Raw genomic sequence first — 71,789 nt, 5'->3', positions numbered from 1 at the left:
TTCCAGTACTTCAGTGCCAGTACTACTGCAGTATTTAATGCTAGTTAAACATGCAGTGGTCTGCAGACAGTATGGTCTCCATCGATGTTTACTTCCTGCACTTCAGTACTAGTACTACTGCAGTATTTAATGCTAGTTAGACATGCAGTGGTCTGCAGACAGTATGGTCTCCATCGATGTTTACTTCCAGTACTTCAGTGCCAGTACTACTGCAGTATTTAATGCTAGTTAAACATGCAGTGGTCTGCAGACAGTATGGTCTCCATCGATGTTTACTTCCTGTACTTCAGTACTAGTACTACTGCAGTATTTACTGATAGTTAGACATGCAGCGGTCTGCAGACAGTATGCTCTCCATCGATGTTTACTTCCTGTACTTCAGTACTAGTACTACTGCAGTATTTACTGCAAGGTAAATATGCAGCGGTCTGCAGACAGTATGGTCTCCATCGATGTTTACTTCCTGTACTTCAGTACTAGTACTACTGCAGTATTTACTGTGAGGTAAATATGCAGCGGTCTGCAGACAGTATGGTCTCCATCGATGTTTACTTCCTGTACTTCAGTACTAGTACTACTGCAGTATTTACTGCTAGTTAAACATGCAGCGGTCTGCAGACAGTATGGTCTCCATCGATGTTTACTTCCTGTACTTCAGTACTAGTACTACTGCAGTATTTACTGCGAGGTAAATATGCAGCGGTCTGCAGACAGTATGGTCTCCATCGATGTTTACTTCCTGTACTTCAGTACTAGTACTACTGCAGTATTTACTGCTAGTTAGACATGCAGCGGTCCACAGACAGTATGGTCTCCATCGATGTTTACTTCCTGTACTTCAGTACTAGTACTACTGCAGTATTTACTGCTAGTTAAACATGCAGCTGTCTGCAGACAGTATGGTCTCCATCGATGTTTACTTCCTGTACTTCAGTACTAGTACTACTGCGGTATTTACTGCGAGTTAAAGATGCAGCGGTCTGCAGACAGTATGGTCTCCATCGATGTTTACTTCCTTTACTTCAGTACTAGTACTACTGCAGTATTTACTGCTAGTTAAACATGCAGCGGTCCGCAGACAGTATGGTCTCCATCAATGTTTACTTCCTGTACTTCAGTACTAATACTACTGCAGTATTTACTGCTAGTTAAACATGCAGCTGTCTGCAGACAGTATGGTCTCCATCGATGTTTACTTCCTGTACTTCAGTACTAGTACTACTGCGGTATTTACTGCGAGTTAAAGATGCAGCGGTCTGCAGACAGTATGGTCTCCATCGATGTTTACTTCCTGTACTTCAGTACTAGTACTACTGCAGTATTTACTGCTAGTTAAACATGCAGCGGTCTGCAGACAGTATGGTCTCCATCGATGTTTACTTCCTGTATTTCAGTACTAGTACTACTGCAGTATTTACTGCTAGTTAGACATGCAGCGGTCCGCAGACAGTATGGTCTCCATCGATGTTTACTTCCTGTACTTCAGTACTAGTACTACTGCAGTATTTAATGCTAGTTAAACATGCAGAGGTCTGCAGACAGTATGGTCTCCATCGATGTTTACTTCCAGTACTTCAGTGCCAGTACTACTGCAGTATTTAATGCTAGTTAAACATGCAGTGGTCTGCAGACAGTATGGTCTCCATCGATGTTTACTTCCTGCACTTCAGTACTAGTACTACTGCAGTATTTAATGCTAGTTAGACATGCAGTGGTCTGCAGACAGTATGGTCTCCATCGATGTTTACTTCCAGTACTTCAGTGCCAGTACTACTGCAGTATTTAATGCTAGTTAAACATGCAGTGGTCTGCAGACAGTATGGTCTCCATCGATGTTTACTTCCTGTACTTCAGTACTAGTACTACTGCAGTATTTACTGATAGTTAGACATGCAGCGGTCTGCAGACAGTATGGTCTCCATCGATGTTTACTTCCTGTACTTCAGTACTAGTACTACTGCAGTATTTACTGCAAGGTAAATATGCAGCGGTCTGCAGACAGTATGGTCTCCATCGATGTTTACTTCCTGTACTTCAGTACTAGTACTACTGCAGTATTTACTGCGAGGTAAATATGCAGCGGTCTGCAGACAGTATGGTCTCCATCGATGTTTACTTCCTGTACTTCAGTACTAGTACTACTGCAGTATTTACTGCTAGTTAAACATGCAGCGGTCTGCAGACAGTATGGTCTCCATCGATGTTTACTTCCTGTACTTCAGTACTAGTACTACTGCAGTATTTACTGCGAGGTAAATATGCAGCGGTCTGCAGACAGTATGGTCTCCATCGATGTTTACTTCCTGTACTTCAGTACTAGTACTACTGCAGTATTTACTGCTAGTTAGACATGCAGCGGTCCACAGACAGTATGGTCTCCATCGATGTTTACTTCCTGTACTTCAGTACTAGTACTACTGCAGTATTTACTGCTAGTTAAACATGCAGCTGTCTGCAGACAGTATGGTCTCCATCGATGTTTACTTCCTGTACTTCAGTACTAGTACTACTGCGGTATTTACTGCGAGTTAAAGATGCAGCGGTCTGCAGACAGTATGGTCTCCATCGATGTTTACTTCCTTTACTTCAGTACTAGTACTACTGCAGTATTTACTGCTAGTTAAACATGCAGCGGTCCGCAGACAGTATGGTCTCCATCAATGTTTACTTCCTGTACTTCAGTACTAATACTACTGCAGTATTTACTGCTAGTTAAACATGCAGCTGTCTGCAGACAGTATGGTCTCCATCGATGTTTACTTCCTGTACTTCAGTACTAGTACTACTGCGGTATTTACTGCGAGTTAAAGATGCAGCGGTCTGCAGACAGTATGGTCTCCATCGATGTTTACTTCCTGTACTTCAGTACTAGTACTACTGCAGTATTTACTGCTAGTTAAACATGCAGCGGTCTGCAGACAGTATGGTCTCCATCGATGTTTACTTCCTTTATTTCAGTACTAGTACTACTGCAGTATTTACTGCTAGTTAGACATGCAGCGGTCCGCAGACAGTATGGTCTCCATCGATGTTTACTTCCTGTACTTCAGTACTAGTACTACTGCAGTATTTAATGCTAGTTAAACATGCAGTGGTCTGCAGACAGTAAGGTCTCCATCGATGTTTACTTCCAGTACTTCAGTGCCAGTACTACTGCAGTATTTAATGCTAGTTAAACATGCAGTGGTCTGCAGACAGTATGGTCTCCATCGATGTTTACTTCCTGCACTTCAGTACTAGTACTACTGCAGTATTTAATGCTAGTTAGACATGCAGTGGTCTGCAGACAGTATGGTCTCCATCGATGTTTACTTCCAGTACTTCAGTGCCAGTACTACTGCAGTATTTAATGCTAGTTAAACATGCAGTGGTCTGCAGACAGTATGGTCTCCATCGATGTTTACTTCCTGTACTTCAGTACTAGTACTACTGCAGTATTTACTGATAGTTAGACATGCAGCGGTCTGCAGACAGTATGGTCTCCATCGATGTTTACTTCCTGTACTTCAGTACTAGTACTACTGCAGTATTTACTGCAAGGTAAATATGCAGCGGTCTGCAGACAGTATGGTCTCCATCGATGTTTACTTCCTGTACTTCAGTACTAGTACTACTGCAGTATTTACTGCGAGGTAAATATGCAGCGGTCTGCAGACAGTATGGTCTCCATCGATGTTTACTTCCTGTACTTCAGTACTAGTACTACTGCAGTATTTACTGCTAGTTAAACATGCAGCGGTCTGCAGACAGTATGGTCTCCATCGATGTTTACTTCCTGTACTTCAGTACTAGTACTACTGCAGTATTTACTGCGAGGTAAATATGCAGTGGTCTGCAGACAGTATGGTCTCCATCGATGTTTACTTCCTGTACTTCAGTACTAGTACTACTGCAGTATTTACTGCTAGTTAGACATGCAGCGGTCCACAGACAGTATGGTCTCCATCGATGTTTACTTCCTGTACTTCAGTACTAGTACTACTGCAGTATTTACTGCTAGTTAAACATGCAGCTGTCTGCAGACAGTATGGTCTCCATCGATGTTTACTTCCTGTACTTCAGTACTAGTACTACTGCGGTATTTACTGCGAGTTAAAGATGCAGCGGTCTGCAGACAGTATGGTCTCCATCGATGTTTACTTCCTTTACTTCAGTACTAGTACTACTGCAGTATTTACTGCTAGTTAAACATGCAGCGGTCCGCAGACAGTATGGTCTCCATCAATGTTTACTTCCTGTACTTCAGTACTAATACTACTGCAGTATTTACTGCTAGTTAAACATGCAGCTGTCTGCAGACAGTATGGTCTCCATCGATGTTTACTTCCTGTACTTCAGTACTAGTACTACTGCGGTATTTACTGCTAGTTAAAGATGCAGCGGTCTGCAGACAGTATGGTCTCCATCGATGTTTACTTCCTGTACTTCAGTACTAGTACTACTGCAGTATTTACTGCTAGTTAAACATGCAGCGGTCTGCAGACAGTATGGTCTCCATCGATGTTTACTTCCTTTATTTCAGTACTAGTACTACTGCAGTATTTACTGCTAGTTAGACATGCAGCGGTCCGCAGACAGTATGGTCTCCATCGATGTTTACTTCCTGTACTTCAGTACTAGTACTACTGCAGTATTTAATGCTAGTTAAACATGCAGTGGTCTGCAGACAGTAAGGTCTCCATCGATGTTTACTTCCAGTACTTCAGTGCCAGTACTACTGCAGTATTTAATGCTAGTTAAACATGCAGTGGTCTGCAGACAGTATGGTCTCCATCGATGTTTACTTCCTGCACTTCAGTACTAGTACTACTGCAGTATTTAATGCTAGTTAGACATGCAGTGGTCTGCAGACAGTATGGTCTCCATCGATGTTTACTTCCAGTACTTCAGTGCCAGTACTACTGCAGTATTTAATGCTAGTTAAACATGCAGTGGTCTGCAGACAGTATGGTCTCCATCGATGTTTACTTCCTGTACTTCAGTACTAGTACTACTGCAGTATTTACTGATAGTTAGACATGCAGCGGTCTGCAGACAGTATGGTCTCCATCGATGTTTACTTCCTGTACTTCAGTACTAGTACTACTGCAGTATTTACTGCAAGGTAAATATGCAGCGGTCTGCAGACAGTATGGTCTCCATCGACGTTTACTTCCTGTACTTCAGTACTAGTACTACTGCAGTATTTACTGCGAGGTAAATATGCAGCGGTCTGCAGACAGTATGGTCTCCATCGATGTTTACTTCCTGTACTTCAGTACTAGTACTACTGCAGTATTTACTGCTAGTTAAACATGCAGCGGTCTGCAGACAGTATGGTCTCCATCGATGTTTACTTCCTGTACTTCAGTACTAGTACTACTGCAGTATTTACTGCGAGGTAAATATGCAGCGGTCTGCAGACAGTATGGTCTCCATCGATGTTTACTTCCTGTACTTCAGTACTAATACTACTGCAGTATTTACTGCTAGTTAAACATGCAGCTGTCTGCAGACAGTATGGTCTCCATCGATGTTTACTTCCTGTACTTCAGTACTAGTACTACTGCGGTATTTACTGCGAGTTAAAGATGCAGCGGTCTGCAGACAGTATGGTCTCCATCGATGTTTACTTCCTGTACTTCAGTACTAGTACTACTGCAGTATTTACTGCTAGTTAAACATGCAGCGGTCTGCAGACAGTATGGTCTCCATCGATGTTTACTTCCTTTATTTCAGTACTAGTACTACTGCAGTATTTACTGCTAGTTAGACATGCAGCGGTCCGCAGACAGTATGGTCTCCATCGATGTTTACTTCCTGTACTTCAGTACTAGTACTACTGCAGTATTTAATGCTAGTTAAACATGCAGTGGTCTGCAGACAGTAAGGTCTCCATCGATGTTTACTTCCAGTACTTCAGTGCCAGTACTACTGCAGTATTTAATGCTAGTTAAACATGCAGTGGTCTGCAGACAGTATGGTCTCCATCGATGTTTACTTCCTGCACTTCAGTACTAGTACTACTGCAGTATTTAATGCTAGTTAGACATGCAGTGGTCTGCAGACAGTATGGTCTCCATCGATGTTTACTTCCAGTACTTCAGTGCCAGTACTACTGCAGTATTTAATGCTAGTTAAACATGCAGTGGTCTGCAGACAGTATGGTCTCCATCGATGTTTACTTCCTGCACTTCAGTACTAGTACTACTGCAGTATTTAATGCTAGTTAAACATGCAGCGGACTGCAGACAGTATGCAGGTCACTGTTTGAAGCATGACTCAAAGCAGACATAAATGTGCTAGCAGTCATCTTTTACAGTATTTATATATTTTTTGTTTGGAAAATTCTAAATTCTCTAAACATTCTGAAAGGTTGAAAAAACAAAGAAACTTAAATATACATTTTAAGTGTATAACATTGTACAACAGTCAGTCAGTCATTTTCTACCGCTTATTCCATAGTGGGTCACGGGGTAGCTGGTGCCTATCTCCAGCAGTCTACGGGCGAGAGGCAGGGTACACCCTAGACAAGTCGCCAGTCCATCACAGGGCAACACACAAACAACCATGCACACACTCATTCATACACCTAAGGGCAATTTAGAGTGACCAATTAACCTAACAGGCATGTCTTTGGACTGTGGAAGGAAGCCGGAGTACCCGGTGAGAACCCACGCATGCACGGGGAGAACATGCAAACTCCATGAAGAAACACATTGTACAACATTTCAATCAAAATAAATAAAAATATATTAACATCATCGTCTCCAAACAGTGAAAACAGCAGATGTATGAACAACTCCTGAAAACCTAAACAGTTCTCTTAACTCTGCCTTCTGACAGCCATCCCTGAGCATGCTCAGTGTGACCCTCCTAGAGCAGCGCCGAACCTTCTACCCAACAGATCATTGACCAAATTTTCAAAGTCTTCCTCCTTCCTCTTCTTCTCTTTCTTGAAACCCTGTTTCTATAACTTTCTAGGCAGCGTTATAACCTTATCATATGGGCGTTTATATACTTGATGTAAATTAATCTTGACCCGGCCCCAAAAACTCCTCCCCTATATGGCGCCACTCAGAATCGGGTCCGCCTCGTTGTTGAACCGGGTTTTGTTTGTGACTGTATTCATCTCTGTGGACCAAGAAGCTCATATCCTTCAGTAGTCTCACCACTCTGTGTTCACTGAGTCAAAGAACAGAACCAAGATCCGTTTCTGTCCTGAAACTCTCATCAGAACCAGATGAATCATCACATTAACACTGCTGCCGGTTACAGAACTCATAACTGTGTCTGCAGCTCACCGCCACTCCTGCTGTCCCTCAGCAGAAGACATCCTCCTCATCTTCCTCCTCCTCTTCATCTTCAGACTCCTCTGAGTCCAGCCAGAGATCCATGGTAAGAACTGAACCAGAACCAGACATAAAACTGACTACTAATTCAGATCAATATCAATGATGTCCTGCCTTCCAGTCACTTCTCTAATAAAGATTTGGTTCATGCAACTGTATTACCCATAATGCTCAGCAGCAGCAGTTAGCAGACCAAACAGGAAGTGTTTACAAAGCAGAGGTTCAACCCAAGTTCACCATAACACAAGACTCAGGTCAGGTGGTTCATGACATCATCACATCACAGGTAGGTAGGTAGGTAGGTAGAGAGAGAGAGAGAGAGAGAGAGAGTTCCTGTAGTCTCCTGTCACAGTTCTGATCCGACTCTGACCCGTTGTATTCCAAGTAATGTGTCCAGGTTCAACTAAAAACTCACGGCTGAATGATATTAACAGCAGAAGAAAAATCTACAAAAACAATCTCTCTATTCATGGGCTTTTTTTTCTCAAGCTGAGAGTATTTGGAGCAGGAGTTTTAACATTGCATCTTCCAAACCCAGAGAGGCCTGATAAGCAAACTAGAAAGGGTCCATGAGGTTCTGAACCTGGGATATGAGATGTTCCTTCACCAGGCTTTCAAAACACATCATACCCAGTAATGTCAGCGCTGTAGGTCATTTGGCCCAGCGGGCCTGGGAATGTTTGGTACTGGGACAGTTGTGGATGATTATAAACCATTAATATAAACCATCTCTACAAACACAGTTAAAACTACAAGCAGTTGAGTCAGAAAATGAACAAACGCCATAAAACGGCATCACCGCTATACTGGGTCTCAGCTGTTCACCACACGGCTCTATACAGAACCAGCAGAGATCTCACTCAGTCCAAAAATCCTAAAGAATCCAAGAACAGACAGCTAGAACCTGATCGTTAATATTAGGGTAGTTAAATATCTCCTATAAGGTGCAGTCCAAACACCCCTGCAGAGCCATGACACTGTCACTGGTCCAGACCTTGACAGATCCGATTTGAGGCTTCCTCCCTTTCTTGTAGCCTCTGATGGAGAGGACTCTGTGGTCAGATGCCCCTAGTGGTAGAACCATGGATGAAGAGTAGGCAGTTCCGTCACGTTTGCCAAAGTGAGCTCAGTGGTTCCTATCGTTTGGGTCTGTGACTGCCTCAGGTTCAGAAATTCAATTAAAATGATCCTAGAAGATATATAAAGGCTTTAACAAGAAAACATCTACGGACTGGTTCCTTTCCCATCACTATGTGGTTTAAGTGCAAAGGCTAGTATTCTGAACCAAGAGTTTGGGTCATGAGTCTTTATTTTCTGGGTCAGAAGCTTTGAAAGCCTGAGATCTCCCCAAACATGCTGAGTAAAAGCAGACAGAACTGCGATCCAACACAGGGGACCCAGATGGGTCCATGTTCTCCCTGCTCTGTAGTTCTGCTGGTCTTGTTGGAGGGTCTGGTGACACCTCTAGGAGGAGCATGCTAGAAGGTAAGTTGCCTACATTGGGTTGGTACCTGCTCCCAACAACGATCGAGGTGCAGGGATGTGTGGAATAGCCGGACGACACCAAGTTGACCCAGAAGGAACCACATCCTGCTCCTCATGGGAACATTGATGATGTTTTAACCTCATTAAGTTCACCCATGATTGGACTTATTTGAAGACGTTCATGGACACCAACATGTCCCTCTGACTGCAGCTGGACTCTTCTTCTGCTCTACAACTGGATCCAGAGACACCCTGCTTCAGAACATCTCAGTGGTTTCTGTTGGCCCACGGATCTGTGCGGAACCACGTCCTTCCCCTGTTCTCCTGCTGAGATGAGCCTCTTTATGTCCACTAGAGGGAGCCAGAGTACCACAGTGTGCGGAGCTTTATTCTTCTTCTTAATTAGAATAACAGAACTTTCTCAGACTGAGGTCACGTGTCCAGGTTCATTATTTCAGATTTATTTTATTTAGTCTGTGTAGACGTTAAAGTATCAGCACCCAGGTGCTAAGAAGGCGTGAATGGACAGATCATAGCGGACCTCCCCTGTGTTGTTAAGGATATGATGGTAGCTCAGATCTCCAGTTGTGGAGGTGTTGATCAGAAACATCTTAGCCGGAACAAAGTCTGGACTGAAGTTCTTAAAATCTGTGGGAGCAGAAAACAGGTCATCCTAGAGTAGAATCCAACCCTGGAGGTAGCAGAGGGCATCAGCAGAACTCATCTCCTTCAAAAAGACCTTTACAGTTCCTGTGACCAACTGGAAGAACTGGACTTTGGACCTGAACAGCAGCACCAGGAGGTAAGTACTCAGAGCAAGAAACACTTCCTGTTGTCTGCAGATACCAACCACAAAGTTCTGAGCTGAAACCAAAGCTGGTATCAGTAAACCACTGAGTCAGCTTGAGTTCAGAACAGAACCACGTCACGGATCTTTAAATGGGTCACTGATTGATATCTAATGGTTCTGTGAGCTTTAATGAAGCTTCGAGCACAGGACGTTCCTGACGTCAAACAGTAAACACAGCTTAGTCACCAAGGCAACGGCTCATGTTGCTTCCTGTTTGTCTCCACAGTAACACCTGGTAAGGTATGCTAGGCCCCGCCCTCTGCTGCTGCATGCTGAATATCCTGTTCTAGTTGAAGTCGTCCTCAGGTTCCTCTTCATGTTCCTGAATGTTGAGCAGAGTTCCTCTGATTGTTGGCCTCATCATGTTCTGGTGTAGAATTTATTTCTGTTGTTTCCTCATCATCATTCATCATCTCTGTGATTCTGGACTTGGATCTCAGACAGCAGTGGTTCTGTTGGAATAATTGAATATAGATTTATCTTATATTTTCTCCTATTCTTTAACTTGACTATTTGATATTATAACCTTTCATGATGTATGTGTGAGTAAAGGATGTGTGAGTTTGTCTGCAGGCAAAGATCATAAATGGAGCTGAACTAGCAGAGAAGGAAGCAGTCCAGTTGAGGAGGTCATAAAGATGAAGGCTGATTACACTCAACAAAAGTCACAGCTGACCCTACCAGTTGTAGGAGACTGTGGAAATGTGTTGTTAATGTATAAAGCTGTTTATGACCTGTTTACGATGCAGCTGTTGTTTTCCTCCATCCTTTAGAGAACAATGTTTTTGTAAACTAGGGACCCCCGAAAGACAATAAAAAGAGGAAGCGGTCAGATAGGCTTCAGAGCGGTGCGAGATCTGTAACTGAGCAAATCTTGACCGTTTCTCCTCACAAAGCGAGTAAAAGAAACTAATACTTTGTCTCTCTTTTCTTTTTGTGTTGTTATAAATATTTTTAGGTTGGTTAAACCTGACATTAATTTGGTCCTTCGAGCCGGATTCCAACTACGCCTGATGATTCCAGCGGGTCGGTAGACTCCAGGAAAAGACCGTGCGCACGGCTGTCTTCAACAGGAAGACACACAGACCCTTTCCGGGACTGGATCTCGGCCCGCCCGCTGGAGTCTGACGGCTGACAGAACTCTGAGAGAGAGGAGAGGACAAAGTGGTGAGTTGAATCTGGATTTAAAACAAAAGTGTGACGAATGACTGGGGGTCATTGCGTGAAGTGAAACCCTGTGAACCTAGGCACTGACAGGTAACAGCAGTGCGCCGGAGTTCTGCTTAAAGTATTAGTAAAAATACTGAAAATTCCGAGGTTATAGGGGACGACAGAGTCCTCTTAAGTATTAAGAAAGTAATACTAAAATTCTGTGTTTCCAGAACGGCGGAGTCTGCGTTTAAGTATTTTAAACAACAAAAAAATACTAAGTAAAATCCGCGTTTAAATGTGTGTATGTGAGAAATAAATGGAGGATTTAAACCACTAGGTTTTACCTCGTACCAAAACAGTAGGATTGTTAGTGACTAACTTTTGTGGAAGCAAAGGCAAGAATTCTCCACTCGAAAGAGTTGAAGTGAGAATTACCACAAAAGGAGATTTTTCTGTCACCCTACTGAGCAGAATAATCCAGCACTTAGAATACCCTAGGTATTTATATGCTGGACCAAATTTAAATAAAAGAAATGGGAAAAGGGTGATTTAAATACACTAAAATGAATAATAATGTAAAGATTGGAAATTTATAGAAGCACAGGATCAAATTAAAATATTAAAATGAAAATATTTAGATAAATAGATAACCACATATCATTATGATGGTCGTTTAAACTCTAAAAAATTTGTTAATCTATAGGATGCAATAATTAAAAGTACATTAAAGTAAACGTGATTTAAGAAAAATGGACAAAGCAGTAATGTAGATGAGGATGTAGATTATTGCTTAAAAATAACTAAAAAGAGAGAAATGTGATGCAGGAGATAAGAATGGACGTTTTTGTGGAAAGCAGAAAAGGTCAGAGGGCTAAGAAGTAATTTTTGATGGATTTACAAAGTAGAACAGCAGGACAGAAGAAGGGGAGTAAAGAGCAGGTGGAAAGTTTTTGTTTTGTACCAAAGATCTGATGAGGTTTGACAGGATTGGATGGACTAAAATGAGTCCCTTTGGTGAATAAATCCATCCCCACCATGGCTGTACCTCATGTATGTTTTATTTGTGTTTATTTTTTATTATTATTGTTTTGAGATGCTGAAGGCTGTTGATACAGCGTGTCACGGAGGTTCATGGCATGACATGGGTTTTTTTCTGTGTAACCTTAGAAAATATTTTACTCTTTTTAATAGCCAGAGTGAAACAAAAAGAGGAATGACCTTTTGAAGAATATAGGATTAGACTGACAAAAGTGTTTAAAATACATAGTGGTCTACAATAAGCAAGGAGTTTATTAACAGCAGTTAAAAATTGCACTACATGCTGGTTCCAGGGATGCAATTAATACCTGAGTAAGGAGACATTTCATAGGGTTCCCCACAGCAAATCTAGAAGATTATGTTAATCATGCCCTTCATGCAGAAAAAGTCATGAAGGAGATAAAAAAAAAAAAAAGGGAAATAAATAATTAAATAGGCAAAAAAAATTTTCAGCAAGAAGAAGAAGAAGAAGAAGAGCAGATTTATTAAAACAACAGAGGAAGAGAAAAAAATTTAGAGGCAGAGGACAAAAAAACCGCAGGGGTCAGAGAGGAGTGAGCAGAGGAAACTACAGACAATACACATCAGGGTGTTGATGTTAAAAAAGGAGTAGGACCACCTTATTACCACTATTAACTGGATGTTCTGAATAAGCCACCCCTAGATGTAGGGACAGATTTATTAACAGAAGGAAGAAATGTCATTATTCAACTACAAGATCAGATGACACCAGATGATCTACATATTACCATGTGGTATAAAAATACTCCTGGACAAGATAAAATTTATGAAGAAGTATTAAATAAAGTAACCCCTATAAAAGTCATGGTAACTTATGTTTATACAGATAGGAAGAGTACCTCAGTTGCTGAAGTAGTGTTAGAGGAAGACACTAGGAAGCTCTGCAACATGTGGTCACCTCCACACATATCTTTATTCAAGGATAAAGAACTCAAGTAGCATGATATGAGAAGAATAGTGCAGAGTGTAAAAGATGTCACAGACTGGTTTGTAACAATAATGAATACAGAAACTAGTGAATCCACAGGATTAATTAGAAAATTATTATTATGGACAGTGACAGTACAGGAAGGGATACATTTACATACAAAACAACAATGAGAACTATTCCTTACTGAACAGGAGGAACAGTTCTTGAATGAAGTCCCTGATAAATTATGGTCAACAGATCCTACTGATGTCGGTTTAATAAAAGGAACATTACCTGTCTAAATTAGAGCAAAAACAGAATACAGGCCCAGTATAAAACAATACCCTTTGAAACATGATGCTCGTGAAGGAATAAAACCAGTAATAAAGGATTTAATAACTGCAGGGGTGATAATAAAATGTGAGGATTCACCAGGTAACACCCCCATTTTTCCAGTTAAAAAACAAGCTCCATCAACAGGAAAGATAGGCAGTTCTGGTTTGCATTTACCTTTGAGGGACAAAGATATACGTATACCAGACTACCTCAAGGTTACTGTGAAAGTCCAACTATATACTTTCAGGTAATGAGTGCAAGTATGGCCAAGTTTGACCCTCCAGGAGGTAGTCAGGTTTTACTATATGTTGATGATGTGCTATTAGCCTCTCCTGATGAGGAAACCTGTAAAAATGACACAATAGCATTATTAAAACATTTAGCAGAAGAAGGACAAAGTTAGTAAAAAGAAACTTCAGTTGTGTAAAAATGAGGTTAAATACTTAGGTCATAATCTTAACGCAGGGGGACGCACAATTGTAGAAGAAAGAAAGACTGTAATATTACAAGTTCTAAAACCAGTAACAAAAAAGCAAATGATGTCCTTCCTTGGACTAACTAATTATTGTAGAAACTGGGTGCCAAATTATGCAGAAATAGTAGCTCCATTAAACAAATTAATGTATGAGGAAGAGCTGAAAATGACGTCTGAACTGAAATGGAGTCTAGAAGCTGAAGAAGCATTTACCAACATAAAACAAGTTCTAGTTTCCAGTACTGCTTTAGCATTACCAGATTATAGTAAACCGTTTGTTCAGATGGTAGATTGTAAGAGACATTTTATGACTTCAGTTCTGGTTCAACAACATGGAGATAAAATGAAAATAAAAGCCTATTTCTTTTCAAAACTAGATAGTGTTGCGTGTGTGAAACTATATTGTGTGAGAGCTGTAATTGCTGCAATAGTGTTGTTTCACCTTTTAACATTAAGAGTTTCCCATGCAGTTTCAGCATTAATACTGCAGAATTAGAAAGAAAAAAGAAAGAAGAAATAAATTAGAAGTGATTTACAGGATCATAAAATAGTTTATGTGAATGATTTCTCTAAAAAGATGAGAGGGAGAAGACACAAACAGGATATGCATTGGTGACAATGGATATAGTGTTAGAAAAGATGCAACAACAAAGCTCACTACAGGAGATAGAAATGTGGAAAAAACATGGAGCTGCATTAAAAGATGAAAACTATATTTGACCAGATAATAAACCTGTCCTACCAAAGAACCTATAAATGGAAGCAATATTTGAGCCATCGTGTTTCATAATGTCTCAACAGGGAGGAATAGTAGGACAGATATATTAATATTATAAAACATATTGATTAAATTCTAAATTCTTATTAAAACATTTTGTAAAACATGTTTAGCATGTGTAAAACATCATCCACAAGGAAATTTAAGACAACGAAGGGGATAATTTTCAAAACTAAGATACCCTTTTCAAACAATTCATATGGATTTTATTGAGTTAAACCACAGTGAAGGGAAAAAGTTCTGTTTAGTCGTTATAGATGCATTTTCTAAACGGATAGAACTATTTCCAACTAAACATTACAAGCACCTCAGGGTTAACACCCTATGAAATGTTATGTGGAAGACCATACAGATTACCACAGTTCAAAAATCAGTGGGAGTTAGATGAAGAAACTAACCTAGTTGATTATATGAGGAGTATGTTAGAAAACAACAGAAATAAATTTAAACTAATGAGGAATGTTCTATTTCCCAGCAGGAAAACTAACTAGTGAAACAAGGAGACTGGGTGTTAATAAGGAGTGTAAAGAAGAAGCATTGTTATTCACCTTAGTGAGAGGATCCATATTAGTTATTATTAACCACTGCAAGGGCAGTAAAATAGCTGAGATATCAACCTGGATTCACCTTATACATTGTAAAAAGATCATTTCGGTTGAAAGCTCCGTCAGGGGAAGTGATTTATAGACTGATAATAGGGTGGACCCAGACATTTAGAGGCTGGAGAGACCCGAAAGTCAGTGAAGACAATTAAGACACTGGAACCACTTAGAGGAGTCAAAATTTCAGCCAAAATGACTTTTAGATGGATGAACAATGCTTTCTGTTGCTGGGTGTTTATTTTTTTTCCTTATATAGATTTTTATTTTTCTGGTATTTCTGGGAACCAGTCAAGATGAATTAGAATAAAACAACATCTGTTATGAGTTATATGAAATAAGTAGCGCTAAATCAAGGAAGGTAAGATAACCTAACTATGTCCACTAAACAAACTTCTTATACTTATGGTATTCAAGTGTGCGTGAAATCTAAAACCATAGCTGTGGTGCTGATCCCACTCATTAGCTTGACCAAACGAGGAAGAAAAGGACAGGATTATAGAAGTTATAAATGGTACTTAACTAATGATAGAAGAGACACCTCATGGTCCATGATGGTAGCTGATGAAAGAAACAATTGGACACCAGAGTGGTGCACCACTGCTTATGCTAGTTATTAAAAGAAGTTGTTTAAGCTCCATAAAGCTGATAATGTAATCCAGGTAACAAAGCGAAGAGAATGAAAATTATGTTAGGAAACTTAACTACAGATGACTAGTTCCAGGTTATTACTGGAGTATCAGGAACAAATAATAACTGGTTATTGATGGTAGAACAAGCAGCTAACATGACTAAAAGAGATCGTGTTGTGTGTTTGGGTTCAAGGTTTTTATTATAAATAATTCCAGCTGTGATACCACAACTATGTGTGATGGAAGTAATGAATCAAACTATTTTAATGAAATGTGTCAGCACTGGGATTCTGTTTTTCCTGTAATTATAGCAGAGAAGGATAAATCAGTTTTCCATAAACAGGTCACCACTGGAAACTACACATGTATAAATATGACAGAGAGAGGTAATAAACTGGGAAATCTCATTGCAGTATGGTGTACTGCAATTGTAAAATTAAATAAGTGTTTTAAACTAGTCTCTAGAGGAGATATTTGGTGGTGGTTGTTTGATTGATTACCTTCAAAAGTAACGGGACTCTGTGCTTAATTACTTTATGGTTATATCCTATGTTAGTAGATGAAGTAACAGATGGACTATTTAGTGTTAAATCCACATGATTGGTGTGATAGAAAGTGCAGAGAAGCAGCTTGGCAGACTGAGGGAGACTCTACATACATAGATGCTATAGATGAAGATAAATTAGCTGATCAAGTAGCTGCAGGATTTTAATCAAGCATCTGTTGGTGGTGTACGATGAACAGAAACGTAGACAGGATCAATTATATTCATTACAATGTACAAAAACTAGGAAATTGGACACAAAGTGGGTTTGAACTGTCCATGACTAATTGGCTTCAACTTCCCTGATGGCATTCCAGAATAGAATTGCTTTGCACATGTTGTTAGCTGAAAAAGGAGAAGTTTGTGCTATTTTTGGAGACAAATGTTGCACATTTATACCTAACAACACTGCTGCTGATGGCAGCCTCACTAAAGCCATAGAAGGTTTGAGATCTTTAAAAGGCAAAATGAAGGAGCATTATGGAGTAGACGCCTCGATGTGGGACTCCTGGCTGGATGTGTTTGGGAAGTATAACATTTTAGTATCATCAGTAATAATTTCCTTTGCAGTGTTTGCTGCAATTTTTGACATTGTGTGGATGTTGTTGTATTCCCTGCCTTCGTTCTCTGCTTAACCGTCTCATGACCACAGCTATTTCTCCTGGAAGACAGAGTTACACAACTCTATCTGTTACTTAAACATCAGGATGATGAAGATGATGAGGATGGGACTGACCACTTTTCTGACCTGTATCCAGATCCATTTCTATATGAATCTGTGATTTAAATGTCAGTAAGTACCTCTTGTCTTTGTACTCATGAAGATAAACTTACAGTTACAAAATTTGACAGACGTGGCTGTTAAGTGATATAAGAATATGAGCAGATATAAGATATACAGGGGGGAAATGTTGGAATAATTTAATATAGATTTATCTTATATTTTCTCCTATTCTTTAACTTGACTATTTGATATTATAACCTTTCATAATGTATGTGTGAATAAAGGATGTGTGAGTTTGTCTGCAGGCAAAGATCATAAATGGAGCTGAACTAGCAGAGAAGGAAGCAGTCCAGTTGAGGAGGTCATAAAGATGAAGGCTGATTACACTCAACAAAAGTCACAGCTGACCCTACAAGTTGGAGGAGACTGTGGAAATGTGTTGTTAATGTATAAAGCTGTTTATGACCTGTTTACGATGCAGCTGTTGTTTTCCCCAACCTTTAGAGAACAATGTTTTTGTAAACTAGGGACCCCCGAAAGACAATAAAAAGAGGAAGCGGTCAGATAGGCTTCAGAGCGGTGCGAGATCTGTAACTGAGCAAATCTTGACCGTCTCTCCTCACAAAGCGAGTAAAAGAAACTAATACTTTGTCTCTCTTTTCTTTTTGTGTTGTTATAAATATTGTTAGGTTGGTTAAACCTGACAGGTTCTGACCTTATATCTCGGACATCAGTAGTTCTGGACTTGGATTTCCTTCTCTAAGGAATAAAGTTCTCCACACCACCCTGGATCTATGTGAAAAACTAATTACCCCCTAAACCTAACACCAGGTTGTTCCTCCATGTGCAGCAGCAGCTTTGCAGAATTGATTTAATTCAGACAGAGTGGAGGGATTTCTAGCAGGAACACCTGTTTGGGGTCAGTCATATTCAAGTCCAGACTTTGACTAGGCCACTCTAAAGTCTTTATTTATATATACTCGTACTCGTCGTCTTCCGCTTATCCGGGACCGGGTCGCGGGGGCAGCAGACTCAACAGAGACGCCCAGACGTCCCTCTCTCCAGACACCTCCTCCAGTTCCTCCAGGGGGAGCCCAAGGCGTTCCCAGGCCAGCCGAGAGACATAGTCCCTCCAGCGTGTCCTGGACCAGCTCTATACCCTCTACAGGGTATAGAGCTGGTCCAGTGTTCCACGGCCGGGACAAAAACCACACTGCTCCTCCTGAAGCCGAGGTTCGACTATCGGTCGGACTCTCCTCTCCAATACCCTGGCGTAGGCCTTACCAGGGAGGCTGAGGAGTGTGACCCACTGTAGTTGGAACACACCCTCTATTGTCGATGCTGCTGCCCGTAGCTGTGGCCGTAAGGTCTGCGGTGCCTGTCGCGGCGGCAATCCCAGAACCCGGTGGTGGACACCAGCAGTAAGGGATGCTGTTAAGCATGGTCCACTCGGACTCTATGTCTCCAACATCCCCCGGGATCTGGTCGAAGCTCTCCCGGAGGTGGGAGTTGAATACATCCCTGGCCGAGGGCTCTGCCAGGCGTTCCCAGCAGACCCTCACTATGTGCTTGGGCCTGCTGAGTCTGTCCGGCTTTCTCCTCCTCCAGCGGATCCAACTCACCACCAGGTGATGATCAGTGGACAGCTCAGCCCCTCTCTTCACCCGAGTGTCCAAAACATGCGGCCGAAGGTCTGATGATACGACAATAAAGTCGATCATTGACCTCCTGCGTAGGGTGTCCTGGTGCCAAGTCCACTGATGGACACCCTTATGTTTGAACATGGTGTTCATTATGGACAACCCGTGACTAGCACAGAAGTCCAAAAACAAAACACCACTCGGATTCAGATCGGGGAGGCCATTCCTCCCGATCACGCCTCTCCAGGTGTCACTGTCGTTCCCCACGTGGGCGTTGAAGTCCCCCAGCAGAATAATGGAGTCCCCGGGAGGGGCACTATCCAGCACCCTCGACAGGGACGCCAAGAAGGCCAGGTACTCTGCACTACCACTCGGCCCGTAGGCTGAAATGATAGTCAGAGACCTCTCCCCAACCCGAAGGCGCAGGGATACGACCCTCTCATCCACTGGGGTAAACCCCAACACGAGACGGCTGTGCTGGGGGGCAACAAGCAAACCCACACCAGCCCGCCGCCTCTCCCCGTGGGCCACTCCAGAGTAGAAGAGAGTCCAGCCCCTCTCAAGGAGATGGGTTCCAGAGCCCACGCTGTGCGTGGAGGCGAGCCCGACTATTTCTAGTCGATATCTCTCGACCTCCCGCACAAGCTCAGGCTCCTTCCCCCCCAGCGAGGTGACATTCCACGTCCCTAGAGCCAGCCTAAGCATCCGGGGATCGGGCCGCTGAGGTCTCCACCTTCGTCCGCCACCCAATCCTCTTTGCACCGGTCCCTCACGGTTCCCCCTGCAGGTGGTGGGCCCACTGGGGGATGGCCTCGCGTCTCTCGTTCGGGCTTGCGCGAGGAGCAACCCGGCCACCAGGCGCTCTCCGACGAGTCCCGACCCCAGGCCTGGCTCCAGGGTGGGACCCCGGCTCCGCCGTACCGGGCGACGTCACGTACCTCGATATTTTGTTCTTCATGAGGGATTCTTATATGTATATATATATATATATATATATTTTTTGGCCTTTCAGAGGTGGACCTTCTGGTGAGCTTTAGAACATTGTTCTACAGAACTCAGGTGTTTTTAAGTTTAAAGTCTCAAGCAGAACATATGTTTCCATCAATTACAGCAAGTCGTCCATGTTCTGAAGCAGTAAAGTAGTCCCAGACCATTCCTTTACCACCACCATGTTCAACTGTAGGTAGGATGTTCTAGTTCTGAAATACTTCAGATGTAACGGGACCAACACCTTCCAGAAAGGTCCATTTTTGTCTCATCAGTCCACAGAATATTTCCCTGGAAGTTTGGGGATCATCAGATGTTTTCTGGTAAATGTAAGGCGGGTCAGCAGTGGTTCTGGTCCTGAAACTCTCCATGGAGTCCTTTTTCCCCAGTCTCTCTCTCTTATTGATGAATCGTGACCTCTGACCTAAACTGAGGCAGTGAGGCCTGCAGAGCTTTAGATGTTGTTCTGGGTTCTTCTGTGACGTCCTGGATGACTTGTTGAAGAGCTCTTGGAGTAATTCTGGTAAGTTCTGCCTCTCCTGGGAAGGTTCTCCACATGCTTCTCCTCCACACATATAAAGCCCTTAATGATCTAGCTCCATCATACATCAGAGATCTGATTGGTCCATATGTTCCTAACAGAGCACTTCGTTCTCAGACTGCAGGTTTACTGGTGGTTCCTAGAGTCTCTAGAAGTAGAATGGGAGGCAGATCCTTTAGTTATCAGGCTCCTCTCCTGTGGAACCAGCTCCCAGTTTTAGTCCGTGAGGCAGACACCCTGTCTACTTTTAAGGCTAGGCTTAAAACTTTCCTTTTTGATGAAGCTTATAGTTAGAGTGGCTTAGTTTATCCTGAGCTATATCTGTAGTTATGCTGCTATAGGCTTAGGCTGCTGGAGGACATAATGACCTCTTTCACCCTCTTCGCTACATTCTCATACTACTCTCCAATTTTGCATTATTTGCTGTTATTTCAGCTTCTAACTTTATGTTCTCTCTTTTCTCTACCTAGAAGCTACACCTGGCCTGACTCTGTGTCTACCTGTGACACCTTTCTGGAGAGGGGCATCGTCCGAGCTTCTGCTGGCAACAACTTAATGCTCACCTTCTACAGATGATCCACATGGCCCTGTCTTTCAGTGTTTAACCCTTTCTTTCTCCTAGACATGGCAACTGACTGAGCTTCTACTGTGACTAACTCTATGTTCTCTCTTTCAGACTCTAACCTTGAAAACTGGTTCAGAGTTTATCTGTTCTTTCTTTCTAGATGAAACGACTAAAGGAGCTACATCCATTAACATTTACTTTTCCTTCCCATAGAAAGTACTCCTGGATCAGTGCTTCTTTGTTCTCTTTGTGTCTCTGCTCTGTTCTCTCAAACCTCCAGTCGGTCGTGGCAGATGGCCGCTCACACTGAGCCTGGTTCTGGTTCTGCTGGAGGTTTCTTCCTGTTAAAAGGGAGTTTTTCCTCTCCACTGTCGCTACATGCATGCTCAGTATGAGGGATTGCTGCAAAGTCAACACCAGTGACTGTCCACTGTCTCTACAAGCTCATCCAGGAGGAGTGAATGCTGCAAGTCACTGACTGGATGCAATCTGCTGGGTTTCCTTAGATAGAAAAACTTTTTATCCAATTTGAATAAATAACTGAATCTGACTGAACTGTTCAATGATTACGATTAATAGGAATGTATGAACCTGACTTTGTGAAATGGCGCTATATAAATAAAACTGAATTGAATTGAATCTGTGGATGGTGGTTCTGACTGTGGTTCTCTGGAGTTCCAAAGCTTTAGAAATGGATCTGTAACCCTTTCTAGACTGACAGATGTGTTGCGGTTTAATATTTTTCAGCCTACTTCATGTTGTAAGACTGGTTCTGTTTAAGTGATTTCTGGATTGTAAAGATTCAGCAGTAATCAGGTGTGGATGTGGCGAGTGAAACTGGACCAATAAATGAGGTTAATTTAGATGTTTCAAGATTAACTTTGTTTGACACAGGAAGGACACTGAAACAAACTTTTAAATATTTTATTAATCAGAAGCTTTCAGGTTTCATCTGTTTGTCACATTTATCCAAAATAAAACAATATTTCTACATGTTTTAAAGATTTGTGTTTCAGTCGGAAATATGAAGACATTCGGTGTTATAATGAGAAGCTGAAGCATGACCTCGGTTCTGAACCAAAACACAAACATTCTGCCATCTGGACCCAGAAGTGACCATATTAGGGCAAGAGGTCAAGGTTAACTGGCAGGTCACAACTTGGACAGGTCGCCGGTCCTTCATGGGACAGAGGAAGATGTTTGGAGTGTTTCAGTAGAATCAAGCCTGAAACTGATGGTTCCACCTAAAGGTCATAAATGGTATTACATCACAGCTGACCTCTGGGTTTAACAGTGACTGATTGAGTCCATCTTTTTCTGTTTATTCTGTGGTTTAAACTGATAACAATGAATAGAAACAACAAAATAAAACCAGAAACATGAAATAAATACTAAATGGTTCCCTGTTCCATGTTTCCCTCACTCTCTCAGGACCAGAACCCAGTTTCACAGCAAAACCAGTAAAACCAACACACAGACACAGCAGGTACACCGCTGACTGACATCACCATGGTTACAATTCACCCAAACATACACACTAACAGGAAACAGATAAAGGACTATTATGCACACAGGTGCATCATGGGAAATGTAGGATCCACCGTGGGGTTATTTTGTTTTATTCTCACTCCCATCTTGTCAACACTGAACTGATCCGGTTTCCTGTTTTATTTCCATCCCTCTTATTTTAACCAAATTAGTTTTTAATACTGAAATATGTAGAACATTTTAAAAACAAACTTCAACTACAAGTCATTTTATTTCTAACATTAAAGGAACATATCTGAACCGAACAAAGTACTTTTAGAAACTTGTAAATTTTATTTAATTATCTTTTCATCTAGCTATGATTTTTTTCAATGTTCTCCTAAAAAATACTTTAGTGTTGAACTAAGACAAGTTTTCAGAGTTCTTTTACTAGATGATCAAACCAAGTATTTATGAACCAGGACGGAGAACATTTACTGTCTGCTTTGACCTTTACTCCCCGGTCCAAACTAAACACTGTTACTGATTAACAGAAACTGTCTCAACCTAACAGGCTGGGTTTAATATATAATCTCAGGTTAATCCCTCTACCTCCTAATCCAAACCAAGCAGTGTTAAAACTCCTCCTGCTGCAGGAGATGAAGAACCTTCTGCCACCTAGAGAAGCTTCAGAAAACCCTGGGTTCCTCCTGGTTTACTGAGGAACCCGAAGGAACCTCAGGAGGAGATTCAGGTGAAAAACTAAAGTCCTACAAACTTCATGATGGTGAATCTCACTCTGAACCAGGAATTCAGTCGGTTTCTGCAGCAGCAGAGGACTTCTTCTAGTTAATATGATCTGAGCTGTAAAGACATGAAGGTTTGATCAAACTGACTCAGTGAGATGAGCTGGGAGAGAGAATCTATCATCTATCATCTGGACCTGAAGACACATCTCTGCTGAGAGGAACATTCTCCTTCCTTTGTCCTCTTCACACTGGAACATCAACCAGTAGGTGAGACCGGGAAGGGGGAGGGTCCTTCTTCTCAGGTGAGCTGGTTTGAAGTGGGAGGAGCTTCATAAATGTCCCCTTGTTTCTGCAGGACATCCATGTAGAGAAGAAGATCAGCAGGAGGAGGACCACAAACAGAGACAACGATCTGGAAGCAGACAAACAATTAAAGCGTCACCACATGACACCCCTCCATTAACCAGCCAATCAGAAACTAGAATGATGCAGAGGTTCAGCCAATCAGAGGAGTTCTTCAGTGTGAACAAAAACCCAGACAGCTGCTGTAATCTAGAACCAAGACTAGAACTATGACCAGAACCAGGGTCAGCATAAGCCTCTGTAAAGGTCCAGATCAGGTCAGGAACCACTGATACAGGATGTCTGAGACTGAGGCCTGATGAATCATTTTAATTCATGAAGCAGCTGCTAAGTCTGAGCTTCTGACCAGAACTGATCCGTTTCAGATCCATTAATGTGACCCAAACTCACACAGCAAGGAGCCCGATCCACATGGAGGAAGGAGAAGCTACGGATGGAGAACAAGGACCATCAGAGGGAACAAGATGGTGAGAAGAAGTTGAAACTTCCTGTAAACGCTACCTGTCATCTGCACTGGTGTTGGCATCGGTGTGGTTCTGCTCGAACAGACGGAGTTGGTGTAAGCAGAACATGGAACCGCAGTTTTCTGAAAAAAAGCTGGAGGACACAACAAGACATCATGAAGCTCAAAACAACCTGAAGACCAAGAAAACATCTGCAAAGATCCAATATTCAGTATAGAAGCCGGTCAGAACTGAACCCAGACGCTAATTAGCTGAGTCCAAGTGTCACCGTAAAAATGGTTCTGGAAACACAGCAAACACAGAGCCGGACCAGAACCAGGACAAAGCCCAATGGTTCCATTCTCAGCAGCAGGGGCTTTTACCCGAACAGTCGGTGCACTGAGCACATTTGGTCCCAAATCCGGTTCCTTCTCTGAAGGAGCAGTTTCTGGTCACATAATACCCTGTGGGTCACAGCACAGAACCCTTCATCTTCATCATCATCATCTTCATCACCATCTTCATCATCATCTTCATCATCATCTTCATCACCATCTTCATCACCATCTTCATCATCATCTTCATCATCATCACATCATCATCTTCATCACCATCATCACCATCATCATCATCATCTTCATCACCATCATCATCATCATCTTCATCACCATCTTCATCATCATCACCATCTTCATCATCATCATCATCATCATCATCACATCATCATCTTCATCACCATCATCAACGTCTCAGATTCTGTCCTACCTGTTGGACACGACGGACATTTGGGTCTCAGTAACTGAGGAGAAGTCGGGTCAAACATCATCAGCAGAGCAGAGACAACACTGACCTGGAAACAGAAACACAACCATTCAGAACCAACCAGTTAGAACCAGCCTGTCAGAATCAAACGGTTAGAACCCACTTTCTTAGAACCAACCTATCAGGCCCCGCCCATTTTCACAGATCTATCAGCAACCAGCGAGCCTCAGCTCGCACCTACAACCTCATATAAACTCATAAACGGATCGGCAACAACACCTGCAAAGATTAAAATTAGAAGAACTACATCAGAACTATAGAACACAAGGTCCAGACCTCCAGTTGTGTAACTCTCACCTGTCCCTTCTGTTCTGGATTAAGATCTGGACCTGGATCCTCCTGACCTGCTGGTACATGATGTTGCACGGCTCATCAGCTGGTTTAGATTGTCCAGGACAATCATCTTGGAGCTCTGCATGGACCTGGCCTCCGTGGTACAGAGGGAAACAGAACCACCGGTACCAGTTCCAGTTCTCACTACCCTGCGGTCCGTTCAACCGGAGCTTCTCAGAGGGAGCTGACTGACAGGTCGGGTATTTAACAGTCATCCCTGAACCGGGCCATGCCAGCCATATGGGTCGGCCTCATCCAGATGTTGCTCAGATATAGAAAGATCCCCTAAACTGTGGCTCTCGTTTGCAGCGAGGAGCTGATTTCTGAATGTAATCAGAGCTACGGACTGGACCCATACTGGTATAAGGGCCCCATCTGGGATTCAATATGCTTTAATGAACAGAAAACATCTTCACTCCACAAATGTTCAACCTGTTAGTGATGCGCCGTTTGGATCTGATCCAGACATTGTAGAACCAAACGGGTTCGGGCCGGCAAACGTTTTATTTCCAGTCCGGTTTGAGTCTCTGATTCCTTCAAGAAGTTGTTGGTTTGCTATAACTGACTACAAACGTCCCTCATGGTGTGTAGACACCGTCTCTATCAGCGTTTTTCTACTGAGAGGAACCAGTTCGGACTGTCACCGTTACCATGGTTATTTGGACAGATGAAGGGTGCTTTCTGGTTATTTATAGCACTTTCCATATGTATTTAAGGGCAGGGACTGGGCGGTTCCAGAACCACTGGAAGCTGCGCCAAATTCACTGCAAATTAGGATGTATGAAGTCTACGTGTGCGGTGACGTGTCTACGCAGGGTTTCTACATCTGAACGTTTTTGAGCGCCGCAAGTTTCAGAATTTTTCCCGCATCTTTAGCATTAAAGCTCTTTTGTCCATGAAGCCCCAGGTGTCTACGCCGAGTCCCGATGAATAAATTGTCCTGATTCCAGATGGGACCCGAGCTCCAGCTACCTGTCTCATCACTCACCTGCAGATTGTGCATCCTGTAGCTCCACCACTCTGAGGAGAGATAAATCCAGAGAGGATCTGATGAACAGCAGTGACAACAGTCAGCTGTCTCTTGGTTTTATACAGGTAACAGAACCTGGGCCACGCCCCCTGACTCAGTGGGTGGGACCAAGGATTTCCTGGAGAAGCCATCTAAGGAGTGTGAGGTGTGTTCATGTCCTGTTTCAGATCTTTGATTTATTTAATGTTCTTGAAGACGTCGTTTTCAGGAAGCTTTTATCTTCTGGATGTGAGTCTGCAGGTGTTTCTTCTTCTTCTGGATTAAAGCTTTCAGCATTTCCTTGTTATGGTCTTCAGGTGTTGCTTTATTCAGATTATTTTCCCGTGTTTCTTCTTGTTGAAAGGAATTGCCTTAATGATGAATTTTTCTTTAGTTTGGTAGTTTTCTCCTGAGTTCTGCTCTCAGTTCTCTAGAATTTATTTCTGTTTCCTGTGGGTTTGGTACTTCCTGTGTTTTCTGTGTTCTCAGCCACCATGCGGTCCTGATCAATCATCCAACCTCTAACTCCTCATCAGTGCTGCTCCACTCACCTGTTTCCCAACTATTTAAGCTCCTGTTGGTCATTGTGTCTTTGCAGGGTTCTGGTTCTGTTTCCATGCCTGCTTTTGGCCCATGTTGCATGTCCTGATCCACTCATGCCATGCAGCAAGTTTTTGTTTCTATTAAATCCTTGAAATCACTGCTGCTCCTGCCTTCTTATCTGCAAACGGGTCCGTTACCAAGAACATTACACTGGACCTGTCTTATCTGTCCTCCTCTGGACCACTGAGATCAAAGGTCAGAGAAGTCCTACCGTTTGTTTTCATGCAGGTGTTGGTTGAACAGTATTCTGATCCATAACTAGAAGTGATCCAAATTTATTTAAGGGGAGCAAACAGAAATGTCTAATGAGTCAGAATCAGCTTTCTTGTCAAGTTTGTGACACAAACAAGGAATTTAACTGTGGAACATTTTGCTCTCAGTGAAGATCGTCTTTGTCAATATAAACGGAAATAACAAATCTTTTTAAATGTACACACACTACCGGTCAAACGTTTTAGAAACATTTCTCATTTAATGGTTTTCTTTATGTTTATGACCAGGGCTTGACATGAACACCCGCCAACCCGCCAAATGCGGGTGAATTGTAGCAGTGGCGGGAAACACAGCCACTCTGCTAGCCACTTCGGCGGGTTGAATTATATATACAGTTTTTAATTGTAGTTTTCTCAAATAGGATACGAAATAATAAGCAAGTCGAAATGCGACACTACGACACTACAACTCCCATGAGCCCCGCCTGCGTACAATGTTTGCTCTCTGGTCCGTTCATGACCGACGTCGCTTTAGACAGACGGTCCCTGTGGAGAACACAGTTGTGAAGCGGTGGGTAATGTGGAGCTAATGGTTCTACTTTGTTCACTGCCAGTGTTGCCAAGTCCGCCTATTATAAGCGACTTTGGGCTTGGTTTTCTCTAAAGTCGCTTGCAAATCTCGTGGGTTGTGGTTTTGTGGGCTTGTTTTTGAACATGAAGTTTGGGCTTGGAGTGAAACCCCTTGATTATCTCCCAGCTCCCACAATAAAGCGAAACACAAGTGGTAGATAGTTTGTCCTTTCCCAGTCGATGTTTCCTGGTTATAGCTCCCACCAGAGTTGACGGCACACCCAGAACACACTGACGCTAGAGTCCAGATTGACAGGGAACCGAGTGATGAGACAGCGTCAGAATGAGATGCAGTAAATGGGGAAAATATGGGAAACATTTTAATACAGAGTGGGAGAAAGAGAGCGCATTGAAAGACAGGATCTGACCTGAGATGAGATTCCAGTGAAATATCTGCTCACCAAGCCTTTCCTTTTAAACAGACTTCAGAGAACGTTTTATTGTCATTTTGCTGTTAGGTATGCAAAATTAACTTTTTTTTTGATCAGTTGTTATTCAAAATTTGAAGTTATTCAAAATGTTTATGGTAAAAGTGTTAATAATAATTTTGCTGTTGTTTTTGTATAATAACATAATAAATGTATACATTTATGCTGTTTACAAGCAGCTTCTGTTTTACACAGTGGTGTAAAGCCAGTTGGGTTTTTTTCACCAGACGTGGCACCATTGATCACATTTTCATATAAAAGGAGCTTTACACAGAACCTTGTCTGAGCTGAATACTTGATAATGACCCGAAGTGGTAAATATTTTATGTAGTCTTAATATGATTGTGTAAAAGGGTCATTTACATTTAAAAATGTTGTAAATCTAGTTCAAGTAAACTTTAGCACGCTATAGTCAGCTTCAATCATATTAAACTATTTCTCAACAACACAATTGTGGCTGGTGAAAATACGGAGAGGCTAATAACTTTGGGAGAGGCTAATAACTTTGGAAAACCAGTAGCCACAGTGGCTGGTGAACAGAAACGTTAACGTCAAGCCCTGTTTATGACTATCTCCATTGTACATAGATTCTCAATGAAGGCATCAAAACAGTAAATGAACACAGATGCAATTATGTGGCAAACCAAAAATTGTAAAATAACTTTAAATATGTTTTATATTTTAGATTCCTCAAAGTAGCCACCCTTTGCTGTGATGACTGAAATATTAACCTTTGACCTTCTCTCAATTAACCTCCTGGGAAGGTCTTTCAAGACTCTTAGGAAAACCATTCCAGGTGACCACCTCATGAAGCTCATGGAGAGAACGCCAAGAGAGCAAAGCAGTCATCAGAGCAAAGAGAAGAATCTAAAATCTAAAAATGTTTAGAGTTATTTCACACTTTTGGTTTACTACATAAATCCATGTGTCTTCATTCACAGGTTTGTTGCCTTTGGTGAGAATTAAGCATCCACTGCCATCATTCAGTTGGTCCTGTCTTCATCCATCTCAGTGTGGTTTGGACAGGTCCAGACTGTAACGAATAATCAGATGAGAGATAATCAGATGATTTAAGAAAATAAAGATGCATTTTGACAAAATTCAAACAATAACATCCCTGTTACATGAAAACCATCATGTCCAGAGAAATGGTGGTTCCTAGGAACCTGACGTGGTCCACAGCAGACACAGTGTTGTTGAGGATGGTGAGGGGGTATGTGGAGGTGGTGTTCTCCGAAAGTCCACCATCATCTCCACAGTCTTGAGTGGGTCAAGTTCCAGATGGTTCTGACCACACCAGTGTACCAGCCGATCCACTTTCTGTCTGCATGCAGACTCGTCACTGTCCTGGATCAGTCCAATAACAGTGGTGTCATCTGCAAACTTCAGGAGTTTCACAGACAGGTCCACTAAGGTCCAGTCATTAGAGTAGAGGGAGAAGAGGAGTGGGGAGAGAACACACCTCTGGGGGGCGCCGACGCTGATGGTTCTTGTGCAGGAGAAGATGCTTCCCAGCCTCACTTGCTGCTGCCGGTCCTTCAGGAAGCTGGTGATCCACTGACAGGTGGAGGCTGGGACTTTGAGCAGGATGAGCTTCTGGTGGAGGATGTCTGGGTTGATAGTGTTGAAGGCTGAGCTAAAGTCCACAAGCAGGATCCTGGCATTGCAGGATGAAGTTTAGTCCCAAGTTGACGTCTTCATCTGACCTGTTTGCTCGGTCAGCAAACTGCAGGGGGTCCAGCAGGGGGCCTGTGATGTCCATCAGGTGCTTCAACACCAGCCGCTCAAAGGATTTCATGACCACAGACGTCAGGACGACAGGGCTATAGTCATTTAATCCTACGATGGTGGGTTTCTTGGGTACTGAGATGCTGGTGGAGCTTTTGAAGCAGCAGGGAACCTCACATAGCTCCAGTGACATGTTGAAGATCTCAGTGAAGATGAAGGCCAGTTGGTCGGCGCAGGCTCTCAGACATGATGCGGAGACTTTAACAGGTCCTGAGGCCTTCTTTGTTTTCAGGTGCTGAAAGAGCTTATTTATATCTTCATCTGAGATCCTTAGTGCAGGCAGGGGGTCTGAAGGTACGGGGTTGGTTGGTGTATGGCAAGAATTAGTGTCTGAATGAGATCTGGAGGAGTTGGGTTGAGGTGTGAACTACTGCTTTTCATAAATGCTGTAGAAGCCATTCAACTGATTTACCAGGCGAGGATTCTGCTCAGGGTTGGGGGAAGGTCTCCTGTAGGCAGGCAGGTTTTTCAAACCATTTCAAACAGCAGAAGCGTCTCCATGTGAGAAGCTTTTCTTTAGCTTCTCACTTTAGCTTCTCTTCGCTGCTTTAATCTCCTTGGTCAGTTTGTTCCTGGCCTGATAATACAGGGCCCGGTCCCCACTGCTGCGAGCCTCTTCTTATCCCTGCGCAGCTGCCTCAGATGAGAAGTAAACCAAGGTTTATTGTTATTGTATGTGCACAAGGTCTTGGTCTGCACAAACATGTCTTCACAGAAACTGATGTATGATGATGATGTATGATGTTTAAATCAGTGGCTGAAGTCTCAAAAACAGTCCAGTCAAAGTAGGCCTGTAACATCTGCTTTCACTCATCAGTCCACTTCTTAACAGTCCGAACCACAGGTAGAAGCTTTTAATTTCTGCCTGTAGGTTGGGATGAGATGGACCAGAGAGTGGTCAGAAAGTCCCAAAGCAGCCCTGGTGACAGCATGATATGCATCCTTTAAAGCTGTGTAGCAGTGGTCCAGAGTGTTTTGTTAGGAATAACCTTTATTAATATCACTCATAGCTGTTTTTCCCATTCATACCATGGTGATATAAAGTATAAGTTCTAATGTTCCCCTTTTGTTAGAATAGGATAAGAATAGCGTTTGGGTTTGGGGGCATGTGTTTGGTATCTGTATCCTGGTTGGGGGTGGCCCTGTGGGGAAATTTATGTTGGGGTTCATTGGGGGTGGGGTGCTCATGGGGTTAGGATCAGAATTCATTGAGGGGTTGGGATTGTTTCATCCCGTGGCGGCTCTGGTTGGAGGGCTAGTTTGGACTGACTGACTGACATTCTTGATGCAATTTCATCCACCTCCAGTAGTGAAGTGGGATTTTCTACAGTTGTTGGCCTGGAAACAAATCAGCATGGCAACCGGATCAATGTGGACTTCGACATGAGACTGAAACTCTCCAGTTTGGAGCCAGACGTTCACTTACATCCCAGAAACAACAGCACCACCCTTCTCATTAGGATGAAAAAAGAAGACAACAGTGAGTTAAAACACTAATATTTTCATTTCAGGTTGTATATATTAAAGTGTTGATGTTGGGTGGTTCTGGGAGTTAGTCAAGTTCGGTGGTTCGCTGCAGTGACTCCTGGGGGAAGCAACTGGAAGACACAGGACCAGTGATTTAGAACCGGTCTACATGACTGGACTGGACTGATCTGACATTATATTTCTGGACAGAAAGTAAACATTTCCTGAGATGATAAGATTTATGATCTGATGCTGCATTAATCAACTGAACTGAGTTAGTAAAATGATTCTTTGAAGAGCATTTGGCAGAAACTTTCCTCCGTGAAACCAAACTAGTTCCTCCACACCTGTGGCAAGTTTCAATGGGTGAGACCTGAGCAGGTAAACCTGAGAGCAAAGCCACTGTTGTCATGGTAACAACAACACTCAGAGAACATAGAGTGTTTTTATTTAGGACACGCTCCTCAACCTTAAAGGTGAAGCTGAGGATGTAGAGCTATGACCTCTCTTGGTTTAGTTGTTGCTCATTTTGATGTACAGAGGCAATAAAAGTTTTCAACCCCCTGTTTGATTAGCTTTTATGGAAAAATTCAACAGTGTTTTTAACAACATGTAATATATATATATCTGAATATATGTATTATATCAGGCGCTGATGCAACCAATCAGCAGCAGGACCTCAGACAGAACTCCTCAGATACCTGAACCACTGAAGGTGGAGACATGAGTCAGGTGGTTGGAGATGAGATCATTGCTTTGCACTCAGGAAGATTACAGGTCCTTCTCAAAAAATTAGCATATTGTGATAAAGTTAATTATTTTCCATAATGTCAGGATGAAAATTTAACATTCATATATTTTAGATTCATTGCACACTAACTGAAATATTTCAGGTCTTTTATTGTCTTAATACGGATGATTTTGGCATACAGCTCATGAAAACCCAAAATTCATATCTCACAAAATTAGCATATTTCATCCGACCAATAAAATAAAAGTGTTTTTAATACAAAAAACGTCAACCTTCAAATAATCATGTACAGTTATGCACTCAATACTTGGTCGGGAATCCTTTGGCAGAAATGACTGCTTCAATGCGGCGTGGCATGGAGGCAATCAGCCTGTGGCACTGCTGAGGTCTTATGGAGGCCCAGGATGCTTCGATAGCGGCCTTTAGCTCATCCAGAGTGTTGGGTCTTGAGTCTCTCAACGTTCTCTTCACAATATCCCACAGATTCTCTATGGGGTTCAGGTCAGGAGAGTTGGCAGACCAATTGAGCACAGTGATACCATGGTCAGTAAACCATTTACCAGTGGTTTTGGCACTGTGAGCAGGTGCCAGGTCGTGCTGAAAAATGAAATCTTCATCTCCATAAAGCTTTTCAGCAGATGGAAGCATGAAGTGCTCCAAAATCTCCTGATAGCTAGCTGCATTGACCCTGCCCTTGATAAAACACAGTGGACCAACACCAGCAGCTGACACGGCACCCCAGACCATCACTGACTGTGGGTACTTGACACTGGACTTCTGGCATTTTGGCATTTCCTTCTCCCCAGTCTTCCTCCAGACTCTGGCACCTTGATTTCTGAATGACATGCAGAATTTGCTTTCATCCGAAAAAAGTACTTTGGACCACTGAGCAACAGTCCAGTGCTGCTTCTCTGTAGCCCAGGACTGGGGAATGCGGCACCTGTAGCCCATTTCCTGCACACGCCTGTGCACGATGGCTCTGGATGTTTCTACTCCAGACTCAGTCCACTGCTTCTGCAGGTCCCCCAAGGTCTGGAATCGGCCCTTCTCCACAATCTTCCTCAGGGTCCGGTCACCTCTTCTCGTTGTGCAGCGTTTTCTGCCACACTTTTTCCTTCCCACAGAGGTGCCTTGATACAGCACTCTGGGAACAGCCTATTCGTTCAGAAATGTCTTTCTGTGTCTTACCCTCTTGCTTGAGGGTGTCAATAGTGGCCTTCTGGACAGCAGTCAGGTCGGCAGTCTTACCCATGATTGGGGTTTTGAGTGATGAACCAGGCTGGGAGTTTTAAAGGCCTCAGGAATCTTTTGCAGGTGTTTAGAGTTAACTCGTTGATTCAGATGATTAGGTTCATAGCTCGTTTAGAGACCCTTTTAATGATATGCTAATTTTGTGAGATAGGAATTTTGGGTTTTCATGAGCTGTATGCCAAAATCATCCGTATTAAGACAATAAAAGACCTGAAATATTTCAGTTAGTGTGCAATGAATCTAAAATATATGAATGTTAAATTTTCATCATGACAATATGGAAAATAATTAACTTTATCACAATATGCTAATTTTTTGAGAAGGACCTGTAACTAACTCTATGTGCTCTCTTTCAGACTCTAACCTTGAAAACTGGCTCAGAGTTTATCTGTTCTTTCTTTCTAGGTGAAACGACTAAAGGAGCTACATTCATTAACATTTACTTTTCCTTCCCATAGAAAGTACTCCTGGATCAGTGCTTCTTTGTTCTCTTTGTGTCTCTGCTCTGTTCTCTCAAACCTCCAGTCGGTCGTGGCAGATGGTCGCTCACACTGAGCCTGGTTCTGCTGGAGGTTTCTTCCTGTTAAAAGGGAGTTTTTCCTCTCCACTGTCGCTACATGCATGCTCAGTATGAGGGATTGGTGCAAAGTCAACACCAGTGACTGTCCACTGTCTCTACATGCTCATCCAGGAGGAGTGAATGCTGCAAGTCACTGACTGGATGCAATCTGCTGGGTTTCCTTAGATAGAAAAACGTTTTATCCAATTTGAATAAATAATTGAATCTGACTGGTTGATAGTTAGGATTAATTGGAACCTTACTGGGAACCAGGATGATTGATTGAATTGACTTTGTGAAAGGCCTTTAGACGACATGTGCTGTTAATTGGCGCTACATAAATAAAATTGAATTGAACTGAAAATTATCAATAAGTCAACGTGCTTTACAGAACATAAAAACAGGACAAACAATGAAGATACAGAGACACAATAAACTCAGTAAATATTCTGAAAACCATTAATTATATTGAAGATAAAAAGCAGAAAAGATCAATCAATTCTAGAGGATGAGGAGCCGTGGAACACAATCAGGAAGAATAATGAGGAAACGCCACATACATGTTTTTTTAAATAAGTTTTAGTGTCCTCCCCTCACTTCTGGAGTTCCCCAAGGATCAATTCTTGGACCTATTTTATTTTCCATTGACATGCGTACCTTAGGCTCCATCTTCAGGTAATGTAACATTTTATTTCACTCATATGCAGATGATACTTAGATTTATTTTCAGTTGAAGCACAATCATCTAGAGGCGCTGGTATAAAACCACCATCCTTCACTACCAGCTGTGTTGTTCAAATGGATGGTTTCCAAGAACCAATGTCCAATTTTCTAAATGAGATTGTTGTAAAGTAAAATAAAATACAGTAAAAGCACACAGATAGTGTGCTTGTTGGCCATGCCATGTTGTTATCATACCAAGCTTGTATATTCATGTGTGATATAGAATTAACCACAGTATGGCTCAAGTATAGAGCCATACTGTGGCTCTATACTTGAGCCACAGTATAGAGCTCAAGTATACACTAATGTTCATCTGTCCTCGTTGTCCCAAGGTCCAGGTTGGGTCATAGAGGTGATCGGACCTCTTTGGTTCTAGCTCCCAGACTGTGGAACCAGCTCTGCTTCATATGACTCAGGCCTCAACTGGTTTTAAGTCTATTCTTAGAAAACATTTATACTGTTGGGCTTTTTATTTCAATGATTATTATTCATTATTTTTATTTATGTTTCTCTTTCTATCTTCTACTGTCTAATGTTGGAATGTTGTTTTTGTGTTCAGCACTTTGGTTGTTCTTAAATGTGTTATTTAAATACATTTGATTTGATTAAATGTTCTTCTTTCACATAAGTTCTGTTTAAGGCGGATCCCGTTTTATGTTCATGTTTGTCTGCTGTTCTCTAGAACCAGAACCTCCATGCTCCTCCTGGTAGAACATCTCTGTTTCAGTGCTTCTGAGGTGGGACCTCATTCATCTCCACCCTCTGGGATCATTTAAGGTGATTTAGTCCAGCAGGTCCGGTCCAGTTGGATTGTGGTCGTTGGATTTTCTGAAACAGAGGTAAAATTCTGGCGGTTCTGGGTTTTAAAACAGTAAATGTGAAATTCTGAAATGATCCGTTTTATTTTTGTGGCCCGAACCTGATGAGGAAAATTAAACTTCATGTTTCTCTAAGCAGGAACCGTCAGACGCTGACTGTAGGTGGCGCTGTTAACCTTGGAGGAACGGGCCTAACCAGAACCACTGGAGCAGATGATCAGAACTCTGATCCATTATCTGAGTGGAAACAGAACCGATCTGTTTACAACTTTAACTCCACATGTTCCTCATGGTGACGGCCTCTGAAACCCAAACACTTTTAATGCAAAACCAGAACTTTATCCTCGAAATTCTGACCCACATATAACCGAAAAAAAATCTATGCCTGAGTAGAAAAATAAAAATAAATGTTTGGTTTCTTTGATCCAGAAGTTCTGGGTTTTCATTAAATAAGAATCAAGTTTTCAACCAGACTCAGAATTCAGTGAAAACTGTATTGATCTGGGTCCAAACGGACGTCTTCACGTTTTTGTTTATCCGGGTCCAAACGGACGTCTTCACGTTTCCGTTTATCCGGGTCCAAACGGACGTCTTCACGTTTTTGTTCATCTGGGTCCAAACGGACGTCTTCACGTTTCCGTTTATCCGGGTCCAAACGGACGTCTTCACGTTTTTGTTCATCTGGGTCCAAACGAACGTCTTCACGTTTCCGTTTATCCGGGTCCAAACGGACGTCTTCACGTTTTTGTTCATCTGGGTCCAAACGGATGTCTTCACGTTTCCGTTTATCCGGGTCCAAACGGACGTCTTCACATTTCCATTTATCCGGGTCCAAGGACGTCTTCACGTTTTTGTTTATTCGGGTCCAAAGGGACGTCTTCACGTTTCCGTTTATCCGGGTCCAAGGACGTCTTCACGTTTTTGTTTATTCGGGTCCAAAGGGACGTCTTCACGTTTCCGTTTATCCGGGTCCAAACGGACGTCTTCACATTTCCGTTTATCCGGGTCCAAGGACGTCTTCACGTTTCCGTTTATCCGGGTCCAAGGACGTCTTCACGTTTCCGTTTATCCGGGTCCAAGGACGTCTTCACGTTTTTGTTTATTCGGGTCCAAAGGGACGTCTTCACGTTTCCGTTTATCCGGGTCCAAAGACGTCTTCACGTTTCTGTTTATCCGGGTCCAAACGGACGTCTTCACGTTTCCGTTTATCCGGGTCCAAAGACGTCTTCACGTTTCCGTTTATCCGGGTCCAAGGACGTCTTCACGTTTTTGTTTATTCGGGTCCAAAGGGACGTCTTCACGTTTCCGTTTATCCGGGTCCAAAGACGTCTTCACGTTTCTGTTTATCCGGGTCCAAACGGACGTCTTCACATTTCCGTTTATCCGGGTCCAAACGGACGTCTTCACGTTTCCGTTTATCCGGGTCCAAACGGACCTCTTCACGTTTCCGTTTATCCGGGTCCAAGGACGTCTTCACGTTTCCGTTTATCCGGGTCCAAACGGACCTCTTCACGTTTCCGTTTATCCGGGTCCAAGGACGTCTTCACGTTTCTGTTTATCCGGGTCCAAGGACGTCTTCACGTTTTTGTTTATTCGGGTCCAAAGGGACGTCTTCACGTTTCCGTTTATCCGGGTCCAAAGACGTCTTCACGTTTCTGTTTATCCGGGTCCAAACGGACGTCTTCACATTTCCGTTTATCCGGGTCCAAGGACGTCTTCACGTTTCCGTTTATCCGGGTCCAAGGACGTCTTCACGTTTCCGTTTATCCGGGTCCAAGGACGTCTTCACGTTTCCGTTTATCCGGGTCCAAGGACGTCTTCACGTTTCCGTTTATCCGGGTCCAAACGGACCTCTTCACGTTTCCGTTTATCCGGGTCCAAGGACGTCTTCACGTTTCTGTTTATCCGGGTCCAAGGACGTCTTCACGTTTTTGTTTATTCGGGTCCAAAGGGACGTCTTCACGTTTCCGTTTATCCGGGTCCAAAGACGTCTTCACGTTTCTGTTTATCCGGGTCCAAACGGACGTCTTCACGTTTCCGTTTATCCGGGTCCAAACGGACATCTTCACGTTTCCGTTTATCCGGGTCCAAGGACGTCTTCACGTTTTTGTTTATTCGGGTCCAAAGGGACGTCTTCACGTTTCTGTTTATCCGGGTCCAAACGGACGTCTTCACGTTTCCGTTTATCCGGGTCCAAACGGACGTCTTCACGTTTCCGTTTATCCGGGTCCAAACGGACGTCTTCACGTTTCTGTTTATCCGGGTCTAAACGGACGTCTTCATGTTTCTGTTTATCCGGGTCCAAAGACGTCTTCACGTTTCTGTTTATCCGGGTCCAAACGGACGTCTTCACGTTTCCGTTTATCCGGGTCCAAACGGACGTCTTCACGTTTCCGTTTATCCGGGTCCAAACGGACGTCTTCACGTTTCCGTTTATCCGGGTCCAAACGGACGTCTTCACGTTTCTGTTTATCCGGGTCCAAACGGACGTCTTCACGTTTCTGTTTATCCGGGTCCAAACGGACGTCTTCACGTTTCTGTTTATCCGGGTCTAAACGGACGTCTTCATGTTTCTGTTCACTTTTATTTGCTTTGTGGTGAAAACGGGACAGACGACATCAGCTGTAAGACTGAAGGACCGGTTCTTCACTCGGTACCACCTCAGGTATGTCTCATTTTACTGATTTATTCTACTGGTTATGATCCTAGTGTTGGACAGTAGAGGACATTTCTGTCCTCTCAGATGTTATTGTAGCTCCTGGTCCTTAAATCGGCGCTGTCCAAACTGACACGTGCATCTTCTAAGGACCTCCATGCTGTTTAATCTCACGGATCAGAACCATAAAACAAACCAACACAAAGCAGCAAGCAGCTCAGTCACTTTATTATAAAAAAAACATAGACATGAGAAGGATTTTATTTTGAAAAGATCAGTCACTTCCTGTCTGCTGTTCCTGTCCAATCAGAGCGTGGTCACATGACTGTTTCAGCTGCTCCCAGGTTTATGAGATCATCACACTGAGCATGCTCAGTTCACAGTCTGAGTGATCTGAAGAGATGACATCACTTCCTCTTGGTCTCACTGTCCAGTCAGATCCAGTGACGATGTCACTTCCTGTGGGTGGAGCCCTTGTGGAACAGGTAAATGGGTCTCGGATTACCTGGAAATGGATCAGAAACAGGTGAGGTCACATGATGTTCACAAGTCCTTCAGGTAGGGACTGACCTGAGGATTCTGAGTAAACAGGATGGGCCAGTCATGGGCCAGGTTCTGTTCTACATAACTGATTCGGGGGTCTGGTTTCACCCTCCACTCAGATCCAGAATCAGCTGCTAGGTACCTTTATAGGACCGGGTCGGGTTAATCAGGTGTCTCCTGTTGGACATCAGATGAAGTTTCATCTCCGTTTTAGAAACCATTCAGTCCAGCAGGGGGAGCTATTGCAGATGTCCCTTCTGGACTCGGTCATGAAACCCAGTTCTGCTGTCTCTAACCGGGCCAGACTTTACCAAGACCAGAAACCAACCCTACTCCAGCATTAGTTACCATGGTGACAGAGCCAGATAAGAAGGCAACAGCTCTGAGATCCGAGGTTACCTGAATGACCCAGCCCAGGTGATCGTGTGTGTGTGTGTTCTTGTACTTGTTGCTGAGTGAGAACCATTTTTCGTATTTTTATCGCAAAGTGAGGACATTTTGACAAAGTGAGGACATTTTGACAAAGTGAGGACATTTTGACAAAGTGAGGACATTTTCCTGGTCCTCACTTTTCCAAATTCCGTTCTTGGGACAGGGGTTAGATTTAGGACTAGGGTATAAATTGAGTTATGGTTAGGGTTAGGCACTAAAAATCAAGGAAAATGAATGGAAGTCAATGGAAAGTCCTCATAAAGATAGTAAAACACGGATGTGTGTGCATGAGTGTGTGTGTTGTTACTTGTGTGTGTGTGTTGTAACCTGTGTGTGTGTTGCTACATGTGTGTGTGTTGCTACATGTGTGTGTGTTGTAACCTGTGTGTGTGTGTTGTTACCTGTGTGTGTGTTGCTACATGTGTGTGTGTTGTAACCTGTGTGTGTGTGTTGTTACCTGTGTGTGCGTTGTTACCTGTGTGTGTGTTGTAACCTGTGTGTGTGTTTTGTTACCTGTGTGTGTGTTGCTACATGTGTGTGCGTTGTTACTTGTGTGTGTGTGTGTGTGTTGTAACCTGTGTGTGTGTGTTGTAACCTGTATGTGTGTGTTGTAACCTGTGTGTGTGTTGTAACCTGTGTGTGTGTTGCTACGTGTGTGTGTGTGTGTTGTAACCTGTGTGTGTGCGCTGTTGCCTGTGTGTGTGTTGTTACCTGTGTGTGTGTGTTGTAACCTGTGTGTGTGTGTTGTTACCTGTGTGTGTGTTGCTACATGTGTGTGCGTTGTTACCTGTGTGTGTGTTGTAACCTGTGTGTGTGTTTTGTTACCTGTGTGTGTGTGTTGCTACATGTGTGTGCGTTGTTACTTGTGTGTGTGTGTGTGTTGTAACCTGTGTGTGTGTGTTGTAACCTGTATGTGTGTGTTGTAACCTGTGTGTGTGTTGCTACATGTGTGTGTGTGTGTGTTGTAACCTGTGTGTGTGTGCTGTTACCTGTGTGTGTGTTGTTACCTGTGTGTGTGTGTTGTAACCTGTGTGTGTGTGTTGTTACCTGTTTGTGTGCGTTGTTACTTGTGTGTGTGTGTGTGTTGTAACCTGTGTGTGTGTTGTTACCTGTGTGTGTGTTGCTACCTGTGTGTGTGTTGTAACCTGTGTGTGTGTTTTGTTACCTGTTTGTGTGTTGTAACCTGTGTGTGTGTGTGTTGTTACCTGTGTGTGTGTTGTTACCTGTGTGTGTGTTGCTACATGTGTGTGTGTTGTAACCTGTGTGTGTGTGTTGTAACCTGTATGTGTGTGTTGTAACCTGTGTGTGTGTTGCTACATGTGTGTGTGTGTGTGTGTTGTAACCTGTGTGTGTGTGCTGTTACCTGTGTGTGTGTTGTAACCTGTGTGTGTGTGTTGTTACCTGTGTGTGTGTGTTGTAACCTGTGTGTGTGTGTTGTTACCTGTTTGTGTGCGTTGTTACTTGTGTGTGTGTGTGTGTTGTAACCTGTGTGTGTGTTGTTACCTGTGTGTGTGTTGCTACATGTGTGTGCGTTGTTACTTGTGTGTGTGTGTGTGTTGTAACCTGTGTGTGTGTGTTGTAACCTGTATGTGTGTGTTGTAACCTGTGTGTGTGTTGTAACCTGTGTGTGTGTGTTGTTACCTGTTTGTGTGCGTTGTTACTTGTGTGTGTGTGTGTGTTGTAACCTGTGTGTGTGTTGTTACCTGTGTGTGTGTTGCTACCTGTGTGTGTGTTGTAACCTGTGTGTGTGTGTTGTTACCTGTGTGTGTGTTGCTACATGTGTGTGCGTTGTTACCTGTGTGTGTGTTGTAACCTGTGTGTGTGTGTTGCTACATGTGTGTGTGTTGTTACCTGTGTGTGTGTGTTGTAACCTGTGTGTGTGTGTTGTTACCTGTTTGTGTGCGTTGTTACTTGTGTGTGTGTGTGTGTTGTAACCTGTGTGTGTGTTGTTACCTGTGTGTGTGTTGCTACATGTGTGTGTGTTGTAACCTGTGTGTGTGTGTTGTTACCTGTGTGTGTGTTGCTACATGTGTGTGCGTTGTTACCTGTGTGTGTGTTGTAACCTGTGTGTGTGTGTTGCTACATGTGTGTGTGTTGTTACCTGTGTGTGTGTGTTGTAACCTGTGTGTGTGTGTTGTTACCTGTTTGTGTGCGTTGTTACTTGTGTGTGTGTGTGTGTTGTAACCTGTGTGTGTGTTGTTACCTGTGTGTGTGTTGCTACATGTGTGTGTGTTGTAACCTGTGTGTGTGTGTTGTTACCTGTGTGTGTGTTGCTACATGTGTGTGCGTTGTTACCTGTGTGTGTGTTGTAACCTGTGTGTGTGTGTTGCTACTTGTGTGTGTGTGTGTGTTGTAACCTGTGTGTGTGTTGCTACATGTGTGTGCGTTGTTACCTGTGTGTGTGTTGTTACCTGTGTGTGTGTTGCTACATGTGTGTGTGTTGTAACCTGTGTGTGTGTGTTGTTACCTGTGTGTGTGTTGCTACATGTGTGTGCGTTGTTACCTGTGTGTGTGTGTTGTTACCTGTGTGTGTGTTGCTACATGTGTGTGCGTTGTAACCTGTGTGTGTGTGTTGCTACGTGTGTGTGTTGCTACAAGTGTGTGCGTTGTTACCTGTGTGTGCGTTGTTACCTGTGTGTGTGTTGCTACATGTGTGTGCGTTGTTACCTGTGTGTGTGTTGTTAACTGTGTGTGTGTTGCTACATGTGTGTGTGTTGTAACCTGTGTGTGTGTGTTGTTACCTGTGTGTGTGTTGCTACATGTGTGTGCGTTGTTACCTGTGTGTGTGTTGTAACCTGTGTGTGTGTTTTGTTACCTGTTTGTGTGCGTTGTTACTTGTGTGTGTGTGTGTGTGTTGTAACCTGTGTGTGTGTTGCTACATGTGTGTGCGTTGTTACTTGTGTGTGTGTGTGTGTTGTAACCTGTGTGTGTGTGTTGTAACCTGTATGTGTGTGTTGTAACCTGTGTGTGTGTTGTAACCTGTGTGTGTGTTGCTACATGTGTGTGTGTGTGTGTTGTAACCTGTGTGTGTGTTGTAACCTGTGTGTGTGCTGTTACCTGTGTGTGTGTTGTTACCTGTGTGTGTGTGTTGTAACCTGTGTGTGTGTGTTGTAACCTGTGTGTGTGTTGTTACCTGTGTGTGTGTTGTTACCTGTGTGTGTGTGTTGTAACCTGTGTGGGTGTGTTGTTACCTGTTTGTGTGCGTTGTTACTTGTGTGTGTGTGTGTGTTGTAACCTGTGTGTGTGTGTTGTAACCTGTGTGTGTGTGTTGTAACCTGTGTGTGTGTGTTGTAACCTGTGTGTGTGTTGCTACATGTGTGTGCGTTGTTACCTGTGTGTGTGTTGCTACATGTGTGTGCGTTGTTACCTGTGTGTGTGTGCTGTTACCTGTGTGTGTGTTGTTACCTGTGTGTGTGTGTGTTGTAACCTGTGTGTGTGTGTTGTTACCTGTGTGTGTGTTGTTACCTGTGTGTGTGTGTTGTAACCTGTGTGGGTGTGTTGTTACCTGTTTGTGTGCGTTGTTACTTGTGTGTGTGTGTGTGTTGTAACCTGTGTGTGTGTGTTGTAACCTGTGTGGGTGTGTTGTTACCTGTTTGTGTGCGTTGTTACTTGTGTGTGTGTGTGTGTTGTAACCTGTGTGTGTGTGTTGTTACCTGTGTGTGTGTGCTGTTACCTGTGTGTGTGTTGTAACCTGTGTGTGTGTGTTGTTACCTGTGTGTGTGTGTTGTAACCTGTGTGTGTGTGTTGTTACCTGTTTGTGTGCGTTGTTACTTGTGTGTGTGTGTGTGTTGTAACCTGTGTGTGTGTGTTGTAACCTGTGTGTGTGTGTGTTGTTACCTGTGTGTGTGTTGCTACATGTGTGTGCGTTGTTACCTGTGTGTGTGTTGCTACATGTGTGTGTGTTGTTACCTGTGTGTGTGTTGCTACTTGTGTGTGTGTTGTTACCTGTGTGTGTGTTGCTACATGTGTGTGTGTTGTAACCTGTGTGTGTGTGTTGTAACCTGTGTGTGTGTGTGTTGTTACCTGTGTGTGTGTTGCTACATGTGTGTGTGTTGTTACCTGTGTGTGTGTTGTTACCTGTGTGTGTGTTGCTACATGTGTGTGCGTTGTTACCTGTGTGTGTGTTGCTACATGTGTGTGTGTTGCTACTTGTGTGTGTGTTGTTACCTGTGTGTGTGTGTTGTAACCTGTGTGTGTGTGTTGTAACCTGTGTGTGTGTGTGTTGTTACCTGTGTGTGTGTTGCTACATGTGTGTACGTTGTTACCTGTGTGTGTGTGTGTGTGTGTGTTGTAACCTGTGTGTGTGTTGTTACCTGTGTGTGTGTTGCTACATGTGTGTGCGTTGTTACCGGTGTGTGTGTGTGTGTTGTAACCTGTGTGTGTGTGTTGTTACCTGTGTGTGTGTTGCTACATGTGTGTGCGTTGTTACCGGTGTGTGTGTGTGTGTTGTAACCTGTGTGTGTGTGTTGTTACCTGTGTGTGTGTTGTTACTTGTGTGTGTGTTGTTACCTGTGTGTGTTGTAACCTGTGTGTGTGTTGTTACCTGTGTGTGTGTGTTGTAACCTGTATGTGTGTGTTGTAACCTGTGTGTGTGGTAACCTGTGTGTGTGTTGTAACCTGTGTGTGTGTTGTTACCTGTGTGTGTGTTGTAACCTGTGTGTGTGTTGTTACCTGTGTGTGTGTTGTAACCTTTGTGTGTGTTGTTACCTGTGTGTGTGTGTTGTAACCTGTGTGTGTGTTGTAACCTGTGTGTGTGTGTGTTGTTACCTGTGTGTGTGTTGCTACATGTGTGTGCGTTGTTACCTGTGTGTGTGTTGCTACATGTGTGTGTGTTGTTACCTGTGTGTGTGTTGCTACTTGTGTGTGTGTTGTTACCTGTGTGTGTGTTGCTACATGTGTGTGTGTGTTGTAACCTGTATGTGTGTGTTGTAACCTGTGTGTGTGGTAACCTGTGTGTGTGTTGTAACCTGTGTGTGTGTTGTTACCTGTGTGTGTGTTGTAACCTGTGTGTGTGTTGTTACCTGTGTGTGTGTTGCTACATGTGTGTGCGTTGTTACCGGTGTGTGTGTGTGTGTTGTAACCTGTGTGTGTGTGTTGTTACCTGTGTGTGTGTTGCTACATGTGTGTGCGTTGTTACCTGTGTGTGTGTTGCTACATGTGTGTGTGTTGTTACCTGTGTGTGTGTTGCTACTTGTGTGTGTGTTGTTACCTGTGTGTGTGTGTTGTAACCTGTGTGTGTGTGTTGTAACCTGTGTGTGTGTGTTGTTACCTGTGTGTGTGTTGCTACATGTGTGTGCGTTGTTACCGGTGTGTGTGTGTGTGTTGTAACCTGTGTGTGTGTGTTGTTACCTGTGTGTGTGTTGTTACTTGTGTGTGTGTTGTTACCTGTGTGTGTTGTAACCTGTGTGTGTGTTGTTACCTGTGTGTGTGTGTTGTAACCTGTATGTGTGTGTTGTAACCTGTGTGTGTGGTAACCTGTGTGTGTGTTGTAACCTGTGTGTGTGTTGTTACCTGTGTGTGTGTTGTAACCTGTGTGTGTGTTGTTACCTGTGTGTGTGTTGTAACCTTTGTGTGTGTTGTTACCTGTGTGTGTGTGTTGTAACCTGTGTGTGTGTTGTTACCTGTGTGTGTGTGTTGTAACCTGTGTGTGTGTTGTTACCTGTGTGTGTGTGTTGTAACCTGTGTGTGTGTGTTGTAACCTGTGTGTGTGTTGTAACCTGTGTGTGTGTTGTTACCTGTGTGTGTGTTGTAACCTGTGTGTGTGTTGTTACCTGTGTGTGTGTGTTGTAACCTGTGTGTGTGTGTTGTAACCTGTGTGTGTGTCGTTACCTGTGTGTGTGTGTGTTGTAACCTGTGTGTGTGTGTTGTAACCTGTGTGTGTGTTGTAACCTGTGTGTGTGTTGTTACCTGTGTGTGTGTTGTAACCTGTGTGTGTTGTAACCTGTGAGTGTGTGTTGTAACCTGTGTGTGTGTTGTTACCTGTGTGTGTGCGTTGTTACCTGTGTGTGTGTGTTGTAACCTGTGTGTGTGGTAACCTGTGTGTGTGTTGTAACCTGTGTGTTGTTACTTGTGTGTGTGTGTTGTAACCTGTGTGTGTGTTGTTACCTGTGTGTGTGTGTTGTAACCTGTGTGTGTTGTTACCTGTGTGTGTGTGTTGTAACCTGTGTGTGTGTGTTGTAACCTGTATGTGTGTGTTGTAACCTGTGTGTGTGTTGTAACCTGTGTGTGTGTTGCTACATGTGTGTGTGTGTGTGTTGTAACCTGTGTGTGTGTTGTAACCTGTGTGTGTGCTGTTACCTGTGTGTGTGTTGTTACCTGTGTGTGTGTGTTGTAACCTGTGTGTGTGTGTTGTAACCTGTGTGTGTGTTGTTACCTGTGTGTGTGTTGTTACCTGTGTGTGTGTGTTGTAACCTGTGTGGGTGTGTTGTTACCTGTTTGTGTGCGTTGTTACTTGTGTGTGTGTGTGTGTTGTAACCTGTGTGTGTGTGTTGTAACCTGTGTGTGTGTGTTGTAACCTGTGTGTGTGTGTTGTAACCTGTGTGTGTGTTGCTACATGTGTGTGCGTTGTTACCTGTGTGTGTGTTGCTACATGTGTGTGCGTTGTTACCTGTGTGTGTGTGCTGTTACCTGTGTGTGTGTTGTTACCTGTGTGTGTGTGTTGTAACCTGTGTGTGTGTGTTGTAACCTGTGTGGGTGTGTTGTTACCTGTTTGTGTGCGTTGTTACTTGTGTGTGTGTGTGTGTTGTAACCTGTGTGTGTGTGTTGTAACCTGTGTGGGTGTGTTGTTACCTGTTTGTGTGCGTTGTTACTTGTGTGTGTGTGTGTGTTGTAACCTGTGTGTGTGTGTTGTTACCTGTGTGTGTGTGCTGTTACCTGTGTGTGTGTTGTAACCTGTGTGTGTGTGTTGTTACCTGTGTGTGTGTGTTGTAACCTGTGTGTGTGTGTTGTTACCTGTTTGTGTGCGTTGTTACTTGTGTGTGTGTGTGTGTTGTAACCTGTGTGTGTGTGTTGTAACCTGTGTGTGTGTGTGTTGTTACCTGTGTGTGTGTTGCTACATGTGTGTGCGTTGTTACCTGTGTGTGTGTTGCTACATGTGTGTGTGTTGTTACCTGTGTGTGTGTTGCTACATGTGTGTGTGTTGTTACCTGTGTGTGTGTTGCTACTTGTGTGTGTGTTGTAACCTGTGTGTGTGTGTTGTAACCTGTGTGTGTGTGTTGTAACCTGTGTGTGTGTTGTAACCTGTGTGTGTGTTGTTACCTGTGTGTGTGTGTGTGTTGTAACCTGTGTGTGTGTTGTAACCTGTGTGTGTGTTGCTACATGTGTGTGTGTTGTAACCTGTGTGTGTGTGTTGTAACCTGTGTGTGTGTGTGTTGTTACCTGTGTGTGTGTTGTTACCTGTGTGTGTGTTGCTACATGTGTGTGTGTTGTTACCTGTGTGTGTGTTGTTACCTGTGTGTGTGTTGCTACATGTGTGTGCGTTGTTACCTGTGTGTGTGTTGCTACATGTGTGTGTGTTGCTACTTGTGTGTGTGTTGTTACCTGTGTGTGTGTGTTGTAACCTGTGTGTGTGTGTTGTAACCTGTGTGTGTGTGTGTTGTTACCTGTGTGTGTGTTGCTACATGTGTGTACGTTGTTACCTGTGTGTGTGTGTGTGTTGTAACCTGTGTGTGTGTGTTGTAACCTGTGTGTGTGTGTGTTGTTACCTGTGTGTGTGTTGTTACCTGTGTGTGTGTTGCTACATGTGTGTGTGTTGTTACCTGTGTGTGTGTTGTTACCTGTGTGTGTGTTGCTACATGTGTGTGCGTTGTTACCTGTGTGTGTGTGCTGTTACCTGTGTGTGTGTTGTTACCTGTGTGTGTGTGTTGTAACCTGTGTGTGTGTGTTGTTACCTGTGTGTGTGTTGTTACCTGTGTGTGTGTGTTGTAACCTGTGTGGGTGTGTTGTTACCTGTTTGTGTGCGTTGTTACTTGTGTGTGTGTGTGTGTTGTAACCTGTGTGTGTGTGTTGTAACCTGTGTGGGTGTGTTGTTACCTGTTTGTGTGCGTTGTTACTTGTGTGTGTGTGTGTGTTGTAACCTGTGTGTGTGTGTTGTTACCTGTGTGTGTGTTGTTACCTGTGTGTGTGTGTTGTAACCTGTGTGTGTGTGTTGTTACCTGTGTGTGTGTTGTTACCTGTGTGTGTGTGTTGTAACCTGTGTGTGTGTGTTGTTACCTGTTTGTGTGCGTTGTTACTTGTGTGTGTGTGTGTGTTGTACCCTGTGTGTGTGTGTTGTAACCTGTGTGTGTGTGTGTTGTTACCTGTGTGTGTGTTGCTACATGTGTGTGCGTTGTTACCTGTGTGTGTGTTGCTACATGTGTGTGTGTTGTTACCTGTGTGTGTGTTGCTACTTGTGTGTGTGTTGTTACCTGTGTGTGTGTTGCTACTTGTGTGTGTGTTGTAACCTGTGTGTGTGTGTTGTAACCTGTGTGTGTGTGTTGTAACCTGTGTGTGTGTTGTAACCTGTGTGTGTGTTGTTACCTGTGTGTGTGTGTGTGTTGTAACCTGTGTGTGTGTTGTAACCTGTGTGTGTGTTGCTACATGTGTGTGTGTTGTAACCTGTGTGTGTGTGTTGTAACCTGTGTGTGTGTGTGTTGTTACCTGTGTGTGTGTTGTTACCTGTGTGTGTGTTGCTACATGTGTGTGTGTTGTTACCTGTGTGTGTGTTGTTACCTGTGTGTGTGTTGCTACATGTGTGTGCGTTGTTACCTGTGTGTGTGTTGCTACATGTGTGTGTGTTGCTACTTGTGTGTGTGTTGTTACCTGTGTGTGTGTGTTGTAACCTGTGTGTGTGTGTTGTAACCTGTGTGTGTGTGTGTTGTTACCTGTGTGTGTGTTGCTACATGTGTGTACGTTGTTACCTGTGTGTGTGTGTGTGTGTGTTGTAACCTGTGTGTGTGTTGTTACCTGTGTGTGTGTTGCTACATGTGTGTGCGTTGTTACCGGTGTGTGTGTGTGTGTTGTAACCTGTGTGTGTGTGTTGTTACCTGTGTGTGTGTTGTTACTTGTGTGTGTGTTGTTACCTGTGTGTGTGTTGTAACCTGTGTGTGTGTGTTGTAACCTGTGTGTGTGTTGTTACCTGTGTGTGTGTGTTGTAACCTGTATGTGTGTGTTGTAACCTGTGTGTGTGGTAACCTGTGTGTGTGTTGTAACCTGTGTGTGTGTTGTTACCTGTGTGTTTGTTGTAACCTGTGTGTGTGTTGTTACCTGTGTGTGTGTTGTTACCTGTGTGTGTGTGTTGTAACCTGTGTGTGTGTTGTTACCTGTGTGTGTGTGTTGTAACCTGTGTGTGTGTGTTGTAACCTGTGTGTGTGTGTTGTAACCTGTGTGTGTGTTGCTACATGTGTGTGCGTTGTTACCTGTGTGTGTGTTGCTACATGTGTGTGCGTTGTTACCTGTGTGTGTGTGCTGTTACCTGTGTGTGTGTTGTTACCTGTGTGTGTGTGTTGTAACCTGTGTGTGTGTGTTGTTACCTGTGTGTGTGTTGTTACCTGTGTGTGTGTGTTGTAACCTGTGTGGGTGTGTTGTTACCTGTTTGTGTGCGTTGTTACTTGTGTGTGTGTGTGTGTTGTAACCTGTGTGTGTGTGTTGTAACCTGTGTGGGTGTGTTGTTACCTGTTTGTGTGCGTTGTTACTTGTGTGTGTGTGTGTGTTGTAACCTGTGTGTGTGTGTTGTTACCTGTGTGTGTGTGCTGTTACCTGTGTGTGTGTTGTAACCTGTGTGTGTGTGTTGTTACCTGTGTGTGTGTGTTGTAACCTGTGTGTGTGTGTTGTTACCTGTTTGTGTGCGTTGTTACTTGTGTGTGTGTGTGTGTTGTAACCTGTGTGTGTGTGTTGTAACCTGTGTGTGTGTGTGTTGTTACCTGTGTGTGTGTTGCTACATGTGTGTGCGTTGTTACCTGTGTGTGTGTTGCTACATGTGTGTGTGTTGTTACCTGTGTGTGTGTTGCTACTTGTGTGTGTGTTGTTACCTGTGTGTGTGTTGCTACTTGTGTGTGTGTTGTAACCTGTGTGTGTGTGTTGTAACCTGTGTGTGTGTGTTGTAACCTGTGTGTGTGTGTTGTAACCTGTGTGTGTGTTGTAACCTGTGTGTGTGTTGTTACCTGTGTGTGTGTGTGTGTTGTAACCTGTGTGTGTGTTGTAACCTGTGTGTGTGTTGTTACCTGTGTGTGTGTGTGTGTTGTAACCTGTGTGTGTGTTGTAACCTGTGTGTGTGTTGCTACATGTGTGTGTGTGGTAACCTGTGTGTGTGTGTTGTAACCTGTGTGTGTGTGTGTTGTTACCTGTGTGTGTGTTGTTACCTGTGTGTGTGTTGCTACATGTGTGTGTGTTGTTACCTGTGTGTGTGTTGTTACCTGTGTGTGTGTTGCTACATGTGTGTGCGTTGTTACCTGTGTGTGTGTTGCTACATGTGTGTGTGTTGCTACTTGTGTGTGTGTTGTTACCTGTGTGTGTGTGTTGTAACCTGTGTGTGTGTTTTGTAACCTGTGTGTGTGTGTGTTGTTACCTGTGTGTGTGTTGCTACATGTGTGTACGTTGTTACCTGTGTGTGTGTGTGTGTGTGTTGTAACCTGTGTGTGTGTGTTGTAACCTGTGTGTGTGTGTGTTGTTACCTGTGTGTGTGTTGTTACCTGTGTGTGTGTTGCTACATGTGTGTGTGTTGTTACCTGTGTGTGTGTTGTTACCTGTGTGTGTGTTGCTACATGTGTGTGCGTTGTTACCTGTGTGTGTGTGCTGTTACCTGTGTGTGTGTGTTGTAACCTGTGTGTGTGTGTTGTTACCTGTGTGTGTGTTGTTACCTGTGTGTGTGTGTTGTAACCTGTGTGGGTGTGTTGTTACCTGTTTGTGTGCGTTGTTACTTGTGTGTGTGTGTGTGTTGTAACCTGTGTGTGTGTGTTGTAACCTGTGTGGGTGTGTTGTTACCTGTTTGTGTGCGTTGTTACTTGTGTGTGTGTGTGTGTTGTAACCTGTGTGTGTGTGTTGTTACCTGTGTGTGTGTTGTTACCTGTGTGTGTGTGTTGTAACCTGTGTGTGTGTGTTGTTACCTGTGTGTGTGTTGTTACCTGTGTGTGTGTGTTGTAACCTGTGTGTGTGTGTTGTTACCTGTTTGTGTGCGTTGTTACTTGTGTGTGTGTGTGTGTTGTAACCTGTGTGTGTGTGTTGTAACCTGTGTGTGTGTGTGTTGTTACCTGTGTGTGTGTTGCTACATGTGTGTGCGTTGTTACCTGTGTGTGTGTTGCTACATGTGTGTGTGTTGTTACCTGTGTGTGTGTTGCTACTTGTGTGTGTGTTGTTACCTGTGTGTGTGTTGCTACTTGTGTGTGTGTTGTAACCTGTGTGTGTGTGTTGTAACCTGTGTGTGTGTGTTGTAACCTGTGTGTGTGTTGTAACCTGTGTGTGTGTTGTAACCTGTGTGTGTGTTGCTACATGTGTGTGTGTTGTAACCTGTGTGTGTGTGTTGTAACCTGTGTGTGTGTGTGTTGTTACCTGTGTGTGTGTTGTTACCTGTGTGTGTGTTGCTACATGTGTGTGTGTTGTTACCTGTGTGTGTGTTGTTACCTGTGTGTGTGTTGCTACATGTGTGTGCGTTGTTACCTGTGTGTGTGTTGCTACATGTGTGTGTGTTGCTACTTGTGTGTGTGTTGTTACCTGTGTGTGTGTGTTGTAACCTGTGTGTGTGTGTTGTAACCTGTGTGTGTGTGTGTTGTTACCTGTGTGTGTGTTGCTACATGTGTGTACGTTGTTACCTGTGTGTGTGTGTGTGTGTGTTGTAACCTGTGTGTGTGTTGTTACCTGTGTGTGTGTTGCTACATGTGTGTGCGTTGTTACCGGTGTGTGTGTGTGTGTTGTAACCTGTGTGTGTGTGTTGTTACCTGTGTGTGTGTTGTTACTTGTGTGTGTGTTGTTACCTGTGTGTGTGTTGTAACCTGTGTGTGTGTGTTGTAACCTGTGTGTGTGTTGTTACCTGTGTGTGTGTGTTGTAACCTGTATGTGTGTGTGGTAACCTGTGTGTGTGTTGTAACCTGTGTGTGTGTTGTTACCTGTGTGTGTGTTGTAACCTGTGTGTGTGTTGTTACCTGTGTGTGTGTTGTAACCTTTGTGTGTGTTGTTACCTGTGTGTGTGTTGTAACCTGTGTGTGTGTTGTTACCTGTGTGTGTGTGTTGTAACCTGTGTGTGTGTTGTTACCTGTGTGTGTGTGTTGTAACCTGTGTGTGTGTGTTGTAACCTGTGTGTGTGTTGTAACCTGTGTGTGTGTTGTTACCTGTGTGTGTGTTGTAACCTGTGTGTGTGTTGTTACCTGTGTGTGTGTGTTGTAACCTGTGTGTGTGTGTTGTAACCTGTGTGTGTGTTGTTACCTGTGTGTGTGTGTTGTAACCTGTGTGTGTGTGTTGTAACCTGTGTGTGTGTTGTAACCTGTGTGTGTGTTGTTACCTGTGTGTGTGTTGTAACCTGTGTGTGTTGTAACCTGTGTGTGTGTGTTGTAACCTGTGTGTGTGTTGTTACCTGTGTGTGTGCGTTGTTACCTGTGTGTGTGTGTTGTAACCTGTGTGTGTGGTAACCTGTGTGTGTGTTGTAACCTGTGTGTGTTGTTACTTGTGTGTGTGTGTTGTAACCTGTGTGTGTGTTGTTACCTGTGTGTGTGTGTTGTAACCTGTGTGTGTTGTTACCTGTGTGTGTGTGTTGTAACCTGTGTGTGTGTGTTGTAACCTGTGTGTGTGTTGTAACCTGTGTGTGTGTTGTTACCTGTGTGTGTGTTGTAACCTGTGTGTGTGTTGTAACCTGTGTGTGTGTGTGTTGTAACCTGTGTGTGTGTTGTTACCTGTGTGTGTGTGTTGTAACCTGTGTGTGTGTGTTGTAACCTGTGTGTGTGTTGTAACCTGTGTGTGTGTGTTGTAACCTGTGTGTGTGTTGTAACCTGTGTGTGTGTTGTTACCTGTGTGTGTGTTGTAACCTGTGTGTGTGTTGTAACCTGTGTGTGTGTGTTGTAACCTGTGTGTGTGTGTTGTAACCTGTGTGTGTGTTGTTACCTGTGTGTGTGTGTTGTAACCTGTGTGTGTGTGTTGTAACCTGTGTGTGTGTTGTAACCTGTGTGTGTGTTGTAACCTGTGTGTGTGTGTTGTTACCTGTGTGTGTGTTGTTACCTGTGTGTGTGTTGTAACCTGTGTGTGTGTTGTTACCTGTGTGTGTGTGTGTTGTAACCTGTGTGTGTGTGTTGTAACCTGTGTGTGTGTTGTTACCTGTGTGTGTGTTGTAACCTGTGTGTGTGTGTTGTAACCTGTGTGTGTGTTGTTACCTGTGTGTGTGTGTTGTAACCTGTATGTGTGTGTTGTAACCTGTGTGTGTGGTAACCTGTGTGTGTGTTGTAACCTGTGTGTGTGTTGTAACCTGTGTGTGTGTTGTTACCTGTGTGTGTGTGTTGTAACCTGTGTGTGTGTGTTGTAACCTGTGTGTGTGTTGTTACCTGTGTGTGTGTGTTGTAACCTGTGTGTGTGTGTTGTTACCTGTGTGTGTGTTGTTACCTGTGTGTGTGCGTTGTTACCTGTGTGTGTGTGTTGTTACCTGTGTGTGTGTGTTGTAACCTGTGTGTGTGTGTTGTAACCTGTGTGTGTGTTGTAACCTGTGTGTGTGTTGTTACCTGTGTGTGTGTTGTAACCTGTGTGTGTGTTGTAACCTGTGTGTGTGTGTTGTAACCTGTGTGTGTGTTGTTACCTGTGTGTGTGTTGTTACCTGTGTGTGTGTTGTAACCTGTATGTGTGTGTTGTAACCTGTGTGTGTGGTAACCTGTGTGTGTGTTGTAACCTGTATGTGTGTGTTGTAACCTGTGTGTGTGGTAACCTGTGTGTGTGTTGTAACCTGTGTGTGTGTTGTTACCTGTGTGTGTGTTGTAACCTGTGTGTGTGTTGTTACCTGTGTGTGTGTGTTGTAACCTGTGTGTGTGTGTTGTAACCTGTGTGTGTGTTGTTACCTGTGTGTGTGTGTTGTAACCTGTGTGTGTGTGTTGTAACCTGTGTGTGTGTTGTAACCTGTGTGTGTGTTGTTACCTGTGTGTGTGTTGTAACCTGTATGTGTGTGTTGTAACCTGTGTGTGTGGTAACCTGTGTGTGTGTTGTAACCTGTGTGTGTGTTGTTACCTGTGTGTGTGTTGTAACCTGTGTGTGTGTTGTTACCTGTGTGTGTGTGTTGTAACCTGTGTGTGTGTGTTGTAACCTGTGTGTGTGTTGTAACCTGTGTGTGTGTTGTTACCTGTGTGTGTGTTGTTACCTGTGTGTGTGTTGTTACCTGTGTGTGTGTGTTGTAACCTGTGTGTGTGTGTTGTAACCTGTGTGTGTGTGTTGTAACCTGTGTGTGTGTTGTTACCTGTGTGTGTGTTGTTACCTGTGTGTGTGTTGTTACCTGTGTGTGTGTTGTAACCTGTGTGTGTGTTGTTACCTGTGTGTGTGTGTTGTAACCTGTGTGTGTGTGTTGTAACCTGTGTGTGTGTTGTAACCTGTGTGTGTGTTGTTACCTGTGTGTGTGTTGTAACCTGTGTGTGTGTTGTTACCTGTGTGTGTGTGTTGTAACCTGTGTGTGTGTGTTGTAACCTGTGTGTGTGTGTTGTAACCTGTGTGTGTGTTGTAACCTGTGTGTGTGTTGTTACCTGTGTGTGTGTTGTTACCTGTGTGTGTGTGTTGTAACCTGTGTGTGTGTTGTTACCTGTGTGTGTGTGTTGTAACCTGTGTGTGTGTGTTGTAACCTGTGTGTGTGTTGTTACCTGTGTGTGTGTGTTGTGACCTGTGTGTGTGTGTTGTAACCTGTGTGTGTGTTGTTACCTGTGTGTGTGTGTTGTAACCTGTGTGTGTTGTAACCTGTGTGTGTGGTAACCTGTGTGTGTGTTGTAACCTGTGTGTGTGTTGTTACCTGTGTGTGTGTTGTAACCTGTGTGTGTGTTGTTACCTGTGTGTGTGTGTTGTAACCTGTGTGTGTGTTGTTACCTGTGTGTGTGTGTTGTAACCTGTGTGTGTGTGTTGTAACCTGTGTGTGTGTTGTAACCTGTGTGTGTGTTGTTACCTGTGTGTGTGTTGTAACCTGTGTGTGTGTTGTAACCTGTGTGTGTGTGTTGTAACCTGTGTGTGTGTTGTTACCTGTGTGTGTGTGTTGTAACCTGTGTGTGTGTGTTGTAACCTGTGTGTGTGTTGTTACCTGTGTGTGTGTGTTGTAACCTGTGTGTGTGTGTTGTAACCTGTGTGTGTGTTGTTACCTGTGTGTGTGTTGTAACCTGTGTGTGTGTTGTAACCTGTGTGTGTGTGTTGTAACCTGTGTGTGTGTTGTTACCTGTGTGTGTGTGTTGTAACCTGTGTGTGTGTGTTGTAACCTGTGTGTGTGTTGTTACCTGTGTGTGCGTTGTTACCTGTGTGTGTGTGTTGTAACCTGTGTGTGTGGTAACCTGTGTGTGTGTTGTAACCTGTGTGTGTGTTGTAACCTGTGTGTGTGTTGTAACCTGTGTGTGTGTTGTTACCTGTGTGTGTGTGTTGTAACCTGTGTGTGTGTTGTTACCTGTGTGTGTGTGTTGTAACCTGTGTGTGTGGTAACCTGTGTGTGTGTTGTTACCTGTGTGTGTGTTGTTACTTGTGTGTGTGTGTTGTAACCTGTGTGTGTGTTGTTACCTGTGTGTGTGTGTTGTAACCTGTGTGTGTGGTAACCTGTGTGTGTGTTGTAACCTGTGTGTGTGTTGTAACCTGTGTGTGTGTTGTTAGCTGTGTGTGTGTTGTTACTTGTGTGTGTGTGTTGTAACCTGTGTGTGTGTTGTTACCTGTGTGTGTGAGCAGTCTGTATGAGCTGAACCCAACACTGTCGGTGAGGAACGAGGTGAAGAGTTCTGGTCGGATCCTCAGGGTTCTGAAGTTACGGATCGTCGTCTCCTGGGATCAGAAGCCAACAATGAGGTCATTAATCAGAACATCTGGACCCAAATGCAGGAAAGAATCATTTCAGCAGAATAAAATGATTTATAATTAGACTGAATTAAAATCAATAAACTGATGCAAACATTCAAACTTTAATCATAAAAATAATGGAGATAAAATAGATTTTATTTCATTTATAATAAAAACAAAACTTTATTAAAATAATCACCACCTTTAGCTCCCTGACAACCAGAAGCAGCAGAACCAGAGATGTTCTGCCGGAGGAGACAGTTCCGGTCCACAGCCATCTCTTGTTTCCACCATCTGAATCTAATCAGAACCTCATCCCCACAACCTGTGTTGATACCAGGTCACTGACTCCAGGACTCTGCTAAATTAACTTTTCTCCTCACGGTCAGAGAAACCATGAGTGTCGGATGTTTCCAGGCGGGTTTCCTCCAGATGAACATGTGAGTTACTAACAGACACAGAACAGTGTGTGTGTGTGTGGCGTTACCGAGGCTCTCTTGCTGTGAACGTAGCTGCTCCATGACTGTGGCTCCAGAATCAACACTCCGCCCGGCGACAGGCTCTGATAGGCTCGTCTGAACAGACTGACCACGCCCCTGTCACCTGACTGCAGCTGCACCCACTTGGTGACACCCAGACAGATGATGACATCATACTGACCCCGTCCAGGCCACGCCTCTCTCTCTGTTACGTAGTCACCCTGTGGGAGGAGTCGACGGGTGATGCAGTAACCATGGAGACCAATCCAAAAGAACCAAACCAGGAGTCACATGTATAAACAAAACCGTGAAAATGTGTGAAAGTGGCACAAACCTTTTCAATCGACAATAATAAACTACAGAGAACTGAACCTCCCCTAAATCCACTGAAATATGACTCCATCCAGTTTATTCATGGAGCATCAAACCTGATGTTTCTTCATGAGCTTTTATGGTTTAAACCAGAACGATAAAACTGAATCACATTCAGCCTCAATAACGTAACACACCTCAGAAAATGATGGAAACAACCTCAGAAAACGACCTCAGAAAACGATGGAAACAACGTCAGAAAATGATGGAAACAACGTCAGAAAATTATGGAAACAACATAAGAAAACGATGGAAACAACCTCAGAAAACGATGGAAACAACGTCAGAAAACGACCTCAGAAAACGATGTAAACGTCAGAAAATGATGGAAACACCATAAGAAAATGATGGAAACAACATAGGAAAATGATGGAAACAACATAGGAAAACGATGGAAACGTCAGAAAACGATGGAAACACCATAAGAAAATGATGGAAACAACCTCAGAAAACGATGGAAACGTCAGAAAACGATGGAAACAACGTCAGAAAACGACCTCAGAAAACGATGTAAACGTCAGAAAATGATGGAAACACCATAAGAAAATGATGGAAACAACCTCAGAAAACGATGGAAACACCATAAGAAAATGATGGAAACAACATAGGAAAATGATGGAAACAACATAGGAAAACGATGGAAACGTCAGAAAACGATGGAAACACCATAAGAAAATGATGGAAACAACCTCAGAAAACGATGGAAACGTCAGAAAACGATGGAAACAACGTCAGAAAACGACCTCAGAAAACGATGTAAACGTCAGAAAATGATGGAAACACCATAAGAAAATGATGGAAACAACATAAGAAAACGATGGAAACAACCTCAGAAAACGATGGAAACAACCTCAGAAAACGATGGAAACAACCTCAGAAAACGATGGAAACGCCAGAAAACGATGGAAACAACGTCAGAAAAGGATGGAAACAACGTCAGAAAATGATGGAAACAACATCAGAAAATGATGGAAACAACGTCAGAAAATGATGGAAACGTCGGAAAATGATGGAAACAACGTCAGAAAAGGATGGAAACAACGTCAGAAAATGATGGAAGCAACGTCAGAAAATGATGGAAACGTCAGAAAAGGATGGAAACAACGTCAGAAAATGATGGAAACAACGTCAGAAAAGGATGGAAACAACATAAGAAAACGATGGAAACACCATAAGAAAATGATGGAAACAACATAAGAAAATGATGGAAACAACATCAGAAAACGATGGAAACGTCAGAAAACGATGGAAACAACATCAGAAAACGATGGGAACAACGTCAGAAAACGATGGAAACAACGTCAGAAAAGGATGGAAACAACGTCAGAAAATGATGGAAACAACATAAGAAAACGATGGAAACGTCAGAAAACGATGGAAACACCATAAGAAAACGATGGAAACAACATAAGAAAATGATGGAAACAACATAAGAAAACGATGGAAACAACCTCAGAAAACGATGGGAACAACCTCAGAAAACGATGGAAACAACGTCAGAAAATGATGGAAACAATGTCAGAAAATGATGGAAACAATGTCAGAAAATGTTGGAAACGTCAGAAAATGATGGAAACAACCTCAGAAAACAATGGAAACAATGTCAGAAAACGATGGAAACATCAGAAAACGATGGAAACAACGTCAGAAAATGATGGAAACAATGTCAGAAAACGATGGAAACAACGTCAGAAAATGATGGAAACAACGTCAGAAAATGATGGAAACAACGTCAGAAAATGATGGAAACAACGTCAGAAAACGATGGAAACAACCTCAGAAAACAATGGAAACAATGTCAGAAAACGATGGAAACATCAGAAAACGATGGAAACAACCTCAGAAAACGATGGAAACAACGTCAGAAAATGATGGAAACAATGTCAGAAAACGATGGAAACAACGTCAGAAAATGATGGAAACAACGTCAGAAAATGATGGAAACAACGTCAGAAAATGATGGAAACAACATAAGAAAACGATGGAAACAACCTCAGAAAACGATGGAAACAACGTCAGAAAACGATGGAAACATCAGAAAACGATGGAAACAACCTCAGAAAACGATGGAAACATCAGAAAACGATGGAAACAACCTCAGAAAACGATGGAAACAACGTCAGAAAATTATGGAAACAACGTCAGAAAACGATGGAAACATCAGAAAACGATGGAAACAACCTCAGAAAACGATGGAAACATCAGAAAACGATGGAAACAACCTCAGAAAACGATGGAAACAACGTCAGAAAATTATGGAAACAACGTCAGAAAACGATGGAAACAACGTCAGAAAATGATGGAAACAACGTCAAAAAACGTTGGAAATAATGAAACTTCCTCTGTTTCTGTTTCCTCTGCACATAGCCCATTAGTCTTCATTATTCTTTAATTCTGCTTGGTAGTTTAGTTGGATTGTTTTAGCAAAGTAAAGAGTTTGTTGATTGAAATATGTTTGACTTTGACTTATTTTTTTTTATAAATTCTTGTATTTTAAGAAATTGTGTGACTTCATTCCATATACAAGTCCTTCTCAAAAAATTAGCATATTGTGATGAAGTTCATTATTTTCCATAATGTAATGATGAAAATTTAACAATCATATATTTTAGATTCATTGCACACTAACTGAAATATTTCAGGTCTTTTATTGTCTTAATACGGATGATTTTGGCATACAGCTCATGAAAACCCAAAATTCCTATCTCACAAAATTAGCATATCATTAAAAGGGTCTCTAAACGAGCTATGAACCTAATCATCTGAATCAACGAGTTAACTCTAAACACCTGCAAAAGATTCCTGAGGCCTTTAAAACTCCCAGCCTGGTTCATCACTCAAAACCCCAATCATGGGTAAGACTGCCGACCTGACTGCTGTCCAGAAGGCCACTATTGACACCCTCAAGCAAGAGGGTAAGACACAGAAAGACATTTCTGAACGAATAGGCTGTTCCCAGAGTGCTGTATCAAGGCACCTCAGTGGGAAGTCTGTGGGAAGGAAAAAGTGTGGCAGAAAACGCTGCACAACGAGAAGAGGTGACCGGACCCTGAGGAAGATTGTGGAGAAGGGCCGATTCCAGACCTTGGGGGACCTGCGGAAGCAGTGGACTGAGTCTGGAGTAGAAACATTCAGAGCCACCGTGCACAGGCGTGTGCAGGAAATGGGCTACAGGTGCTGCATTCCCCAGACCTGGGCTACAGAGAAGCAGCACTGGACTGTTGCTCAGTGGTCCAAAGTACTTTTTTCGGATGAAAGCAAATTCTGCATGTCATTCGGAAATCAAGGTGCCAGAGTCTGGAGGAAGACTGGGGAGAAGGAAATGCCAAAATGCCAGAAGTCCAGTGTCAAGTATCCACAGTCAGTGATGGTCTGGGGTGCCGTGTCAGCTGCTGGTGTTGGTCCACTGTGTTTTATCAAGGGCAGGGTCAATGCAGCTAGCTATCAGGAGATTTTGGAGCACTTCATGCTTCCATCTGCTGAAAAGCTTTATGGAGATGAAGATTTCATTTTTCAGCACGACCTGGCACCTGCTCACAGTGCCAAAACCACTGGTAAATGGTTTACTGACCATGGTATCATTGTGCTCAATTGGCCTGCCAACTCTCCTGACCTGAACCCCATAGAGAATCTGTGGGATATTGTGAAGAGAACGTTGAGAGACTCAAGACCCAACACTCTGGATGAGCTAAAGGCCGCTATCGAAGCATCCTGGGCCTCCATAAGACCTCAGCAGTGCCACAGGCTGATTGCCTCCATGCCACGCCGCATTGAAGCAGTCATTTCTGCAAAAGGATTCCCGACCAAGTATTGAGTGCATAACTGTACATGATTATTTGAAAGTTGACGTTTTTTGTATTAAAAACACTTTTCTTTTATTGGTCGGATGAAATATGCTAATTTTGTGAGATAGGAATTTTGGGTTTTCATGAGCTGTATGCCAAAATCATCCGTATTAAGACAATAAAAGACCTGAAATATTTCAGTTAGTGTGCAATGAATCTAAAATATATGAATGTTAAATTTTCATCATTACATTATGGAAAATTCGTTCGTTCGTTCGTTCGTCGTCTTCCGCTTATCCAGGACCGGGTCGCGGGGGCAGCAGACTCAGCAGAGACGCCCAGACGTCCCTCTCTCCAGACACCTCCTCCAGTTCCTCCAGGGGGAGCCCAAGGCGTTCCCAGGCCAGCCGAGAGACATAGTCCCTCCAGCGTGTCCTGGGCCGTCCCCTGGGCCTCCTCCCGGTGGGACGTGCCTGGAACACCTCCCGAGGAAGGCGTCCAGGAGGCATCCGGTATAGATGCCCGAGCCACCTCAACTGGCTCCTCTCGATGTGGAGGAGCAGCGGCTCTACTCCGAGCCCCTCCCGGATGGCCGAGCTCCTCACCCTATCTCTAAGGGAGTGCCCGGCCACCCTACGGAGGAAGCTCATTTCAGCCGCTTGTATCCGTGATCTCGTTCTTTCGGTCATGACCCAAAGTTCATGGCCATAGGTGAGGGTAGGAACGTAGACCGACCAGTAAATTGAGAGCTTTGCTTTTCGGCTCAGCTCTCTCTTCACCACAATGGACCGGCACAGCGCCCCCATTACTGTGGCAGCTGCACCGATCCGTCTGTCGATCTCCCGCTCCATTCTTCCCTCACTCGTGAACAAGACCCCGAGATACTTAAACTCCTCCACTTGAGGCAGGAACTCCCCTCCAACCTGAAGAGGACAAGCCACCCTTTTCCGGTCGAGTACCATGGCCTCGGACTTGGAGGAGCTGATCCTCATCCCAGCCGCTTCACACTCGGCTGCGAACCGCCACAGCGCATGCTGTAGGTCTTGGCTAGAGGGGGCCAGCAGGACCACGTCATCCGCAAAAAGAAGAGACGAAATCCACTGGTCCCCAAACCAGACCCCCTCCGGCCCTTGGCTGCGTCTAGAAATCCTGTCCATAAAAGTTATGAACAGGACCGGCGACAAAGGGCAGCCCTGCCGGAGTCCAACATGCACTGGGAACAGGTCCGACTTAGTGCCGGCAATGCGGACCAAACTCCTGCTCCGCTCGTACAGGGACCGGATGGCCCCTAATAAAGGGCCCCCGATTCCATACTCCTGGAGCACCCCCCACAGGGCATCACGAGGGACACAGTCGAATGCCTTCTCCAGGTCCACAAAACACATGTGAACCGGTTGGGCAAACTCCCATGAACCCTCGAGCACCCTGTAGAGGGTATAGAGCTGGTCCAGTGTTCCACGGCTGGGACGAAAACCACACTGTTCCTCCTGAAGCCGAGGTTCGACTATCGGTCGGACTCTCCTCTCCAATACCCTGGCGTAGGCCTTACCAGGGAGGCTGAGGAGTGTGATCCCCCTGTAGTTGGAACACACCCTCCGGTCCCCCTTCTTATAAAGGGGGACCACCACCCCAGTCTGCCAGTCCAGAGGCACTGTCCCCGACCGCCACGCAATGTTGAAGAGGCGTGTCAACCATGACAGCCCTACAACATTATGGAAAATAATGAACTTTATCACAATATGCTAATATTTTGAGAAGGACCTGTATGTGCAGAGTTTATGCTGTTCAATAATGTCAGAGCTCGTCTCACACCTTTCTATTTTGTCCTAATACCATTGCCTTACTGGGCTGGTATTCACAGGACAACCCTTAATAGACCCAAATATTATTTGATTAAATATTAAAATATTAATATTAAATATTAAATAATACATTCATATTGATAATTACAAGGGTCTGCTTTGTAAATGTCAGTATCAGCGTTGTCATGGAGACAGGAGATGTGAAAGGCGAGGTCCACTCTGTAAAGACCTCCCAGCAGCATGGGAGGAGGTTACTGAGATGTTTCCTGGGGTGAGAAGGTGACAGCGTGTCTGACACCAATGACTTCAAGTAAAAACTCATCATATTTTGGTGATTTACTGGAGTTCAGGCGACATTGTGGACAGACTGTTATTGAACACCTGTAGTGTGGACTCACCTGGATGAAGGTGACGTTGCTGGGAAACCTGGTGGAGGATGTAGGCAGGAGGGATGGAGCTGAAAGGGGACCTCGACTCACCCTAAAGGAGAGCGGGAGGGGTAGAAGGGACAACACCTGCTGCACCTCCATCACTTCCTGCTCCTCTCTCCTCCTTCCTCTCTCCTCCACCACCAGGTCATGTGACAGGAAGTGCCTGATGTTCTGCCTGGCTGCGTGGACCAGTCGCCCATCTAGCTCCACCCCCAGGATGTGGGTAGGGTTAAACTTCCTGGCAATGACCAGCGTTACGTGACCGGAACCACAGCCAATGTCTAGCACCGTCTTGTCTCTGAACCAATCAGCTTCTAGGAGGCGGAGCCGTGAGTCCTCCTCTCCTCCAACCTGCCCATCATGTCTATCGCCGTAGAAACCGTGGTAACCATAGTAATGGCAGTGGTTCCCATACTGGTACCGCTGATTGTCCTTCTTCTTCACTGAGGTCAGGGCGGAGCCAAGCTGAGGTCTTCCACACCTGCAGGGAAAGTCACACAAGTCACCTGACCCGACTGTCCAACCAGAACACATCGTTCTACCTAACAGTCTATACAACACCTACCGTCTGGCTCTAGCCCCTCCCACTAGCGGCGTCTGGAACTTGGTTGGCTTAGGTGTGGTTTCCATGGCAACGGCCCCATCAGTTGATCTGGTGGAGGTGGTGCGCCGCTGCCCTCGATGGTTCCCAGGCTTGTGGGCGGAGCCAGGCGGGGGATGTGTGTGTCTGCGCGGTAGGATGGGGGGCGGAACTACGTCATCGCGACAGGTGATGGCGGTGTTGAGCTCACAGGACAGAGGAGACACAGGAACTACAACAGAAACATGTTAGTGAAAAAACAGCGCCACTTGTGGAGGACAGAGGAACAACAGCAGTGATCCAGGTGAGTTTACCTGAGAGCCCAGCTGAAGGAGGGAACAGGCGGGCGGGGGTCACCTCCTTCTCCCCTCCTCCTCCTCCATGGTGTCTGTACCTGTGTCTCCTCCTGGACTTCAGGGGGAACACCAGGACAGCTGCTGCGTCCCGATCCTCGCCCCCTGCATTCAGGTTCAGAGGGTCTGTGATGTCCCGGGGGACCAGGATCTCTACGGCGTCTCTGCTGCGTGACGGCAGGGGGGAGCAGCCTGGAGTCTCCTGATTGGTCAGCCTGAGGAGGGGAGGGACATGTCCAACACTGAAAGGAGTCTCCTGTTGTTTCAGAAGGTCGTGACCCTCAAGACTTTGTTAATGAGTCGTCTTCAGATTGTTTAAATTTTTATAACTTCTTAATTTGTTTTAATTCATTTTCTTATATTTATTTGTTTATATTATAATTTTTCTTTATTCAGTGATGATTACATTAAATGTAATTTCTTCAACATTTTCAGTGAGAAGTGTCAGAAATCCTGATTCTGCAGAAGACCTGGAAGTAGAACTAAAGATATAAACTTTTAGTGAAGTTAATAAACCGGCTCTAATTAGTGGAGCAACGCTGTGTTTCACCAGCATCACATGGACCATCTCATACCCTGATCAAGTCCTCCCTTCAGTCATGATGGAGACAGAAGGTCCCTGATCATTAGAGAACGTCTGTGACTGACTCCCATCAACACTCGGTTCCTAGAAGAACATCTGGACACGCCCAGCTGCAGAACTGACCTGCTGCAGATCGGGTCAACGTGTGGAGGACTCCTGTTCTGCTGTGACTGATTGTTCTGGTGTTTTTTAACCAGCCCACTCAGTCGTGCTGGATCAGAACCTACAATAAAGTGGTTCTCTAAAACTTTACGTGGATGTTCTAGTCAGCAGGTTGTCTGTGTGAGGAGGGCTGAGGTCCTGCTGAGGAGCCTTTGCTCACCCGTCTCTACTGGAAGCTGACTCTTCCATGATGCTCCTGAAAGCATCAATCTCCTCCCATCCTTCCAGGGTTCAGACTGGTCACCAGGAGAGGTTCATGGTGACACAAACTGGAGCCCAGCTTAGGAACAGCAGCATGGTGAGATCTGCTGTTCCACCGTTTGGATCACCTGTTAGGAACCAGAGGAACACAAACCAACCAATAACCTGAAGGGAAACCATTTCTAACCTTCTTCTTCCCTGACCCCACAGGAGACCCACCAGCACATTATCGCCCCCATGAGGCTGTAGTGAAACTCTGCCCCGGCAGCTCAACTGGTCCAGACACAACTGGAGAACCTGGAGAACAGCAGCAGGTGGACCAAGCAGAGACGATGTTTGGTTCTGGAACTGTATGGTGATCCAGTAATTTATCTACTTCACCTGTGGCTCAGTCATTTCTTGATGTTATTGACGGTTTTAATTTTGTGCAGTCTATGACTGGTGCTATGAGCCTGGACAGACTCTTGATCAGGTTTTATCTCATGGTCTACTGGTTTTTAATTTAGTGACTAGTGACCCATTATTTTCAGACCACATGCCTGTTTTATTTGAGATAAATCTGTCCTGTATCAAAGCAAATCCTCACGCTGCAGCTCGGCTCTGTCGGGGTCTTAACCCTTCTACTGCTGGTCAGTTCTCTCTTGTGTTTAATCAGAACTGTATCATCTCAGAGACTATGGGAAATAAAACCGAGGAACTCAGCAACTGGCTTTATTCTACCAGTAAGGCAGCTCTAGATTCGGTGGCACCACTAAAAATTAGACTTTCAAAATCCAAGCATGAGGCCTGGTTAAATGATGACACTCGGGCTGCCAGGAGAGACCGTCGCAGAGCTGAACGCAAATGGAAAACGGACAAATTACAGGTGTTGCTCCAAATACTGAAGGGATGCTGGTGCCGTTATCAAAAGATTGTAAGAGACGCCAAAAGAAAACACCTGTCATATCTGATTGTATCAAACAGTCGCAATCCTTCTGTTTCATTTAAAACTATTGATTCTATTCTGAATGCTCCATATGTTGGTTATATGGAGGCTTCACCTGCTGTATGTCAAAGCTTTTTACACGTTTTTGTTGAGAAAGTGACTTCTATAAGGGCCCAGATCATACCCTCCGCTCATGACCCCTGAGTTTTTGTGCCTTGTTCTGCTGTTTTCCACATCTTTGAATGTGTTATCTTGCTGTCTTTGCAGGAGGTGGTTAGTCACTGAAGGCCAACTGGTTCTCCGGATGATGCTATTCCTCCTAGATTATTCAACAATGTTTGTCTTGCTATAGGTCCTTCAGTCCTTGCCCTTGTAAATAGCAATTTGTCTTCAGGTGTTGTTCCTGACTATTTGAAACATGCCTCTCATTAAGAAACCAACTGTGGATCGTACTGTTCTGGCGAACTACAGAAATATCTCTAAACTACCTTTCCTTTCAAAACTTCTTGAGAAGGTAGTCTATAACCAGTTAATGGACTATCTGAAAGAACAAAATATTTTAGAGGTTTTACAGTCTGGTTTAAAACATTTCATAGCACAGAGTCAGCTCTTCTAAACGTTTTTAATTATATATTTTTAGCAGCTGACTCTGGTGACTGTGTTGTCTTGGTGCTGTTAGATTTATCAGCTGCTTTTGACACAGTCGATCACAGAAGTTGACTTTCCAGTTTGGAACAGCGGGTGGACAATGGTCATATAGCTCTAGATTGGTTTAAATCTTATTTGGCCAAGCGTACATTTTGTGTATGTCTTGATGGCCATTTGTCCTCCTCTGCTCCACTGTCAAGTGGTGTCCCACAGGGCTCGGTTCTAGGCCCTCTCCTTTTCTTGTTGTACCTTCTTCCTCTTGGCTCTATTCTTAGGAAATATGGGATTGCTTTTCATTGCTATGCGGATGACACACAGATTTATGTAGAGCTAAAGAAAGCAGACTCCACCTCTCTTCAGTCTCTGTTTTTATGTCTGGAAGATTTGAAGACCAGGATGGCACTAAACTTCTTAAAACCTAATAAAGAGGTAATGTTTTTTGGCAGATCAAGTTTCCCTGACCGATGTTGGCTCCTCGGCCAAGAATGTCAAGCCAGTCATTACAAATTTAGGGGTCAAGATGGATGCTGGTCTTAAGCTTGAAGCTCACATTAGAGCTGTTGTAAAATCCAGCTTTTTTCACGTAAGGCAGCTAGCCAAAGTAAAACCCATTCTTTCAAGACAGCACTTTGAAACTGTTATTCATGCATTTGTGACCAGGCGGCTAGACTACTGTAATGCACTTTATATAGGAGTTGGTGATTTGTGCATTTCCCAGCTTCAGAGGGTACAAAATGCTGCTGCACGTCTTTTATCAGGTACTCGGAAATCTGACCATATTTCCCTTGTTTTAGCTTCTTTACACTGGTTGCCAGTCCATTTTAGGATTCATTTTAAAATCCTTTTATCTGCTTTTAGAGCTCTTAATGGCCTTGCCCCTCCCCATCTGTCTCAACTACACCCTCCTGTTCCCTCAGGTCAGCTGACCAGTTGTTTCTGATGGTGCCACAGACAAAGCCCAAGCTCAGAGGGAACCGTGTTTTTTCTGTAGCAGCTCCAAAGCTGTGGATGACTTTCCTTTGGGCAGAAGACAGGCCTCTTCTCTTGCTGTTTTAAATCCCTTCTTAAGAACCATCTCTTTTCTTGGGCTTTTAGAACAATCTGAGATGTTGGTATGGTATGGACGTTGGTATGGTATGGACGAGAGGACAAGGAGGACAACCCCAGAAGCAGATGGTCTTCAACCAGCAGGACGTCAAGCAGGTGATCATCAACTGACTGGTCAAAGAGGAGGTTTGACATGAAGCATGAGTGTCTGAAGGGACATCCCAGAATATCTGGACCATCTGAAGATGATGGCGATGATGAGTAGAAGAAGCAGCACCAAATGCTGTGTCAGAACATCCTAGAACTTCCTGAAACAGAACCAGACTGACTGAGTGCCAAAGCCTTCAATGGAAGAGTCTGAGCTCACCAAGGCAGAAGAAGAGCAGAACAACTAAAATGAAGCTCCTGTTAGTCTTCCTCTTTGTTGCGAGGGCCAACGTCCATGTAGAGATCTTGCTAGAAGGTCCAAAGATGAACCAGCATGTCTACAAAGAGCAGGTAGGTCGGGTCTTATTAATGTTTGCTGCCAAGACTGCAGCAGCACACCTCATGGCTGGTCCACCATCACTGTGCTGGAGAAACCTCTATTCGCCTGACCCATTTACTAAACCTGAGAAAACCTCCACCAGAACCTTCACCTGAACCACCTAATAAACCCAATCAGAGGCTGGATCAGTTGGACTCACCTGCTGACATCTTCGTCCAGCAGAGAGTTCAGGTTCAGAGGGTCAAAGATGTTCCCTCCCAGCAGGAAGTGACTCGGTAGCACCGGCTCAGCCTGGCTCTCGCTGTTGGCACGGCGACTATGTTTGGCCACGCCTTTAAAACCAACACCCATCGAGAAACGTCTCTTCCCGACTCTCTGATTGGCTGGAGGAGGAGGAGGCAGGTGGGGCTGGTGGCCATTTTTAGGATAATTAGGAGGGCGGAGCTTATTAGGCTGGGGGTCCTCTGATAGGCTGACAGGGGGACGGAAGGAGGGGCTTAGTTTGACAGGCAGCTCAGGAGGAAGGACAGGGTCTTTGTCCAGAGACATCCTGATGAGGGCTCAGCCAATCACAGAGTTCTGTAGAGAGAGAGGGGGAGGAGTCAAAGGCAGAGACAGCAGGCAGAGCCAATCAGAGACAACCTTACAACAAGCTGACAGCAGGTACCGTGTGCTGGTGTCCATTAGTAATAACCAGTGTGTTGATGGTGATAGACCTGTCTCCTACCAGGCTGTGTCCAGATGCTGAGAGATTTATGACACTAAAAATAAAATTAGCAAACGCATTTAATCTCACTGAGGAAACTGAGCTAGAACCAGATACCTGGAAATACCAGATACCTGGAAATACCAGATACCCGGAAATACCAGATACCTGGAAATACCAGATACCTGGAAATACCAGATACCAGATACCTGGAAGTACCTGATACCTGGAAATACCAGATACCTGGAAATACCAGATACCTGGAAATGCCAGATAACCGGAAATACCAGATACCCGGAAATACCAGATACCCGGAAATACCAGATACCCGGAAATACCAGATACCTGGAAATATCAGATACCCGGAAATACCAGATACCTGGAAATACCAGATACCCGGAAATACCAGATACCTGGAAATACCAGATACCAGATACCTGGAAGTACCAGATACCTGGAAATACCAGATACCCGGAAATACCAGATACCTGGAAATACCAGATACCTGGAAATACCAGATACCAGATACCTGGAAATACCAGATACCTGGAAATACCAGATACCAGATACCTGGAAGTACCAGATACCTGGAAATACCAGATACCCGGAAATACCAGATACCCGGAAATACCAGATACCTGGAAATACCAGATACCTGGAAATACCAGATACCTGGAAATACCAGATACCAGATACCTGGAAATACCAGATACCTGGAAATACAAGATACCCGGAAATACCAGATACCCGGAAATACCAGATACCTGGAAATACCAGATACCTGGAAGTACCAGATACCTGGAAATACCAGATACCAGATACCCGGAAATACCAGATACCCGGAAATACCAGATACCTGAGTACCATTGAACCCCCCATGTGTTCACCTGGTGGCAGACGGCTCTGCTGTAAACAACAGGATGGAAGCAAACCTTCCAACTGTCCTCCAACAGAATCCCACAGTAGAAGGAATATTTTATATCAATATGACAGTAGAGACTGACACAGAGACGGGTTGACCACTTCTGAATCTAGAACTAAATGATGGAAATCTATTCTATAAAATATAAAAATATTTAACTTTTTCACAACATAGCTGCAGGATTTCAGAGAGTATGAAAGCTGCAGGTTGGAACACACTCAGACACCTTTAATGTAACAGGATCTGGATCTGTAGGGTTGGAAGAACCACAGCTGGGAAGCATAACACATAAGTAACCCATGGTGATCCTGAAGCTTGAAGAACACTAAAATAGGCTTTTGATGAAAGTTTTAGTGTCTTGGTTTATGACCTGATACTCTGCATGACCTAAAAGGTTCTCATGTCCCGTCTTTGTCCCTCTGCTGCAGACCTGATCTATGGCGAGGTTTAGGACAGATGCTTCTGTTTAGTCTGAGAGACGTCTTCTCAGCCTTCTTTAGAGCTGAAGTATGAGATAAGATGTATGAAGCACAGTGGAAGGTTCGAATTCCACGGTCAACATCAGTGGCACCACCACGGGGGGTCTGGGGGGGCCACAGCCCCCCTGGAATAACATTGGCCACCACAGTGCCCCCCAGATGTGATAAGCTGCTGTTTACGACTGAAGCTGAGTTGTCCACATGTCAGCGAACGCACCTGCCTTTTCCGATTACCAGTGAATGCAGCATCAAACGACGGTTAGAGCTTGGACTCTTTATAATGTTTTAGGTTTCTTGTTTCTACTTGTAATGAACCACTGCTCTGTCTCTTCTCTGTGGGCCCAGTAACATGTATAACACGGTCAGCAGGGTGAGCTCAGTAATCTGTATAATGGAGAGGTCGTCCTGCACTGCAGCTGGTTCTGATCCAGCTGTTGAAGTAATTTATTTAGTCTGTAATCTGGAAGTCTGATGGTGTCTGTCTAACATGTTCGCTATGATACGGATCCAAACCGTCTATCTGCATATTTCCTCCTGCATCCATGTGGTATTTTAGCTCCATGTTGCCACCAGGTAGCTGCTTCCACCTGGAAGAGACCCTCAGGTTACATGTTTGCAGAAGTTTAGCACCGAGGGAAGCGAGGTAGGTCATGTTTTAGATTTATATTGTTCTTAAGTTACTTCTGAGGAACTTTACATGTTATTCTATATAAAAGTGTGAATCATAATTTGTGTTTTATTTGTGTGTTCTGTTTGGTAGAACCACAAACACCTGGACCTGGTACCTGAATCTGCTTATTAAAGAAACCAGTAAAACATCCGTTGTCCGTTGTGGTGTAGAGAGAGCTGAGCCGAAAAGCAAAGCTCTCAATTTACCGGTCGGTCTACGTTCCTACCCTCACCTATGGCCATGAACTTTGGGTCATGACCGAAAGAACGAGATCCCGGATACAAGCGGCTGAAATGAGCTTCCTCCGTAGGGTGGCCGGGCACTCCCTTAGAGATAGGGTGTGGAGCTCGGCCATCCGGGAGGGGCTCGGAGTAGAGCCGCTGCTCCTCTACATCGAGAGGAGCCAGTTGAGGTGGCTCGGGCATCTATACCGGATGCCTCCTGGACGCCTTCCTCGGGAGGTGTTCCAGGCACGTCCCACCAGGAGGAGGCCCAGGGGACGGCCCAGGACACGCTGGAGGGACTATGTCTCTCGGCTGGTCTGGGAACGCCTTGGGCTCCCCCTGGAGGAGCTGGAGGAGGTGTCTGGAGAGAAGGACGTCTGGGTGTCTCTGCTGAGTCTGCTGCCCCCGCGACCCGGTCCTGGATAAGCGGAAGACGACGAGTACGACGACGAGTAAAACATCATCTGACTTTTGGCAGGAGAATCTAAAATAATAATAATTATTATTAACACAAATCCAGAAAATCACACAATGTGATTTTCTGGATTTGTGTTTTAGACTCCATCACTCAGTTGAAGAGCAGCTATGATAAAAATTAGAGACTTCTACAAGCTTTAGAGGTGAGAAAAATCAGCAGCGTATCAAAAACTTGTTCTCCCCACTGTAGCTGTGATGTTTTTAATGACAGGGAGCAGTTTCTACAGTCTGGACCTTTTATAACTGGAATAATTAAAATATAAATCAGAAAAGACCCTGAAGCAAAGAAGCTCCTCTTAATTCTTCTTATTTTAAAATCCTGAACATGAATATGAGCGACTTGCAGTAATGACAGCCTGTCCAGCGTTGCAGATCAGGTAGAAACAGTCGAGGAGCTGATTTTAAAGTTTCGTTACTGTTCTCCACATAATTCCCATCAGATCTTTTTTAAACCTTCTCTGAGTTAAACAACTTCAGCCACAAACAACACAACTTCTAAGTTCTAGGAACATCTGGGTCTAAGTTCTGATGGTCTAGCTGATAGAAAATGATGCTGAAGCTGATCAATCATCTGATCTGATCACACTCACCGTGTCTCCTCCTCCTCGCTTTGTTTGTGTCACAGAAAGTTTTCAGCTCGAGAATAAACCCCGCCCCCTCCGCTCCGTCCACCAATAGCAGTGCGCCGTCATGAATTATTAATGAGCTCAGTGGAAACAAACACTTAGATGCAGCAGCTAGCCTCCTAGCTAACACGCCCCTTCAGTGAATAACACCTTCAACTGCTCTGCTCTGACCGGAAGTAGAACCCAGCACGGCTGTGCGCGTGTCCGTGTGCGTGCCCGTGTCCATGCGCGCAGTAAACTGGACCGTAGCTGTATATAGACTAGAGGAATCTAACCAAACACTTCGCTAATAGTTAGCTGCTCTATCTGAGCGCTAACGGAGCCTGCAGTTTATAGGCCAGCGTCTGAGTCCCGCCTCCACCGAGCTCTGACCAATCAAATGCTCCACAGCCACTGAGGGCGGGAGATTAGGCCGTAAAACAAGGTGTCCCAGTCTGTGCCTGTTTAAAAATAAACCAATATGTTTAACGGTAAAAGATTAAGGTTTAACCAGAAGGTTTTAATCACTAGAAACAGTTAGAGTTTGTTTGAAGTTTACCATAAACAGTTTGGATTTAACGTCCTGAAAGTCCTACTTTAACTGCGATTAAAACGACACCGCTTGATATTTGTAGTATTTACCTTGAATCAGGACTGACAGGCTGACAAACTTTATGCTCCAGCAAATTCTAATAAACAAATATATTAAATTTAAAATAGGTTTATATTTTATAGGCGATTATACCCGCTTGTTTTCCAGCAATAACGAAAGATATGAGGTGATTTAAAGCAGAGGTAAACATCCTGACAGGTCACACTGAGGGCGAAGAGAGGAACAGTGATTGGTTCAGATTGGGTCAGTACCTGGAAGTGAGATGTACAGCAGGTTAAATGAGGAAAAGGTGTTTCTGTCTCCTTTAGAGAGGGAGGAATGTTGTCCTCATTTTGGTCTAATTCATGTGTTAAACATCTGGCCTTTAACTGACTGATGTTTCATGGGTGAAACCATCCTATGTAGAAGGTGACCTGATGGTCTTCAGCCCAAGTAGAGCTGGTCTACAGCAGCTCCTATAAAATACTGAATATGGTGTAAATATTCTGAACATTTATAAAAGTGTAAAACCTAACAGCTTTGTGAAATTGTGCTAATAAGCAGCATCTGTGAATAAATGATGGACAACTTAAAGATTCTTTTGAATCTTTATTAAACTATAAATGTTACAAAGAAATGTAGTAATCCGACAT

The 71,789-nt window shown here is 43.9% G+C and overlaps 1 protein-coding gene across 2 annotated transcripts; it reads right to left on the bottom strand.

Annotated features, from left to right (window-relative positions):
* Positions 1-37,890: 37,890 nt before the first annotated feature.
* On the bottom strand, positions 37,891-70,934 carry LOC124880037 (7SK snRNA methylphosphate capping enzyme-like). Of its 2 annotated transcripts, none has more exons than XM_047384914.1 (8): positions 70,530-70,934; positions 66,661-67,040; positions 62,370-62,623; positions 62,041-62,287; positions 61,443-61,956; positions 55,094-55,306; positions 54,483-54,591; positions 37,891-38,185 (listed from the first exon to the last, which is right to left on the bottom strand). In XM_047384914.1, exons 2-8 carry the CDS (start codon positions 67,008-67,010, stop codon positions 38,133-38,135), a joined length of 1,740 nt encoding a protein of 579 aa, XP_047240870.1. In that variant the 5' UTR covers positions 67,011-67,040; positions 70,530-70,934; the 3' UTR covers positions 37,891-38,132. The 2 variants fall into 2 exon arrangements, with proteins under 2 accessions (XP_047240870.1, XP_047240871.1); XM_047384915.1 differs by lacking the exon at positions 70,530-70,934 and adding an exon at positions 67,129-67,282.
* Positions 70,935-71,789: the final 855 nt, after the last annotated feature.

Source organism: Girardinichthys multiradiatus, chromosome 14 (genome assembly GCF_021462225.1).
Source record: "Girardinichthys multiradiatus isolate DD_20200921_A chromosome 14, DD_fGirMul_XY1, whole genome shotgun sequence".
NCBI lineage: Eukaryota > Metazoa > Chordata > Actinopteri > Cyprinodontiformes > Goodeidae > Girardinichthys > Girardinichthys multiradiatus.
Note: the sequence above shows the minus strand (reverse complement) of the source record. Positions and strands in the feature narration are given on the sequence as shown.

Bases quoted from the DNA above. Each gene is read 5' to 3' on its own strand.
- LOC124880037 (XM_047384914.1), bottom strand. From the start codon at position 67,010: ATGTCTCTGGACAAAGACCCTGTCCTTCCTCCTGAGCTGCCTGTCAAA. The intron at 62,624-66,660 runs GTGAGTCCAACT...TCCCCTCCTCAG, and splicing joins CTGGACGAAGATGTCAGCAG to GCTGACCAATCAGGAGACTC. The intron at 54,592-55,093 runs GTAACGCCACAC...TTCTGATCCCAG, and splicing joins TTCACAGCAAGAGAGCCTCG to GAGACGACGATCCGTAACTT.